Raw genomic sequence first — 62,823 nt, 5'->3', positions numbered from 1 at the left:
GGTTTCTATTATTTTATCCATACTACTGTACTCCTGTCCAAGGTTTATAAAGGATTTATAGGATGCAATTAGGCTTTATTAATAGATAATACATCATTTACTGACTTTTTTAAACCACCTATAACCCCTTTCAAATAACTACTGTTGGGTTGCCATGTTGAGGCTGTGTTTATTCTGAACCAACATGACACTTGATCATAGACTGTATAAAACAGCACTGATCTGTCGTTTACTTTAATTATTAGAAAAGCCCACTCTAATGGACGGTTTGACCCCTGACCTTCTGGACATGACCTGTGGGGCATTTGGTCCACTTATCAAACGTATTAACATCTACAGCTGCAGACTTGGACCATTACAGTAACAACCCCTTGTTAAGGATGTATTATCATTCATAAAATGACTTTTGTTGTTGCTTTATTAGAAAGGGAGAAACTCTTGACCCATTATTAATGACTTATTAATGACTTGGATATCAATTAGTCAGAGAGAAAAACTTCACATCCTAGTTGTTATTAATGACTTATAACTGATCTATTAAGCATTTGTTCACTATTCATTAACAGTTAAAAAAAAGTTGTTAGTTGCAACTTGTAAACCCTTTAAAATGTATGCCTTATTAGAAGGAAGAAGAAGAAGAAGAAGAAGAAGAAGAAGAAGAAGAAGAAGAAGAAGAAGAACAAGAACAAGAAGAAGAACAAGAAGAACAAGAAGAAGAACAAGAAGAAGAAGAACAAGAAGAAGAAGAAGAAGAAGAAGGATGTATTTCTAGTTCCTCCGATGCTAGTTGTTTTCAGCAGGTGAGATGCTGTAAAGCTGCAGGTTAAAACAGCTGCTCTGATGTTTTATTTTAGCCGTGTTTCAAGTGTTTCTCTGAAGTTTGGATTTTAAAAACATGCTCTGGTTTATTGGCATTTCTTTAAACCAATCGTCGCCGGACAGAGCAACGGTGCTGCTGCAAAATAGCCTCGGGAAGGAACTTGTCTTGGTGGAAAATGTGTACGTTCAAAAGTTGTTTTAGTCGTGCAACAGAAAACTCCGATTGGACAGATAGTCTAGCTAGCTGTCTGGATTCACCCTGCAGAGATCTGAGGAGCAGTTAACCATAGTCCTCAGAAATCCACCGGAGTTTAAAATTACAACACAAAGAAAGCGGAAGGTAATGGACGTGACATCAGGTGAAATTTCCGGCGGCAATGGACCAATCCCGGAAGTGGAACGTCGTGGATAAAAACTAGGATTTCATTAATTGTGCAGTTTAAGGTGACTGATAAAAAAATATCATCATTCCAATCTTTCGGCTTGTTTTTTTCTGGACATCGATCCATACATAGTGCTGTCAGGCTAAGTGTCAGTTATCAAACAGTGCCATGTTAAATCTGCACAGTATTGTCCATAATATGTAAACACTAATACAATAATGTAAGTTGAAGCCATAAGGTTACATGAGATCAGTAAAATCTTCCACAGGGATGACATGTTTACTGCTGCATTGGAGCAGAGGAGACAAGAATAGCAGTGACATTCAGAAGACTTGAAGGCATCTGTAGTTGTGCAACGTACTGACTGTGTCCCAGTTTTCAAAATGTTTTCCAAATCAATTATTAGTATGTTTTGATTCCCAAATGCCAGACTTAACTTTAGCAAATTAAGAATGTAAAGCTTACGCAGTTTTTAACTAGAAGTAGCAGCACGTTAGACTTATTACACTGTTCAGATGAAGAAACCACATTAACCACAACTCTGCAACTGCAACATTGTACGCTATCTTTGTGTAATAATATTGTCTTTCAGGAAGTTCCAATTTGGCCACAATTGAAAATAACTGGTCTACATTTTGGGAAAAGACACTTATTTGCTTTCTTGCTGATGCTGTTAGATGAGAAGATCTCTATCTATCATTTAACTCTCAGCAAGAACGCTCAAACTGACAAACTATTTCTAAGTGAGGAAACTGTCACTGTTATTTAATACATATTAACACCTAATATCAAGTAATAAGAAGTGTAATGTAAGTACAGTATTTAGCCTACAGTATCTATGTGTTTTTGTCAGGTCACTCAGTAGTGGAGGTGTAGAGCTGTAACAATTCAAAATTTTGCTGTACAATTAATTGTCTCAAAAAAATGACTTTCAGTCAAATTTAAAAATATCTATTTATTACTTTTTTAAACCAATTAAAGTTTTGAATGAATTCCAGGATACATCTTTTGGTTATATCACTGTTATGTAACCCAGATAATGTAATTACACAAGTATACAGCCTATGAAGTAAACAACACCAGTCCTCTTTATTATCATAAAGCATTTTTTCTAACTGTATCCCCCTTGTCATTTTTTTATGCTATGAACATGTATAGGCTCAAGTGCCAACAACTAACAATTTAAATAATAATAAAAATATATAATCTGACCACTTATATAACTACAATTTGGCATATCTACACAAAATCAACAATGACCAGTCATACGCCTTAAGAACTTAGCTAATGTTAGCTAATGTTAGCAATTAATTGCGGTTAAACAAAGAAACTGTGATTATGTACAAAAACAATTGACAATTAGACAATTATGTAACAAATGTTACAGGCCTAGTAGTTGCCTCATTATGCTGACAGATTAGAAATAGACAGAAAGAAGCCTGAGAAGAATCTATTGTCATTGCTAGAGTACTTCTGACACATATGCATGTACATATTTAAATATGCCCTTTTCAGAAATAGAAGAAGGCTGCAGACTGACAGAGATACGGCCACTGTAACAGTGAACATCAAGAGATCATGAAAATGTACGTGTCTGTATAAAGGAAAGAGACGGACACAATGAGTGCAGAGTGCAGCAGAGTATGATGATGAGACAAGATCAATCAATCTATATACCAGTAATTAAATACTTAATGTGACTAAAATGTGCTTAGTCTAAGTCTGTGCAGAAAATGTATAGGTTTAATGCATGTCTCAAACCAAATTTATTTCACAATAACAATAAAGTTACTGTAAAGTTAGGAAAATTGCTGCTGCACAAACAAACAAAACCAGTTCAGTTCCACTATTACAGTAACCAACCTATAGGAAGATTATGTAAGGTGCTATTCCCTGACCTCAGAGTCGAGTTTGGACACAGAGTTCTTACTTTAGAGAGTCTCCCCTGACTGGGTCACACAGTGTTTTTTAGTTGTTGCTAAATGATTCTGAGAACCAGCCACTGCCAACAAACATCCAACTGAGTTCACATCTAACTTCTACCACGTCTCTTTGTTAAACTTCTTTCGAGGAATGTGAGAGAATGGGTTTTGTGTGTGTGTGTGTGTGTGTGTGTGTGTGTGTGTGTGTGTTTGTGTGTGTGTGTGTGTGTGTGTGTGTGTGTGTGCGCACACAAAGTCCCAGTTACAACATGTTATACAGTTCATGATTTTCTGGTTACATTTCTACTGTCACTGGTCACACACACACACACACACACACACACACACACACACACACACACACACACACACACACACACACACACACACACACACACACACACACACAAAATAAGCACCAGGCAGCCGGAGAGGGAACAAAGAAACACGTGTTGAGTTTTCTAAGAACTGAGCCATTCATCAGGGAGCAACAAGAAGCCAACTAGAGGCGGAGAGGGAGGGGAGAGACAGACAGAGAGAATATGGAGTAGGCAAAACAGAGAATTTGCAGAATGTTAATGTTTGTGCGGATGCTTGATTGAGAGAAAAAAAGTTAGAGGTGTGACAATAGAGAATAACTGGTTTATTTACTCCATTGTGCAACGCAACCAATGGATTTATAAATGGATTATCAAAATCATTTTGTTTTAATTATCTATCTAACTATCTCTAATCTAATTAATCTATCTCTTTATTTTGTCTCCTGCTTCACTATTTTTTTTATTTCTATGCTTCCTAAAAATGTATTACCATTTAAAGAAATAGTTAGACATTTTGAGAAATACGGTAGTTACAGTAAATGAGGAGCTATATATTACTGTATTGTTTGTGTGGTAAATATGAAGCTACAGCCAGCAGCCGTTTAGCTAAGCTTAATTTCCTTAAACCGCACTTAAATGTTTAGTGCATCACATCGGCTGCATGTTTTGGAATTCAACAGGGGTATTGAATTGAAGAGAAGCACATTCGAAGGGCATGCAACTGTAATATGTGCTCTTCAGGAATTTCATTCACTGCAGCTCATGTGTGGAGAGAGAGGAGGGAAGAAGGTGGTTTGCTGGGACAGGGGTAGCCTAATCTCTCCCAGGAACTCTCTCTGGGGTCAAGAATACATTCTTTTCATCACCACAGAGACGGGGGTGTTTTCTAGGGTGTAGGGCTGCATGAGCCAATCAGAAAGGCTGCCTGAGCCATACATAGCAACTGAACTATTGAATCCACCCCCAATGTGGAGTCCTAACCATAGTCCTAACAGGCATGCTTCAGAGTTTGAGAAAAATCTGAAAAATTGGTTGACAGGGCCAGACATGGCTGATTAAAGCTTTCTTATGAATCCCACAAATGATGTTATGATCTAAATAAATAATGCTGGAACAAACATCTTCCTTATGATTTATTAGTCAAAGGGCTGTCTATCATTCAGTGCTATAAATTGACCCTCAAAAGGACATTCCTTCCCAACTCTTGAATGAAGAGAAAAGCACATGCTGTTCGTGTGGCTGGAATAACAATTCCAATCATTTCATATAATGTGGAGTAGTTGTTAGATTCCAAAGGTTATGAGCATCATAAATAAGTCATCATTTTGTCTATACAGTGCATATAGACATTGTTTTATCTTTAGCAATATATACAGGCGGTGGTGAAGTTTCTCGGAAGCTGGCCTAGCATTCAAGGTTGTGAACAATAAAGGTTTCCAAATTGTATGTGTACTGGACATGCGTCATTCAAATTCAAAACAGCATGACACGCATTCTGTGATGCACTACCTGACACAACAAAAGGGCTAAAAGACTAGTCTGACATGTAGTTTGAGGTTTGCAGCCAAATGGAAAAGGGGGAATCTAAAGTAAACGTGACACACAATACTGTCTTTCCACCCAAAAAAACTTTGAGGCTACAGATGACCATATGTCATATTTAAATGAACATAAATAATAATATGTCTCAACAGAGGCCAACGGTAATCAGAGGGACAAAATAATGTCAAGACTTAACTTCAGGTATCTATTATAGGAGGAGGAGGAAGTGTGGAGGTGCTGCCTGAGCCCACAGAGCCACTTACAGGTCTCTGCATGGTGGGACTGTTATGAAATAGTTTGGCTAGCTGTGGTGTAATATGCCTTTATAAGTACGTGGGCTTAAGGTCATGCGGGGAGATATGAGCTGATGACCTGGCACACAAACAAAAGCTCACATGTTTTAACTTTATGAACCTGCATACACTCTGAGAACAGGCTGTAAAGTACAGCAGATGGACACAAACAAAGAAACACTTTCTCTCACAAATACAGACACATAGACACAGACACACACACACACACACACACACACACACACACACACACACACACACACACACACACACACACACACACACACACACACACACACACACACACACACACACACACACACACACACACAGAATGAGCATGCTATTTCATCACAGTGTTTTCAGGACACAGCCTAGTTTTCTAGGAAAGCAACTGAAGACCCTCTGACTGGTCAGTTGGTCCCTCCTCACATCCATCTCTCCCTAATGCCTTTCTCCATCTTCACACAGGCCTCCCGCCTTGCAAAGTCTTAATATTACAAATAATTCTCAGTAATAAGTTGGTGTTGCCATGCACTTCTTGGAACTATTTTCCTCTCCATATAAAGGCAGTTACCATAATTTCCCTAATAAATGCTTCCACTTCATATAGCTGTAATTTAGTTCAGTTCAGCTCAGTATTTTCCACCATACACGTCTAACATGGGCAATCCAAGCCTACTTCCCTGCTGCTGGTTGTTTCCAGCGTAGGTATTTTAGTCGCCGATACAGTAATGGTGCTTGGGGACCTTTTACGAATATAAGTAATAGGATAGTAATGCCTTTAGCAAAATATAAAATGGTCAGATCAATAAAAATGAAAAAGAACCACTTAACTGCCTAGAAATTACCATTGATGCAGTCTTTCTAATAATGTATTCTGAAATTAACACATTTTAAAGGGGCTGTACTCAATATTCAGAACATTAATATAGTGAACAACAATTTGCTATGTAAAGATATAGTGGAGTAATCTGGCGTCCTGAGCAGAGAAAGTCACACTCTCTCACTGTGTGTTGTAATCTGAGTTTCTCTGTGCTTTGTATTGCTAGCTGGTCAACATTTTATTTAGGTTTTGGATTTAAACAATTAACCCGTACAGATTTAAATACACAACTATTATACATAGCCTGCGGTACATATTATTTTGGTTTTGTTACCCAGGACCAGCTGTCGTTGAGGCTGTCATCCTCACTGTGGCTGCTGGAGTCTTGCTCTTCCATGTGGGTCATGGCTCCATATCTTGACAGATGCAGGTGCTCTTTAAAAGAAAATCCTACCCTCCTAATTCTGATTAAATCTCTTCAAGATGGTGCTAAGGCTCTCCTGGGTGGTTCTGGATGAGTTCTTTGACTACTGAATCTGAGAAGTGGATGCTTGTGCGACTTGCAGTGAGTGCTCAAGACTAAATTTATCAACAAGTGTGTTCTGGGAACAGAGTACTTGGAGGAAATCTGAGAGGGTCCAGAGCTGCTGGACTCTACTGCTGCTTCAGTTGACTATCTGACGCCAGTCTCCACGCACACGCACGCACACACACACGCACGCACACACACACACACACACACACACACACACACACACACACACACACACAAAACAGAGGGAGCATCATCAAATACTGTACTGGCACAGGGTACTGACAATATCCATTTTGTGCACTTTAGACTTTTTTCAGCCAGCCAGTTCTGGCTAACTATACTTGGCTGTACGAGTTAGATAATGACGTGATATTCTAGTGAGATTGGTCATAAAAGTCATATAATATTATTTGGAATACTATTAGGAAGTGTGCAGACTAATTTATCAAATCCACCCTTTCCTTTAGGCTGCAAACCTTCAAGTCCAAAGTAGTTGTAAAAGGAGAAAGTAAATCTTTATCTGCATATTGTGAAGTTCAGATAAATTCAGTTAAGGTCTGTTCAATTCTGTTTGAAATATACTAGGGACATACAAACACACACAGGAAAGACATTTAAAATGTCTGTACATTTATACAATTAAAGGCATACAAAACTGTACATTGTTAATGCTTCCAACACACCGTGGATTTGTTTCTTCTACAGTAACAAATACAATCCTCATTCAGTCTATGAAGCATTAAGCATAACACATTTTCTACATCCAAACACAATACTATTTCTTGTACACACACTGAATAAGTACTTTTTTACATTATGCAAATCTGACAAAATATATGCAAAATAGTCCATATGCAAAAACAAACTTCTACAAAAATCGGCCAATTAAACGTTTGTTGCCAAAAATCGGCTACCATTGCACACACATATGCTTGTGTCTACCCTTTTTCAAAGCTTCTCATATTGTGTGGACCTGCAAGGACATGTGCAGAACACTGTGATATTGCAATACAAACTTGAACACAGATAAACACATATGAAGAAATACAAAAGCAGTAACTGCAATTACTGAGTCTAGTGAGTTTCTTGACTTTTTACAAGATGAATCTGTTAACCTTTTTGTCACCATGTTTTTTATTTAGTTAATGTGTATTTTTTATTATAGGGAAACAAATTCTAGTGGATGAAAAAGATTACTATTCTAAGATTACGTAAAGGTGATTTATTGAGTGGTGCATGAACCACACTAAATGTAAACAACACCATTTCATTACCAGAAAAATCTTCCTGAAAAATCCTTAATGTTTTCTGAACAGTCTGTTGCTAATTCACAGGATAACCATGACTCAATAAAGGCCACAAAAAAAAGATGTATTTTGAAAAATGATTTCCTTTTTTTCTTCGGCAATAACACGTTATTGTCCATTCAGAACCTATGTTATGTGCACACTGTCATGCTATGAAAAAGCACTCGGGTACATTTCCTCTCTTTGGCAATTCAAGTGATTTCAATCCCGACTGGGACTCCACTGTTTACATGTGTTTCAGTCATATATGTTTTCCAGTCAGGAAGAAGAGCGGTCGGTCCTCCTTGGCGTTGGCAGTCTGGAATTCATCACTGAGCCTGAACCTCCACTCCTCCTCCAGCTCCAGCCTGCCCACCGTCTGCCTCAAAGAGCTACGGTCTGCGCTGATGACACACAGCGTCGCACCTACAGCGAGGCACACAGAAGGGAGGGGGATAGAGACTTTAGCACATTTAGCCATTCAGAATGTGATCTGAGATTTCATATATAGCTTGCTCTGTACAGTACCGTTATTAAAAAAGACTAATTGCAAATGCGCCATCTGTAACACTTACAGCGGTATATTTTTGACATTGTCTGTATTTGGTCTGCCTTTGTACCTTTGAGGAAGGTGAACTTCTTGAGGAACACAGGAGTCACAAAGGAGTCAGCAAAACAGAGGAGAAGGCCACTGAACAGCAGCCCTGTGGTGCTGATGTTGACAGAGTGAGGTCTAGAACTCACAAAACACACCGTCACCTGCAGGATGCAAGAACAGTGACTTTTATAAGCTGTGTGTTGGAATTTATGGGTATATGAATCTATACTTCTGTTCAGAGGTTAATCATTTACCACAAATAAATAGACTGTGTGTGTGTTTGTGTGTGTATATGTGTATACCTCAGGTCCCAGGTTGAGATAACAGTCCACAGACAGTACAGGGTGTGTGTAGTTCTTGGTGCTGAGTGGAAACAGCTTCTGGCTGGTGTGTTGAAGGTATTTTTCCAGGAGGAGCTGAGCTGGTGTAGCCAGAAAAAGGTGCTTGCTGTCTGGGGCACAGATGTACTGCGAGGGCCCCACTGAGGTGGGAACATCCGTCGTCTGGAGAAAAGTCAAACTTTTGCTTAATAATCTTTGTTGCCATGACGTTTTGAAAAAGGAAAATATCTTTCATCAACTGTTACATGCCTACGAAGATTCATAGTTATATTGACTGCTTGAGTGCTAGTCCAAATTGTATCAGCTACCAAACATACTATAGCCTGTTTTTGAAGCCTGGAGCCTTCTACTACTCACTTGAACAATAATCAGTAATTTAATGTGTTGTTTGTTTTGATTAATGATGGTCAAATACAATGTTGTATTGAATTTGACCATTGAATTGTTTTTGTGCAAAAACATTATAATTTCTTCCTGTGTAGCTGCAAATGTGGCGTTATATGTGTATGTGTAACTATACTACTATACTATATACTACTATACAAGTGAAGTAATAGTTATTAAGTATTCTTCAAATCTGTTGACTCTGCTTCGCTGAGTGATACGTGGTTGTGTTGTCATGTGTCTTCAGCATCTACCTTGGTCTTGATAATAAGCGTTCTGTATCCTCCTATGGCGATTTGCTTCTTCATGACGCTGAAGCTGTTGAACCGGCAGATGAGCAGTCCAGCGCTGTGGAGCCTCAGGGTGAAGTCCACATCGTGACAAGTGAAGCGGTTCTGGTCGTACTGGACATTCTGGCTCCGGTCGACATTGAGGAGAAGGAAGTCATGAAGGTGGCCTCTGGAGAAGGGTTCCCTTTGTTTATTACCTGGATGAAACAAAAACAAATGCAGCTTCTAATTTATTTCAGTCATAAAGCACAAACGTTAGGTTTACTCATTGTGATTTACAGAGTAGCTAAAACCTTTATTCGGACATTGAGGCTCTGTGCGGCTGGTTATCTGAGGCTGCACACTGGCTAATGGGGGTTTGTTTAAAGATCGGAGATATACAGTAGCTTGGAGCCAGACATGCTTTAAAATAATATCTGTAAAATCTTTAGTAAACAAGTAAACACTGAAGAGATGAAGACATAACCTGTATCTACAGTTAAGATTTGAGGCATATACAGCAAGTAGAATCTGCCCTGAATGTTTCAAGGCAACTTAATGAACACACATAGTAGCAGTTTATTATTTCGAAGTATCCGGTGCAGTCCAATACAATACAACAGCCTTGCAATGGTTACTATGTTAGTGAAGCTTATAGCGTTACATTTTGTGCGTGTGATTACACTCTACGTAGTTTGTTCTATTATACTATGTAATTCATATAATTTATATTTTGTCCCTGGGAGGAATATGTATATTTTAAGTTCATTTGTATAGTAATTATAAGGACTGAAATGCTGTCAAAAATGGTTCTTGACTTTTCAAGGTTTCTGACATCGTGACCCCTGACCTGTGAGTCCACGGCTGCTCCACTTCCTGATCCCGCATAGTCCGTAGTGGGCCAGGTCTGGGCAGGCCTCCATGTGTTGTAAGATGTGCTTTAGTGACACAGCGTGCTCCACTGGACCGCTAACGACAGCAGGAAGCAAACAGTAGCTATGTTTAAACCGACTCATAACATGAATAAACATATAATTACTTCTAGTACAAGCAAAAGCTTTTTTGTCCAACACACTTATTCATACAAATAAAGTGCTTGTATGTACTTGCGTGTGTCGAGGTCCACTGCGTTCCACATAACACAGGAGTCATCAGCCAGGATGATGAAAGGCCAGACGTCACCTGTTGGCCCCCCTCCCTCCAAACGTCGACTGCGCTCCAGCTCCAAGTTGTGATACGAAAGCTCTTTAATCAGGAAGTGAGCAGCACCTGCAGAATAACCGGTACCGTTTATGAAGGTGGTGGACTATGACAAAACAGTTGATATTGACTTTTCAGTACTGTATGTGTCAGTGTAACTGCTACGAATACCTGTAATAGAAATCTATGAAATTAAGTAATCCCTACATGTCTACTTGTAGTAGCAGTAACATACCTATTCCGGCGCCGTTAAAGACAGTGGGCAGTACCAGCATAATGTGGTTGGGCCAGTACTTCTTATACACAGCCATCTCGTACTCTTTGACCACCAGGATATGCAGATGTGAGGCTCCATCCATAGCATGGTACAGGTTAAACAGACCATGCTCATGTCGACCGGTGGTTGGGGTGAAGATTGGACTCTTGATGCAGTCTGGGCTCTGGGGAACAGGAAGATAACATTTAAAATGACATTATATTGACGATGATGTAATGTGTTCAGATGTTTTCTGGCTGGTGTGCTGGTCAGAGGTTGTGATCAGAGTGCTTCACTAAATTTACAAAATACCGGCTCAAACAGAAATCTGCTGTGCACATATCTTCATGAAAATAAATAGGGACCACTGGGCTACAGTAATCCATTTTACCACAAGGACAATTTTAGCTATAGTCTAGCCTGTAACACCACCTAGTGGAGCCCAAGGATGTTGCACTGTTCTCAACACTGCAAATCACCATTTACAGTTTTTTCCAACTGCTTACACACGTTTTCAAAACTATGTCTCCTTTTTTCAAAACTCTACACACAATTCCCAAAACTGCACACACAAAATGCAAAATGCCTCACATCTCCTTCAAAATGAAACACTGCATTCAAAATACCATAAACATCTCAAAATGAAACATTTGCATCAAATGGTAAACACTTTTTTCATAATAGTAAATATTTGGATATACCATGTACACACTGTTGTTCTAAATCTAAAGCTCTTTTGTCTTTCATAGGCTTATATCTACATTCACAATGTTCTATAGAGAACGTAATCTGCTGAGAGTGGTTGAAAAGTGCACTGTAAACAACAATGTAATCTTACAGTAAAACAGAAAATATTTATTGGACAAAACATCACGTTTGTAAGAGTAGCACAGTGTTGTATACAGTAGCATGAAACAAGAAAACAAAACTACAAACATATGTAAACCAAAGGTATCATTTGTGTGTGTTGTGTGTGTTTGTGCGTACTTGTGTGTCATGGTGGGGGGGGGGGGGGAGGGATTATATGCACAAACAAAGTCTGATTGATTTGTAATGCTGAAATAGTCATTAGATAGTTGCATGCAGTTTGGACGCCATTGTAGAGCTACTCAAGATGGGCTTTTCTCATGGACAACCCGTGGTTGATCACATGATCTCATCAGAGATGGCTCTCCTTTATCTTCTTCCCTCCTCCTCCTCCACCTAGTTGTCATCCCCTGTCTGTCCCTCCTCCTCTTCTTGCTCTCTGTCTATTGTTGGCATCCGTTGTTCAAAACAGGTAATGTGACCTTTGACCTCTGTATAGGCCTATACTAAAGCAGTGATTGGTTAGTGTTCAGTTATGACATAATGTGTTTGCACATGTGAGGAGTGTGTGTGGGCCCTGGTAAATAAGTGTAGCATTTTGATTGGTTGTGTTTAGAAAAGGAAAGCAAGTCACTTCCTGTTAGATTTTTGTGTCTTAGGTAGAGAATTGTGTGTAGTGTTTTGAAAAAAAAAAATCGTGTGACATGAAAATATTCTGTGTGTAAGCAGTTGAAACAAACTGTAAATGCAATGGTAATGTGCTGTGGTACAAACTGTATGTACCTAGAAGGGATTACAGACTCTACACACAAGCCAATCAGACATAGCACTTAGAGATTAACAACTCACATCTATGATAAAATAAAACACGGCAATCAAAACTTAACACTCCTTTCTAAAAATGAAATTCTTGCAACAAAACCATACACACAAGCACCATTTGAATTCCCCTTTCATATCACCAGCAACACACGGATGGGCTTTATAGAAAACACTGCAGTCTTTGTGTTTCTATTGTTATTGTCATTTTCTCAGACTCAGTCTTCTGTAAAACTCAAAAGTAGAATTGCTGCAGTAATCAAACAAGAGTTTTTACAAAAAAAATTCTTACAGAAATAAAGAAAAATAGAATCACAAATCATCAAATTTAGCAACAAAAGTAAAAAAAAACTATTACTGGATACTGTAAATTGCTATTGGGAAAAAAAAACATATCCTTGTTTTGTGTGTGTGTGTGTGTGTGTGTGTGTGTGTGTGTGTGTGTGTGTGTGGTGGGGATCTGGCTACAAGACCTCGTCAACATCACAGGCGATGTCTCTTCCACGTCCGACTCCTCTCTCTCTCTCTTTGTCCTCCTCTTACTCGGACTCTCATTGCCTCCATGCTTTCAAAGTTCTCAGAATGGTTTACCTGAGGCCTACTTGTAGTGCTAAGGTTCAGACCGGTTGGTGTTCTGTTTTCTGTGCAAGTGTTTTCAGGTCTGTATGTAAGTGCCTACAATTGCCAGATGAGTTATGCATTTTGAACAGAGTGTTTTCCCAACGACAACAGGAGATTTTGTTTTTGAACAAAGTGTCTAATGTAAGAAAACGTGTGTAGTGTTTCGCAATAAGTGTGTTAAAGAACTGCAAACAAAGTGCAAATTTGACAATGTGTTAAAGCTATGGTTACACTGTGTTTAAGGAATGCTACAAGAAGTTTAGGTTTTGAGGCTTTGGTCTAAGCATTCGTTTTTAGTGTGTAAGCAATGGGCAAAAACTGTAACTGAAACACAGCCTCTGATATCGTTTCTACACAGAAAATGCATATTTCATATCAGTGTTCCTTTGCTAAGAAGGCTTAATAGGGATGCACATCACCTTTTATCTAGTTGTAGTTTTTGTATTATCATGTTCTCTATATTACAGTTTTTTCGAATTGCTAACACACTAAAATGACACGCATAGCACAATTATTTAAACTGACACACAGAGAGCAAAACCTCTTCTCAAGTCTCCAAAAGTCTAAACACATTTTCTCCTTTACACACATTTTGCAATTCGAAACGGCACTTTTTAAATGCACTGAACACGGTTCTCTGCATAAGACACAACAATCTGACAGCAAGTCACATGGTTTGCCATTTCAAAACACTGTCATTCAAAATGACACTACATGAGCTAATTGGCCAACATATGTGCCACCTGGCCAAACACCTCAATGGTTAACTGTTACCACTTCAATCAGGAAGTAAGCACTATGAAAAGACCACAGGTGAGAACCTTTTTTTTTCTATATATTTTTTCTGCAATTTTCTTTTTCAGTTTAATGTTTGTTGTGAGCATATTTCTGTTCAGTCCTATGTCAATATATCTGCTGTGCATATGTTGCACTGATTTGTTTGGTTAAAAATAAAAACATAAATGTTTCAACAGCATGTGTGTGTATCTGCAAATATTTAGATAGATAGATAGATAGATAGATAGATAGATAGATAGATAGATAGATAGAGAGATACACAGATAGATAGATAGATAGATAGAGAGATACACAGATAGATAGATAGATAGATAGATAGATAGATAGATAGATAGATAGATAGATAGATAGATAGATAAATAGATACTTTATTCATCCCAAAGGAAATTTTAGGATCCAGTAGCTTAGACAACCTTAACACAACAAACACATATACACACACATATATATACATAAGAATAAAAATAAAAATAAAAATCACGCACAGAAATGCAATGACCATGATAAGGTCTGTGCATGTGAACAATCTGACCGATTTTCTACAATTTGAACTATTTTAGTATTATGGCAAAGCATACTAAAGATGAGAGTGTTTTTCATTATGCCCAACAGTGTGTAGTTGGTTAGACAACAATCTGGTAATATGAATGAAGTGTGTGCCATTTGGGGCAAAAGTTTGATTCTGATAATATGTAGTTTTGGTTGCAGTGCTTCATTTTGCAGGATATATGAGGTATTTTGCAGTTTGGGTGTGTGGTTTTGTGAATTGTGTTGAGTATTTTGATGACACCACACTAGTTTGCAAAATTGTGTTTTAGCAATTGGAAAAAAACTGATATCCTCACTTATAGTTGGGATCTTTAGCCAAAGGTGCCAGATGACTCCATCAGAAGTGTTTGTTGGGGAGTCGATGAGCTTCCACGCCTTTTTGATGTTGTAATTGGGTGGGGGTGGTGGGCTCTTTCCAAAATATTCACACCCACGTCACGCAGTAATTGGCCAATTGTGTGGAGCTAAAGAAGTAAGATGAGTTTGAAGTTCTCTCTCTGGTTCTCCTTTTTCATTTGTTACGCAACACCATCATGACTGACTTCCAGGAGACACCATCTGAAAATGTGCTCCGTTACCTCGCCTCTCTCTATAACAACCAGCTTTTCAAGCCACCTTTGAGTGTGGCCGTTTGGAAAAGCTATTTAGCTATTTAAGCTAATTAGCTATCTTTTCTTTTTACTCTGTACATCAGCATCTGGCAAAAGGAAAGGCTAGTATTTGTTGTTAAGGTTTCACTAAGGAAGGACTCACCCAATCAGAGGTAAGAGGCAGCCGCATGCTCTCCAGCTGGCCTCCTGATTGGCTGAAGCTGAAGTAATGCTCTTTAGACTTTGGGATGATGAAGTAAAGCTGAATCTCTTCCCCAAGCAGTAGATGGGTGAATGTGAAGGCGTGCAGTGTTGACTCATACATCTGAATATAAGATTAAGAGGACATACATTATCAGATTATATCAGCTACATTTAATTTAATAAAGTATACATAATTATTATTATTACTTAACATTTCAAAAGCAGTGTGTGATTTTCAGTTATCAGACTGTGTGTTTGTTGGGTTGTGCTGACCTGGTATCTGGGGTTGAAGCCCAAGTACTGATGACACTGTTCACAGTGGTGGTATGTGTTGTACGCCGCATATTTGGACAGCTTGATCCGAGATGTCCGCCTACGTAAGTACACATCCTCCTGGCGCACATGGTTTCCTTGGAAAGACAACAGGAGCAAAGAAAGATTAGAACAACAGCACAATATACAGTTAACTTCTGAGGATTTGAACATTAAGAGAAGATGAATGCTCTGTGAATATAGTTTTGGTTGTGCAAAGAAGATATTGACTTGTGTGTGTTTTCGGACTGTGCCTACCCTCAGCACTGGGTTTGTATCCAGCGTTATAGACGGAGCTGATGTCATCATATTTGGGGTCATGGATGGTATAGTCAAAGGGCATCGTCCTCACAATGTCTGGGTTGGGCCAGGAAGCATTGGGTGGGTGGTAGAGAACGCCCTCTGCCTGTGCACCTAAATAAACACATTTACAAGCGTTACACAGGAGTTCACAGCATGGTGTATAATGAAGATTTGAATCAGTTCTTGACATATTCTGACAAAATCCTAGATTTTCATCATATAATCTTAGCAGCAATAACAGCAAAACATAAAAAAATGTTGGGGAAACAGTAGAAAATATAGAAATATTAAAATTGTTTAGAAAGCCTAGTCTCCATATTTAACGTAATGTAGTTACGAAATTGTGGCAACTGTTGCAAATAAACTGACTGTAGTTGATGTCTTCTTCATCGTAGATATCCACCTCCATCAGCCTGATCAGCATCCGAGACAGAATACCCAGGAAGTGCAGGTACGCTCCCGTCTTACCCACCTGACCATGGACAGAACAAAAGGAAATTAATATAAATATACAGCATGATCTTGAGTTTGAATAAAAGAAAGAAAGTATGGCAGAAAGTACCTGTGGGGGTCCACTGAGCAGCAGCCTGCGAGGGTGAAAGTTGTCACTTCGTCCTTCAGTGCGATTTCTGCTGTCCATGTGGTAGGAGCGGGGGACTGTCCACTGGCGGTAGTACAGTGACTGCTCTGTACACGTCATCATCTTACTCAGCAAGGGCCTACACACAAACAATATAGTTCTTAATTAAAATCCTCCAAGTAAGACTTTCAGTGTCTGATCTGTTCAGGACACTTTGAGTAAACAGTCTGGATGCACATAACTGTCTTTTGTTCACATTTGTGTCATATGTTTAAACTACACATGTCCATTCTGGTTATAATGGAATAAGACAGGATTAACTAATTCAGCTAAGTCACCTCAAGCCTACTGTTCAGACTTTGATTCATATTGATATGATACCTATTGAACCCTTACACCCTGTGTATGACATACTTTTAATTATCATTTTTTTCCTTCTTTTTTATTCCCTATGATTCGTTATCTTTGCACCTATATTGTATGGTATTGAATTTTGTGAAGCACCTTGTAATTGTTTTTGAAAGGCACTATAGAAATAAAGTTTAATATTATTATTATAGCTTTTCTTTTCTTTTCTAACATGAATACACACTGAGCCACTGAACCAATCCACTACGATTTTGGAACAGCTAAATTAACCCTTTGGTGGTCCGCCTGCACTAAAGCAAATTTGTAAGACTATTTTTAAAGATAAAAGTCTATTTAATTTGATATGTTCAAATAAATAATGGTAACTTTGTGTTGTACTAGCAGTCCATGAAAGTTGTAAATAGTGTTTGTGTCCCATGGGCTGAATAGTGGCTGATAAATGGTTAGTCAGCTTTTAGGCAAGGCAGCTTTATTTGTATAGCACATTTCAGCAACAGGGCAATTCAAAGTGCTTTACATAAAACATTAAAGAGCAGTTAGAAAACGATTAAAAAAACCAAAGCAAATTAAAACTTCACAGGTAAAAATGATTAAAAAAACCCCAAAAAAAACCCATTTCTCCGACCACAGGTCCTTTTGGTTCTGGTTACTTGGTGTTTTCGTTACCCATTACAAGATTGCAGTAGTTCTACTTTTCACTACGATGTAGCCGTCGCTACAAAGCTTAGTTTAATCTCGGTAAACCTTGCTAAATCTGGGACAGTTCACAGTCTGTCTCTTGATAAGTTCACAGAAATATCTGACAAGTTCACAGACGTTGTCTTTCTTATTGACCTAGTTCACAGACTAAATCTGACCAGTTCACAGACGAGGTCCTTGTATAGATAATCTATTGTCACACCCGTGTTTTTTGAGTTCTAATCTATGTCACACCCGCGTTGGAGAAATTCTCAGAAATATGTCCGTTATCTGTTCAAAAATACCACTAGATAAACGACAAGAATAAAATTGACAGTGCAGTATAAGAAATTAAAGAACTGAGAGATCAAATACGTGAATACAAGTTACAGTGCAGTATAAGAAATTAAACATTAAAGAGCAGTTATAGAATGTCATACAGTGTCATCAATGCAACTTCAGTAAAACAAATGAACACTTATTTAAAGAAAGGCAACATCAAAAAGATAGGTCTTTAGCTTTGATTTAAAAGAACTGAGAGTTGCTGCGGACCTGCAGTTTTCTGGGAGTTTGTTCCAGATATGTGGAGCGTAAAAACTGAATGATGCTTCCCCCTGTTTAGTTCTGACTCTGGGGACAACAAGTAGACCTGTCCCAGACGACCTGAGAGGTCTGGGTGGGTCATAGTGTAGCAGCAGATCAGAAATGCATTTTGGCCCTAAACCGTTTAGTGATTTATAAACCAGCAAAAGTATTTTGAAATCAATTCTTTGAGGCACTGGAAGCCAGTGTAGAGACTTCAGAACTGGAGTGATGTGATCCACTTTCTTGGTCTTAGTGAGGACTCGAGCAGCAGCGTTCTAAATCAGCTGCAGCTGTCTGATTGATTTTTTAGGGAGACCTGTAAAGACACCGTTACAGTAGTCAAGTCTACTGAAGATAAAAGCATGGACAAGTTTTTCCAAGTCCTGCTGAGACATACGTCCTTTAACCCTTGATATATTTTTAAGGTGGTAATAGGCTGACTTTGTAATTGTCTTAATGTGGCTGTTAAAATTCAGGTCTGAGTCCATGACTACACCTGGCTTTGATTTCTGGCTTTGTCTGTTGTTTTTAACATTGTCGTTTGAAGCTGAGTGCTGACTTTTAATTGTTCCACTTTTGCTCCAAAAACAACCACCTCAGTTTTTTCGTCATTTAATTTAAGAAAATTCTGGCACATCCAGTCGTTAATTTGTTCAATGCACTTAGTCAGTTGTTGTATTGGACTATAGTCCCCTGGCGATAAGGTTATATATATATATATATATATATTGATATTTTATATCAATCAATCCATTTTTATTTGTCACATGAAATCATACGAGGTACAATTCCAGTGAAATGTTATCCCATCAGCTCCTTCAACTAGTGCATAATTCATCATAAAGAAGAATGTGGCTGTCAGATCGGCACACAGAAAAAGAGTCACCTGGTTGAATGGCACCGGCACTCCAAAATCCAACCAAGTCGCGGGCGAAAGGACACCACAGCTCCCAACATCCCGCTGGAAACCGACGCAGGCACGATAGCTACCCAACTCACCACAGCATATCTCATATGATATGAGATATATATGATAAATACTAGGGGTGTACGATTCAGAAAATCGATTCAGATTTTTAGGCTCACGATTCGATATCGATTTTCGATTCAAAAGCGATTCTCGATTAAAAAAAAGATTCACAGTATGTAAATGTAGTTACCTTTACCATGTATATATATATTTCGTACTAGATTCATGTGGATTTTTTATTTAGTTTATTTAGTATCTTTTATTGTCCATATTATTCATGTGGATTTGTTATTTTAACATCCTGTTATGATGTATGTGTATGTTGTGTGTGATGTCTGTAAACTACTGGGACCTTGAATTTCCACTTGGGGATCAATAAAGTATCTATCTATCTATCTATCTATCTATCTATCTATCTATCTATCTATCTATCTATCTATCTAACATGTGATTGCAGTAGACATACAATAAAAAAAAAAAAAATATATATATATATATATATTTTTTTTTTTTTTAAATTAGGGGTGTGCTTCAAACTCTACTATATATATACTATATATATATATATATATATATTTTTTTTAAATATGAATTGATTTTTGGAATTCTATGAATGGATTTTGAATCGGTAGAGCTTGAATCGCGATTCAAATATGAATCGATTTTTTTGCACACCCCTAATAAATACCTCATATCTCATCAGTCATATCTTATACTATTTGTAGTGGTGTGAAAAGAAATGTGTCGGTTTTACCTGAAGCTGCTTGCCCATGCGACTGACTTGTGTGGCAAGAATGAAGTACATCGTGGAAGACCGCTGCTGTCACTGGCTGTGATAATATCGTAGAGGGCACGAGAGAGGAGCACAGAAGGCGGGCGACTCACTCCCCGCGCCCAGGAGCAGCTCAGATGAGGAGAGGAGGCTTGCGGCGACAATGAGCCAGAGGAGGTGGATTTAGAGTGTTGGCGACGAGACTGGGTGTTGGGAAGCGGTTGAGGTTTAGGGTGGGGTATTTGCATCTGGGAGAGGGACTGGTGCTGGTGAAGCGTTTGAGTGTAAGGTTGGGAATTTGGTTGAGATAATGGATGGTTTTGACTCTGAATTTGGAGTTGTGGCTGCGGCTGGGAGATTGATTGGGCTTGGGAATAACTCTGCACTTGAGGTTGGTGTGATGTAGGTTGAGGATACGGAAAAGACTGAGATGGGGGCTGGGGTTGAAGTTGAGTCTGTGATTGTGAGGGAGGTTGTACGGTGTCCATGGTCCCTTTCTGGACATTTGGAGAGGTGGTGCTTCGGGCAGGGAAGGGATCTAAAGCTCCTCTGTCTGGGCATGACTGGAGCTGCTGGCTGCATGTCTTAGGGGAGTACCCTGGAAATGTAAGAAAGAAAAAGAGAGTAAGTATAGTAGTTAAGATAGCCCTTAAAACAGCGAGTGAACATTTTACACATTTTAAAGAACTGTTCATATCTCACCGTTCTCCTGTCCCTCCTCCTCCTCATTGTCAGTACTGCTAAGTTTCTCTGCGTCACTCTCCAGCAGGTCACTTCCTGGTCCGGGGTTGTGTGGGGGTCGTGACTCTGCTCTCACTAGATAAGCAGCTAGTCCTAACTCTTGTTCGAGTGTGGTTCGCTGAAGGTAGGAGCAGCTTATCACTCTAAGATCACAATACTTCAATGACCTGTGAGCAGAATGAATTCACTGTTTAAACCCCAGATTATATTTACTACAACTTCTGTGGCTTTCCTGCAAGATACTATGGTATAACACTTTTTCATTAAGATTATTCTGACGTTGCTCCACATTAGATCTATTTTCACTCATATAACACTTGGCACTGGAACTGCAGTACATTGAGGGTTGGTAACAAAGGGTCAATGTTTTAGGTCAGAAGTCAGAGAGTTATGATCAGAACTCTGTGTGTACCTGGGCAGTGATTCTCCCAGTGGCTCAGCTCCTGACAGGATCAGGATGCAGGGAAGCGACTCCAGTTCCAGGTAGGTCTGAGGAACCCAGTCAGCATCCTGGATCTTCAGCCATGTCTGCAGAACACACACACAAACACAGTAAGTACAGAAAAAATACAATTTTCACAGTCAGTGTATTTTTACTTCTCTAGTTGTAAGATCATCTGTCCATAGAATTATTTTGCCTGTATTTCATAATATTGTGACCTACTACCTCACCTTGATCTGATCAGTGAAGCTCTGTCCAATATTAAGAGCTTGGTTTGGATTCCCCACTATGATTTCAAAACTCTCCTCCAGACCCAGCTGCCTCCTAACTCTGGACAGCCGTCGGTGGGCCCATGCTGCCAGAGCCAAAGATGGGATCCGCAGCAGGACCATGTGGCCATGGTGGGCGGGGCATTGCTGGGCAGCAGTGAGCAGTGACTGAACAATCTCTAGGGTCTCCACAGAGGTGTGTTTGTGGAGATTGTGGGAGCTGCTGATTCTGCTGGATGCAGCCATCAGAGCTACGCAGTAGTGTTGGATCAAAACCGTAGTCCGGATCACAGCACTGTGCAGTTTAGGGAATCTGGGAGAGAGAGAGAGAGAGAGAGAGAGAGAGAGATAGACAGAGAGAGACAGAGAGAGAGAGACTGTAAAGGCTTCTTGCTCTATTTTTTGTGTAGGTCTGCAAGTAATTCAACATGCTTATGAAGAGTAGGGTATTTGTGTGGATTAAGCATGTGTGTGTTTGTGCTACCTTTCTTCCAGGGCAGATGCCATACTTTCAAAGGAGGAATCATAACGCAGCAGAGGCAGGTTGCTCCCTGAACGGGTCGACTCTAAAAGCTCTGACACACCAAAGTAGCGCGTCTTCTCATGATACAGGTCCACATCCTACACACACAAACACACAATGTGAATTATTTTCACTACTAGCATTTGTTAAATACAGAATGTGTATCACACACAGCCTCCCATCTTACATTACTGAATGCAGAGGGCCAGTGGATCTCATTGTAGGGGCTGATGCGGGTATACTGTGTCTGCAGAGCGAAGGGGAAGGAGGTGACGTGGAGAATTAGGATGTTTGGAGCATCTCTGACCTCACGGGAGTTTAACAGCTGATCCACCAGAGCCGAATCACTGTTTGAGCTACTGTGGGATGGACTGAATGAGAGAAAGAGACAATGACAGAGACTCAGAGAAAGAGAAAACATACTAGATTGCTTTGTTGATGCACTTCTTGTACCTGGTTGTTGAGTTGATGGAACAATAACAACACAGTAATCATTCTGCACGACTTCTGATCTCTTTCTCATTTTCTCTCTCACACACACCAAACACACCTGTTAATGTCCCAGTGGGCGTGGTCATGGACCAGGATGTAGAGCGTGGAGGAGTTGCTTTGTGCTTCCTGGATGAGGCTATCAATTCGTGCCTGAGCATTCTGATCCATCTTGACCACATAACGCTCAGCCTCCCGTTGAGACAAACACTCCTGGTCTAAACCCCCAAGCTCCTGAAGGACACCTGAGACACGTAGCCAAAGAGAAAGAGGGTCAACATAAAAACATCTTGTCTCTCCTTTATGAAGACAAGAATGAATAAAAACAACTGCTGAGAATAAAAAAAAAAAAAAAAGAGTTGTAACTAACCAGAGCTCCAGAGATGGAGAACGGTCTGCTGAAATGTTACCTCGGACGGCGGGACCAGAATGAGGAAGCTGACCCTGTCAAAGGAGCCTAGATCCAGGTTCTGTGTGCTGGAGTCTGCTATGGCACAAACATGGGACAGTAGCTTCCTGGCCACTGCCAGCTGAATGGGACGAACCTTACGCCACTCTATGGAGTATTCTACACACATACAAAGACAAATCCATATCATCATACTCAATCAAGGATTTGTTTTAAATTGATTGTCCTGGTATTAGCTGTGCACATTTGATGGCAAATGGAGGAAGGGACACCAAATACATGCAGATGTAATCTCGGACTATGCTTCCCTGTTTTACAGTGAATCAAATGGATCCCAGGGAAAAGTTGCATCAGCAATTAGTCAAAAGGCAAATTGCAGAGAACAGTTTGTCATCCCATCACACTACGGTGAGGCAAGGAAATGCATTCCATATATAGTGTCCCCCCCTAAACCTGTCTGTGTCTCACCTGAACAGGTGTCTTTGGGACTTGAAGTTCTCTCTTTAGGGCTGGGCGAGTCTTTTGAACACTGTGTGTGTGCATCCTTTGGACTGTTTGTGTCTTTGGGACTGTGTGTGGTTTTAAGACTCCTCTCTTCAGCGGATTCCTGACTACTGGGTAAGGGAGATGGCTCGTTGCTGTCCACAGTGGCACTAACCAACAGGGAATCCAAATCCCCATCTGAGAAACAGAAAGGAACACCTTATGGTGGTGAATTATGACTAAAACACACATTAATATGCATGCACTGCACACAAAACGATGCATGTAAAAAAGGCAGACGCACCTTGTCCGAGGGAATTGCAGTAGTGGATGAGTTCCTGGGCAACACCAGTGGAGAGCTGGTGGTTGATTTCTTTCAGACCCTCATTGGGGGAGTACATACTCTCTGCCAAGGCTCGACACTGGTGTTTACCTGCAACACACACACACACACACACACACACACACACACACACACACACACACACACACACACACACACACACACACAAACACAATGAGTTAAAATCTGCTTTATTCTTTCCGTTTAATTCTCTGGACAACTTAACATTTACACATTCACATGCGTATGAAAACACAACTCCCACCTGTGACGACCACACAGGACTGTGTTTCCTGTCCCGGTGCAGTGAAAATAATGACCACGTAGTTGGTGTTTTCAAGCTGTCCTTCCATTAACCTGCTGAACGTTTGCTGGAGGCCTTCAGCCAAAGATCCAATCTTCTCCTCTAACACCACCACGCCCTCTCCACAGGACGACGCAGCCAGCTGAGCGAGCCAAGGAAGCTGGCTGGGGGTCAGGGGTTGTTGGCTCTGGGGAGGTAAGGAGAAATGCTGGGGGAGCCCAGGCAGGGTGGATGGGGTCTGGAGACAGAGAGTAGAAAAGGATGAGCAATTTGTTCATTTATTCAGTCTTACTTAGTCTTGTCATGACGATTTGTTTCTGTAATATACGGCATGAAGAGGACAGCATATTTAGCTTGACGTAAAGGGAGACCGAGTAACGCTTTGTGTGGTGTTAAAAGGCACGAATTGGGAATGTGTACAGTCTTACATAAATATGTGTTTCCTGTTTTGAATTTTGAATTTTCAGTTTTCTGACAATAGGACACTTCTCAGATGTCTCACCTCTATGCCATAGTGCCTCCCTTGGGTGGCTGGTGTTTGAGGCTGCTGGTACTGTCTGATCTCGCTGAGGTGAGACTCCCTCCATGACCTCATGAATATCTGCTCCAAGTCCTCTATTAGGGGCACCTGGTCAGGGCCTTGGATAAATAAAGGTGAGAGACAAAAAAAAAGTAAGTGTGGCAAAGAAGAATGAAAGAAAGTCTGACTGAACAGTGATAATAGCCTTTATTCTAGAAGAAGGTTTTAAACTGACCTAGCTGAACAAGGTAGTAGACTGTGAGCAGAATCTGCATCTCAGTTGACAATGGCTGAATTGGTGATGGTCCATAGTGCTGGTAGACTCTGGGGAGTGTCTGGGAGCTCAAGTAACAACTCTGAAGCAGAGAACTGACGAGCACTTCATTGACATTTCCAGTCAGCTGAGGGAGTGGGCCATGACCTGTATTAATGAGAGGTAAACAGATGAACACAGTGAGGAGGCTGAGAATAACTTGTACTTGGGGCTGTGGCTCAGGCGGTGGATTTGGCCATTAACCATAGGTTTGTTCATTCAGCCAATCCCCTTCTTCCCCTTTTCACAAGGGACAATTGTCCATGAGCAATATACAAAATTGCTCCCAATGTACATGGATAGGCCTATGTTAGATTTTATTTTGCTGTTTGTGTTTCTCTAAGTTACTATAAAAAAGTCTTACACTGCAACAAACCCAAATGGAGACCAGTCGTTGTACAGGAGTGGTGGGAAAATGCAGTTCTATCTACTCCCAAGGGAGAGAGGGATGATAGTAGAGATAGAAATATATGATTGGAGGCCCAAGAAGCAGCTAAAGTGGAGAAAAAGACGAGAGCTGACAAGATGGGTGGTTGGTGAGGTGCAGGGCAGATAGGTGATAAATACAAAGTGAAAACGGAAATAAAATAAAAGGATGAAAGTTCATACACCGGATATAGGAAGTGGTTGAGGGCATAGAAGATGGAAATGTGGAAGAGTTGACAGGTGATACAAAGGGTTGAAAAGGTTATAGGGGGAGGGCAAATAGGCCGGGAAACAGCCTCAGGAGTTGGCTGACCTCTAACCTGAGAGGAGTGGCGAGCTAAACTAGCCATCTGCTGGGTGGTTACGGAAAATCTCACCGTTTCACATGCTTGAGAAAGTCCAGCACTGACAACTGATTGGAACCCGCTAGTCAATAATGACTTTGACTGATTAACTAGTCAACTCTGTCACAGGTACACATAATCTTGTACAGATAAAGTGCATTTTATCATCATAAATCAATGACACAATTGGTTGACTGACCTTTAAAGATGACAGGTTGCAGTCTGCAGGTGTGTAGCAGCTCATCAGGGATTGTTACAGACAGCCCTGCCGGAGAAAGTGGGGTTAAGGACCCCTGAGATGAACTCAGCGGGGCTGCTGTCTCTGGAAAAAGGACGGAAACATATTTCAATTTACATATACAAACACTACAAGCCACCCAAAACATCATTTCCCCATATATTCTTTTTTTATCTTTTTGTCAATATGTCTCTTCTCTTTTTACCTGTTCTGACTCCATTTGTGATTACAGAGGACACCGATAATGTTGATAAGGCTGATGAAGATGGTGGTGTCTTCAAAGTGCTCTCTGTCAGACTGTTGGCAGATGACTCAGGCGACCAGCCCTTGTGCCTCTTTTTTGGAGGTCCAGCATTTGCATGGGACCCTGCAGGATAAAGAAAAAGATTACATAGCGTATTAGCGTTTTAAAAAAAACAATCTAAATTTAAAAGAATTTAAAGCTGCAGTGGGTAGAAAGCAAAAACATGCAAGTCAGCAGCTCTACCTGTCCCATCTCTGTCGCATTGGCATATGCATGTGCAGAACAGCCAATAGGAATGCTTTCTCTCTCTCTGAAATGACCTGAGATTGGCCAAAGCCTCCCACCAGGGCTAGATTATCTAAAGCCTGAAAAAAAGTCTAGTTTTGTCTCAGACCACTTGAATTACAATATGCTGAAAGATCATTATAGCATTTTTGCCCAACAACGGCAAAAATAAACTGCCACAGATTTAAATACATTTAAAAAATATTGTCATTGGTAAATATAGTTATTGTTTTCTTATTTTACAGTTGTTCTGCTTTGTACCAGCTATGGGATCTTGTTGTTGCTCATAAGTTGCTGCTCCTGCTTTAATATTTGTCACTGCAATTTCATTTGTTGAGTTGATATATTTCCACTATTTTCAGTGTTACATTTTTTTTACAATACAGTTTGCTTTAGGAATGATTTCCTGTATAGCAGAGAAGTCACTTTTCTAATTCTAATAACCCACAAATAAATAAAGCATACACTAAATCATGTTTTAGGATGGACTTCTGTTGAAACAGTAACGTAAAGTTGTATTTTAGTCAAACATTAATCTTTCTTTTCCTCTTTCTTGCAACCTCTGTTGAAATGCAGTAATAGAGACACATAAAAGGTCCACTTGTTAAAAGGGCCATGAAAAAAACATCAACAGGAAGGAAGCTTTTCATTCAGCGAGAAAGCAGGAAATAAGAGGAGACAGAGAAGGAATTTTATAACCCTAGTTAATAGAGGTGACAGACAGAGGGAGAGGGAGGGAGAGAGACAGAACGACAAAGGACAACCCATAACACACAATGCAGCTGCCTGGCTCCTGTATAGCAGGGGTGTTATAACACACACACACACACACACACACACACACACACACACACACACACACACACACACACACACACACACACACACACACACAGTTTGGGCTGCTGGTGGTAGGAGCGCTCCCTTTCAGAGGTGTGAAGACACCCAGGGGAGGGGTATAATAACAACAGACACAATCTGACCACGTTTACATGCACACAAGAAGCCAGATAATGGTTAGAAATCAGACAATTATGCTATACATACTGTAAGATGAGCTACAATATTCAGATCTTTAAAAGGTATATTATACAGTATACCTTACTAAAAAACAATGTATAGACTAATACAAAAGTAATCCCTCTCAATCATCACTTATGAGCCAATAGAAGTGTGTGGGGTGTGTGTGTATCTGCAGAGACCTTACCCTCTGCCTGTTTGTCTGTGTTTGGGACGTTTAAGGGCGTTTTGGGCCCCATGTTGCTGTGTAACCCCCAGTCAATAACAGTGTGCAGGTTATGCAGCCCGTTCTCATTCGCAGGTACCGTAAGGCCCCTCAGCGTCTCATAGCGACACACAAGTTTAACCAAAACACACACAGGATGAAGCTTTGCATTCACACAAAACACGGCAATGTGTCTTCTTCCTGCGGATGTGTGGGTGTGTTTTATCGTGCTTTAAAATGTATCCGCCATGACACAATAAACAATCAAATTTTAACCCTCTGATTTACTGCTTTGTTTGGTGCTCCCTCTGTTCATTTTCTCTCTGGCTCGTTGAGCCGGGGAGGAGGGGCCAACTTTGAACGCTGTGTTTACAAACAGTAAGTCATACCTACTTCTACCTTTATACCCCAATGTACATGCAGTTAGTTGATGCGATCAGATTTCTTCAACAACCATATTAGTTCAGGCATATAGTATTATAAGTTAATATTGAGGAATTTCTTTTGTGTTTAAATCTTCTTATTCACAGCATTTATGTTTATCAAATAGATCTTATGTCCTTGATATATACACATCCTTCTGGATATTAACTGGATTATAGAGCTGAAGTTATCAGTGTGCACATCTGTACCTGTAGCTGAGGGTCTCCCAGGCCTTGACTGATGTAAAGGTGGATGGGCGATGGAGGGAACAGCATGGTTGCCATTTGTCAGCGAGTTGGGGGCATCAATTATTTGTGGCAGACCACTCGGGTCCATATTTGATTCTGCTATTTACAGATAGACGAAAATGAATCAATAGTATTAATGACCGTAACTTTGAATGAAAAACATTTCTGTGATTATTACATATTGCCTTCTCTCCACTAGTTTAAGTGTGATACGGGTATCTGTCAACAACTGTTTGCACTGCCATTAATGTTTAGTGATCTCATGGTAAAATTAGAGTATGTAGTCTGAAACAGTAAAATACTTCTTTGGGCCTGAGAACACAAACAAATAACCAAGACAACAGAACAATTTTCAACGAGAACATTGATATCAACGTTGCATTTTTGGATTTGGTATTCACATTTCTGTGTGTTTGTGTGTGTTACCTGTGTAGCTGCCAGGTGTGTGTGATGAGTGTTTCAGTGCCATGTTTGGTGGTTGTTCAGCTGATATTGCATGGCCTTCTGAGAGGCTGGACCCCATCTGTCTCATCCTGCCATCTGAAACACACACAGACACAAGAGCTATGTTATTTCTTATCCAGGGAGACAGAAACATTTCAGTAGCTAGGTAATTGCAATAACGTATTTGTTGTGCGTGCGTGTGTGGGCACACTTTGGAGTAATAACAGAGGCCGTTTCAAAAAGTAAGTTTACCAAACTCTTAAGCTTCACTCTTTTCCTCCAAGAGTAAAGAATTAAGAACCAAGCAGAAACAACAGGATAAGGTTAGAAACATTGAGAGAACTTGATATCCACAGGGTTAGTGTCCTTGCTCATAGGCGTTTTCACCAGATGGTGTCCATTCAAACCATTTTAATTTGATGGGTTACCCCCAGACTGTGGCCTCTGTGTATACTCTGTGTATACTCTGCAGTCTCACCTTTCCTCTGACCTTAAGGTCCTACCTGTCCATCTGGTCAGATCCATACACTCATTGTTTGTTTTGTCAGATTTTTAGACATTTTTATGACTATACAAGACCTAAACTAAAGATAAAGGCCTCTAACCAAAAGCATGACTTGCTTATAACTCTACTGCTGAGCCATCAGTGCGTCCCAGAAGGGACAGTACTACTTTAAAGTTATTGTCCGTAAGATTTTCATATAGTTATAGTTAAGTTTCTATCTATCAAAGAGTGAGTTAAAACAATGGTGATTGAGCATATGACCCGCTGATGAACGTGCTTGTATTTGCTGCTTTGTCAAGTAATAGGATCTGAGTGTCAGTGGTGACTTTCCCACCCTAAATTCAAGTATGCGCACAGTTAGTGACGCTTTTTACATCAGTCAGCAGGGGTTGGTCTATCCCCGTCTGCCCCATGGATGTATTAAGAGGTGGAGCTTGTAAGTGCCGGTTATGCTGCGTTCCATTGTACTTAGTAATTGAGAACTATGGACATTTATTTACTGCTGACAGAGAAAGATGACAGTTCAACTTCGAGTCCAAAGTAAAATGAACAAAATTCTAAACTCCGGTCTGTCGTCTATGTAATGAATCACCCTCTCTCCACGAAGTCGCTTTTCGGGACGAACATTCAGGAAATGACTGCCAGGGTGCAAACCACCCAAAGCCTCAGAGAAGCTGGGCTCTCATGTCCGCCTGTAGCAGCAGCAGTCAGGGCGCTGCCAGTGGGTTTGGCAGCTCCACTAGCCTGCGGAGAGCTTTGGGGATCACGTCACCTGCCATCCCAGACCTGCTCACCCATTCTCACCTTGGGCTTTGGGGCAGCTTCTGCCGTGCCTTCGGGAGAAGGCAGCACCACCACCAACAACCCCCTTTTTATATAAGTAAAGGGCGTACATTTTGTATGGGCTTCCCTGCACTTTTGGATGCTCAGGTTGGTTTAGATGTTAACATTGTTAACCATGTTGTGTCAGCTAATACTGTTAGCAGTGCACTTGGGTCGGAGGCCCTTTCCCCTCTGGGTGAGGCGAATAAGGGGAAAGCGGTGCATGCTACCCGCTCTTCCTTGGCCTCTAGTTCATCAGCTAAGGTTTATATCACATTCTGCCTCAGTGGCAATTAGGGTGTTTGTGTCACATAGGTTAGATGCCCGCATCTAGTGCACTAACTTTGCGGTAAACAGTGCTGGAAAACATCACGCCGCCCCAATAGCCTCTGTGAGTAATTCCAATAGCTGCATTAGCACTGTTGACTGTGTTAGCATGGTTAGCCATGTAAGGTTGCTGGGGAAGCTCTATCATCTCCATGGCTGTGCGTGTCCCTACACAGCTCTTATCTTCATGGATGTATTAGCTCTTAGCTCATCTTAGCCTAAACTGCAATCTGTATGGACTGGAGCATGTGAAGGCATCGCGCAGGTGAGAGCTGCAATCTACTGACGTCATTCATTCGAGACTGTTCGTTTTTGAAAGGAACTCTGGGAGCTACAGTCCCAGAGGCGCGCCTGCAATTACATCTTACCGCCAAAGCTGCCGCTAGAAACAACCTAACTCAAATAGTACGGACTACAACTTTAAATGTAAACATTCAAAGAAAAAAATCCAAAACCCCAAAAAATTTGTGTTTGGTTCCACCTTTCGAATCCAAAAATTACTCCAGTTGCTCCAATGAAACACATGTATCCATCTCTTACCGTGTCCCCGCCAGCAGATGGGAGCTCCTTTGACCAGCACGCCCTGGTTGTTTCGGTGCAGATGGTACTTCAAGTGCGTCTGTTTCTTGGGCTGGGTGCTGAGCTTCAGATTAATGTGGTTGGAGAACTCTGTGAAATAGCGAAAGCCTTTCTCTCCACAGCCTATACAGTTCCCTGAGAAGCCTGGATAGAGCACACATACAGAAAATGTACGATTACAATAGGCTGCATTTTATGTTCCTACAGTCACACATGTCATCAACTTAAAGGAATATTTATTAGTTACGAGTATAAGGAGGGATAGTATCTAACTATAAAGTAGGGAATCTATAGCCATTTTCACATATGAACTCTGGACAATATCTGAGGAATTACATCCCGACATAGTCCAGAGTTTCCCTTTTACACATGTAGCCCACAACATGAGATTGTTCGTGTTAGATGAGTTCTCACTGGAAATAATCTGTTTGATTTAGACAAAGGGTGGTGCTGGCTAGAGCGTGCAGCAGACTGAATTACACTGCGTCATGGAGACGTTCATAATTTCGTTATAAACAACTAAGTCTCTTGCCGTTCCTTGAATTTGATGATGTTGACGTGGGCCCTTACAGACAGAGGTTCATGTATCTCGTCATCTCTCCAGTTAGACATTTTTGTTGACCCTATTTCTTTACCCTTGTAAGTTTGTTTTCTTCCGGTTTTGAGCGAGTAGAATTAACCTCATCAACATGCCCACCCGCTAGCTGCACATTTTCACACAGACACGTTCAATATTAAAAACTTTGATTAACTGCACGGGCGGAGCTTCAGGGCTCTGCGGGCAGACTGACTGGGGCACCTCTTCAGCTGGCTGTCTTCTTGGATGAGCGAGTCTCGAGTAAGCCGAAAGCAGCAATTCAACAGGCCAAGCAATTGACCGGTTCCAAACATGCCCATTTTCAATGGGCACTGCACTAGTTTTTTAAATTTGGAGAGAGCCTGGGTTGCTGCTTTCCTTTGTCTCCAGTCTTGATGCTAAGCTAGGCTTAACACGTTCCATCTCCTCTGTACTTAAAGCACAGACACAAGATGGATCTCACTCTTGGAAAAAAAGCAAATAAAGGTATTTCTGTAACTATTCCTATAAAAGAAAATAGACATTTTGAGGGTTTTTTCACTTTTTAGCAAACAGTGATGATATTTTCCTGTTTCTCTGTGAGTCTCCTTCCTCACCCAGCAGTGCGTTGTGACCCCGTTCGTCTGGCAGAAAGCGGCGGTCCACGGCACACACCAGCAGGGACTCAGGGAGGGTGGGGGACTTCACCCCAACCAACATGAACCCAGGGGGCACATCCAAGGGATCTGATGCCAGCGAGGACAGATGCAGGTCCCTGCCTGCCTGACAGAAGCCTGTGGGGAGGAAAAGACAGGATAGGACAGTTTCACAAAATGATCTGGTAGCTTTTCTTTGACTTTTAGATTACTGTGTCTCATTGTAGCATAAATAAGAAGAGCAATGATATACACTATGTAAACAGCTGGTCTGGATATATTTCTGCTGCTTATTCACCTTTTAATTGTTGTCATTGAGATTTCTAGTAGAGGCAAATTAACTTTTATCTTCCCAACTACACCACGGCCAACCACACTCACAAAACTGACACTTGCAAATAGTGTGACTGTATATCCAGCAGAATGCACCCATTCCTCATTTGCATGATCCTGATCCTTCTGTAAACCTACAGCACATGCATAAATGAGGTGAACACTGACTAAATGCAAGATGTATCCCTGTACAGGGAAAGTGCAGTTTCAGGTTAGTGTGCTTGTTTTGAAAATCTCCTCGTGAAAATTGTGACTGTAATGCAGTAAAAATTATTTGTAAATGTGGCCCTGTGCGTGATTTGAGTTTTTTTTAGAAGTTGTATATGTGTACAAACCATCCGTGGTGCAGCATCCCTCAGGTGGGGGCTTCATCTGATAGGGTATTGGGGGGCTGTTAGACTCTGAGCCATCTTCATCGTCTTCATCATCATTCTCTGTACGACCTGGTGGGGATATACACAAAAAAACATGTTTAATGGTGAACAAGAGTGACAAGCAGATGCAGATGCAAAAGAGATGTCATAATTCAAATTGAGGAAATAAACTCTTTTGCTGAACTTGTTATCACATCTTCTCCATTGCATCCATGCAACCCACCATCATGTGCCAATGGCTGCTCTGACTCGAGGTATAGCTGTGAGAAGACAGGTCGAGGCACTACGGTGTTCGACCTCAGCGACGCCTCAATGGAGTTATGGAGGACCTCCTCAAAGCGCGTGGTCCGCAGCTGGCCTGCATAGGAGTTCCCCATTGGTGTCCTGCAAAACCACAGTCACCTTGACACTCAAAAGGTATTTGTAAGCTCACAGTAAATTGATTTTGTTTGCAATAACTATTTGCTTGTCCAGTTCAACCTTTACTGCACTGTAAGTCAAGCGTTGCTACTTGTCAGGTACTCTAAATACAGACTTACCAGCCATTCCATTATATTGTATGATTTTGTATTAAATGTAAAGTAGTGTCCGTTTCAGCTTTAGAAACAAACAGGAAAAACTGATTTTGTCATAGTGATCTGGCCAACAAGGTCCTTTAGAGAAAGAAAAAGATCATAAAAGAAACAACTATGACAATAAAAGGACTCTGTATGTGATAAAACACAGAATACAGTGAAAGTTAAAGCCTTCTGACAATGAGAATACATGCACTGCTTAATATTGTCAAGTCTAAGACACACACGCACGCACACACACACACACACACACACACACACACACACACACACACACACACACACACACACACACTCATAGACATATCCACATTATGCACTGACGAGCACTAACACTGAAATCCACTGAAAGCACATCTACTCACATGGAAACACACAAAGGTGGACAGTGGATGGCATCTGTCCAGACAGCATGCCATAAAATCAGCTGAACTGACAGAGTCAGGACACCCTGACCTAGATGCTACACTCTTTTTCTACTTTCTCTCTCTCTGCCTCCCTCTCTCTCTCTCTCTCTCTCTCTCTGGTTTTCTCTCTGACTCACCTCTCTCATCTGCTCAACAACAGATGAGAAACACTCCAATAAAGAAATTCTATGCATGTACTTTTTCATGTGTACGGAACACTGTTGTTGTAATTGTTTAGGTTTAACATATCACCATAAATACATTTGCTTTAGATTATTTGATCCTATTTATTTATCTCATTTTCACATTAAAAGGCACGTAAAAATGATTACAACTGTGTATGTATTTTTCAAAGTGAATGTGTTCAAGTTATTGTATTAGTTTTAGTAAAGTTTAGTCATTTTACATTCTTATTGTTCTTAAAAAGTTTGTTAAAGAACAATAGAAACTGAAGCATTTTTTAAAAGATTTTAACAATGAACTTAGTAAAAGAAGTGCTGTATTATTTGTTTGCAAGACACATCATACACTACTGACGGAATTTAGATAATGTGTGTGGAGTCATGCATGTCACTGTTGCCATCCTCATCTTGAAAATTACAATAATAGATTTTAAGTACATAAGATCCTGAATTAACGTGTAATTTATACTGACTAACCAATGTGTTGGTAAAAAAAAACTGGGTCTGTGAGGAGGGGAATAACTAGGCCGGATTGTAAACACCAACTTAATCCCCTTTATCTAAACCTGTGACTGCACATATGCTGGCTGCCACACACACACACACACACACACACACACACACACACACACACACACACACACACACACACACACACACACACACACAAAAGAAGCTACATATGACTGACTGACAAACCTGGTAGCATGAGACTCACTGACGAGTCACCAACCTGCAGGTCATCTTACTGTAATGAAAAAACAAGCCTGTCAGATTACAGACTTAAAAGTGATGCATTGCTTTACAAAACAATGCATTGCATCTCTTGACAGCAAAAACATGTAATATTTGCCATTTAATTTAAACTTTATTTGTAGCCTGGGTCACCATGCTTTAGCAGGAAACATTTAAGAAGAAGCCAGTGGTCCTTAAATCTGCTCTTTCAACAACAAAAATGAATCTTCATGTTTCAGCACATCCCACTGTGGGACAAACCCAGAATGAAAAAGTAAAACAATCGCAGCACCACTGTTTAGTTTGGAAATCAACCTGAAAATATGAAAGTATAATTATAATTATTATTATTATTTATAACTTGTGAAAAAAAATACATATACTGCATTTTTGATAGTAATAACAGACCCTTAGGGAATTTACTTTTGGACTGATCTCTGCCAAAAAGTCTCAGTGCAGCATCAGCTACATATGCTACTAGCTACAGTACGCTGGTGGTAAAGTAAAGTAAATAAAGTTCCACATGTTGATGTAAACAAGTCCTGAGAATGTGCTCTCATCTTTACATTCTCCTCTTGAGATTCATGTTGGAGATGGACACGCACCCAAACACACTCTCTCTCTCACTCACATACACACACACACACACACACACACACACACACACACACACACACACACACACACACACACACCTCACCAGCCACCTTCTGCTTCCACACTTTCATATGTAAAGACACAGTGCAGGCTTTTAATGCCTTGCACCACTTTGTAGAAAGACAGAGGACGGAAGACAAAAAAGCCCTGTCATAACACAGCCGGCACTGAGAGGAAGTAATCACACCTTCAACCAAAGATCAGACTGATCTTTTTACAACCAGAGGAAGAGGAGACAGGGAGGAGATAAAAGCAGAGAGGTGTATTCCACCTTTTATTGAATCTTGACTAAAATCCTAAACTACTGACCAACTGTTAACCAAATAACCAAGTACTGTAAGTCTAAATCTAAAGCCATTTAATATTTTTTTATTGCATGGTTACTATTGCTCTACCTTAAAGAGGTAAGCCTTAAATAACAAATAATAATAATTTGGCTCTTTTTCTTGTCTTGGGTAGACTTTTCTGCCAAATATTAATTTGGATCAATATCATGTAACATCAAAGAGAGAATTTTCTGCAGGTATTGAAAAAGGTGTGTCCACTATAATTGTAAACAATTTGCTTTAAAATCTAAGGGCTGCAAGGAAGCACACAAAGAGACCTAGTGCTGTGCATTTGTATTGTTCAGTCAAAATGTCCATTTTAATCTGTGGCTGCACATGTACTCTTCCAGTGTAATACAGATCCGGAATCCTTTATTAAGGACTATCTGTTCATAATAAACCCAAAAGACCCATAGCACATACAAGTTGACATGTAGCCTAGCAGAGATGACAGAAATAAGTTGAATGTAAACTTTAAATGAAGCTTTGTTAATCTGTTCTCCTCCCATCTGTCTCCCCCTCCTTCCTCTGTCCCTGACGTGGAAGTGGGAGATCCTTTCATCTCCCCCCTACTTTTCTTCTCTGCCTGTCTTTCTTTCACCCTGGGGAGAGAGACACTATTGTGGTGTTTTATGACCCCGTGGACCCCCTTCCCACCACCACTACACTCAAACACACAACCTCACACATATAAACCAGTAGTTAGGATCCCTTTAAATTATCAGCTCCATGCAATCCACAGACAATACTACCACACCAAAGTTTTTTTTTTTCAAGTATTCAGCACTTTTAAAGAGTTCTTACGAAAATATTTTTTTAGGATATTACTGATTCCCTGTCAAATGAATGTAGCGGATCTAAAAAAAAAAAAAGAACTTACTAAGAAAGACATCTATCATTCTTAACCTGCTATGAATGACGGTAATTTTGGACACAAAGTAAAAATGTATCTTATTGTATGCTACCAAGGATGTTTTATATTAAGAACATGTTAGAAAGATATTTGATGTACTGGTTAATGCGCCTGCAAATTTGCCAGGACTATACATTATGTCCTAGTTAGCTCCTTGCTAATACATGCAAACCCAAATATATACGCTCCCTGCTTTGAGGGTACGGATGTATTAGTTTGAGGGATATCTCAAGGCCAAAGGTGAATCCAAATAACAATGTTTAAGTAAGACTTTGATGTGGCCTATACTTGTAATACACACGTATGAGAATGCACACACACACACACACACACACACACACACACACACACACACATATTCACCCACACACACGCTCTCCCATGGACTCAGGCTCAGTGGACACAAAAGGCTTGTATTGAGGGGTGAAAGGTCATCCTGGGAGAGGTCAGATAAGAACCCCAGGCTCTTTCTCTGTTGGCCAGGCCCACATACCAGTCGTACACACACACAAACAAATGAAGCATCCCTGCTATTCTTTCTTTCTGTTAAGCCTGACAAGCAGGGTTTGGTCTCCAACCTCCACCACTGCACCTTTAAATAGCTGATCATATTACACAGTCACACACACAACCAAAGACATTCACAGTTAAGGGAATGCATTCCTTCAAATATGCATAACAATATGTGTACACACTATCAACAGAAACTGTACTTGAGTGGTAATGTTTGTGTGCGTGTGTGACAGAGATAAAGCAGAGGAATGTTGAGCAGTGTCAGCTGGTCAGTGCAGCATCTCTTTCAGCCTTGAGCAGTAGAATTAAAAGAGAAAGAAAAAAAACGTCCAGCTTTGCAGATGTTCTGTGATCACTGACCCACAGCCAAAAACATATGCAAAGCGATTGCAGTTGTACACACACACATACACAAACACACAGACACACACACACACACACACACACACACACACACACACGTACACACACACACACACACACACACACACACACACACACACACACACACACACACACACACACACACACACACAAGCGAACCCTCAGATGGGCCCATCACTGACCGGTGACCCACATCAAATGCACTCATTCACAGTTTGCTCAACAGACACTGAATTGACGGCCAGCTAGCCAACTGGCCAACTGTTCAGCCAGCCATTCAACTATACATCTACATACTCATCCATATACTGAACTGGTCAGCCACTCAGCTAACCTGTCAACCGAATTTCCAATCACTACCCTCCAGGCACCCTCATACTAATCATTTACAAACAGTGTTTTATTTCTAAACATGCATTTACAATGTCAATTTATCCAGCATGCTATACTGGAAAACACTGTCAGATTTGAGCTACGGTGAGACTATACAGGCAACATACTGTACAGATATGCTGTATTTCTGTCTTCTGCAGCACACTGAGATGGTGTGCCTACATATTTACAGTATACTATCTGCTAGAGTTAGTGTAAAGAAATAGCTGTAAGGCACCACAAAGCTCTAACTTACTGAATATGCAATGCCTGCTCTGCCTGTTGCTTCTCTATGTTGCTCCACGTCCTTGAGCAGTTTTTTTTCTTCTGCTCTCTCTATCTTAGCATAACTCCCGGGGAACTTGTGTTGTCTACAGGCATGGAAATCTGGCTGAAAAAAGTAGTTTGTGATAGCTGCAAGAGCTATCACAAACTTAAACTTAAATAAAAAGTAATGACCCACGCAAACACTGTCACTTTGCACACATACATTGTATTATTTTTATCCAGTGTTAATTATTTTTATAATATATATGTCTACTGTGCGAGTTTTGTTTTTGCACTGTATGTTGAGGCTACGTCTAAGACGATTTTCTGTCATGACAGACGATAAAGTTTTCTGAATCTGAACTGGATAGACAAGTGAATTTTCACACATCCAACTCAGCATCAAATGTTATGAGCAGCATCAGGAGTCAGTACAATCTTAATGCACTAACAAACTGCAGCAACTCTACTTTCTCTATGTTTTTCTTCAAGTTTTAATAACAAAACTGATTTATTTAACACCACGGGCACCAGGACCAATATGACAAAATAAAACAATAGTTAATGATTTATTAGAGAAATGTTCTAAAAAATCCTATTATGACACATTTAGAGCACACCAGTATATCTGTTGAAACAACAAAACATGTTTTGTTGTTGAAGAGAGGTATAAAGGTATCTATAAGCACTCACCTGTTTTAGTACATTGTAGTGTTACATAAGGGCAATTTCCCCGAAATAACTGTAACATTTTCTATTAAACGATTTTGTGGCAGCCAAAATGGCTTGACCAAAATACATTTTTGGAAAACATGAAATTAATTCATGAGATGCATTTGGAATATGAGTTAGGCATTATGTAAAATGGCTATATTACAACATAACAGATAGACAGAGAAAAAAAGATCAGGTACACTATGCATGACATGGAGGAACCATCTATTGTTACTGGAAAAGTCATTAGTGTAGCCTAGCATGTTACCCGTTTATGATAAGTTAAAAATGGTTTGCGAAAGTACAGTAGTTTTCAGGATATAACTTTAGCCACGGAAAGAAAAATGGGGGACATTTTGGGGATGAAACGGGTTTACAGTTAAATCCCAAAACTCCATATTACACAGAGAACTGTCCTTTTAAGCTTGGTGACGATAAAGATAAACATGAACAAAGTGTGAAAACGGACCACAGCTTTTCCAGCAAAACAGACACATTTTACAACTGAAAGACACAGCTCCCCAGTTTAAACATCTTCTGAAACATTGTTAATATTGTTACCATTGATTATTTCCCTTTTCCTAACAGCATCAGCAACAACTGAGCATGGTGGTCTTGCTTCATCAAGAAGACAAGGTAACGTGCTCTACCTGCAGAAAACACTACGGTAAAACCACAAAATGCGAAAACAACTGCTGATAGAACTTACCTTTACAATCCAGCGGGAGAAGCACAAAAACTATTCTTCATGAAGACTGAAAGTTGATCCAACGTGCTGTCACCATGACTCCGACCGGCGCTAGACTGGACTGGGTGTAGCGCGTGTCATCACCTCTGATCTCAGCGAGAGAGGGTCCCTCCCCCTCTTCCTGCACAAAAATGGTATGGTCCAAGAGTCGGGTAACTCTGCTTTACCACTGCGTTTTTAGCATATCTTTTAATGATGGAGATGTTTCTACTCATTTTGGACACTACTCATTTTGGACACTATGTTGTTTATATAAATAGTCCATGATAATGTTTTTTTTAGCCAGTTTTACCTGTTCGATAGCATCTCCCTGCAATGAAAGGCACAGTCCAAGAGTCGGGTAACTCTGCTTTACCACTGCGTTTTTACTTTACTAATTTCTCTTTTCAAAGGTAATGTCATATCGTAGCCTGTCATAATCGTTGTATTATTTTAATGATCAGGCAACAATACAAAGGTGGAAAGAAATGTGACAGGATAGGCTACATCAGGTAACGTTAGGCTATGCTAAACCAGATAGGCCTCTGAAAAAAAAGATATCCAACATAACGAATGATCAGATTTAGTGGTCTGAGGTGTTTATGGTGAGCATGCTTTTTTCTCTCTTTCTCCCTGGTCTGGACAGTCATGAATCATGATCTGATTAGTAGTTAATTAATGGGATCAAATGGACCAAACAAACTTAAAGGGGCTGTGATCAATATTCATAACATTAATATAGTAGTAAACAACTATTTGGTATGTTAAGATATAGTAATAGAGTAATAGCATCCTGAGCAGAGAATGAAGTCCCGCTCTCTCTGTAGCCCCTTTCACACAACCTGTTCAAGGCGGGACTGTTGAGCCTTTGAGCTGCATCACCGTCTGTGTTGGTGTGAAAGTTTCAAAGATGGAATGGGGGGACAGAGTTGTTGCGCCTTGTGTTAAAAGAACAGCCGGCATGGCGGACTCATATGGCGTTCTTCCATTACATGGTACTTGCTCGACTCTCCTCGACTCTACTCGCCTCGACTTGACTCGTCCGTTTTCCATTGCAGATTTTAGTACCGCCTCAGCGTGGCTGGTCGTCATAGCGGCGCCATAACCTAACGCGACACACACACACACAGAACGTTGAAGGTGTGTTGTTGTTGCCACAGCCAGAAGACACATTTAGTTTCAAATGAAGCTGGAGGCAGCAAAAAAACCCACAGCTGGCTAAACTATTTAAAAATGGCGGGTTTGTTCAGGACATCCCCCTCTGTCGCTTTCACGTCACCTTTTGGTATCGGCTCAGCTCGCTTGGAACCTCGACTGAGGTGGTACTAAAAAAAGTACCTGTTAACAGGTACCAGGTACTTTTTTTCGTAATGGAAAACCAAAAAAGGCGAGTAGAGTCGAGGCGAGTCGAGCAGGTACCATGTAATGGAAAAGCGCCAATAGACTGTATAAAACTAGGGCGGACTACATTCACACAGCCTGTATGATGCACGAGTCAGGCCACAGGTCAAAAGGTGACAAAGCAGTGTTCCAAACAGCCGAAGTTATTAATAACTTACAGAAATATTACATGCCATTAAATCACTGGGGGTGGCATTATGCCGCCTTTACTTGGTTGTGTGTGTATAAAGAAAGCCGGCTGCAGAATCTCTGCGTAAAAGGGGCTTGTGTTTGTTGTAATATGAGGTTCTTTGTTTTGATAGCCGGTCTAGCTGTGTGTGTGTTAGTGCATGTGGGTGCCTTGTGTGTTGGTATCTGATACAGAGGACTGTGACAATGCGTCAGTATTTGACAAGTTATTGTTTTATTGTTTATTAAGGATCCCCATTAGTCATCACCGTAGTGAAGACTATTTTTTCTGGGGTCCAACACAAGGCAAACACAAATAATATTATAAAGCAAAAATACATATTGTTAGAACAATGAAAACCTCCTGGATTTTATAAAACAAAAGGCACAGTAGCATGTTATAAAAACAACAAAACAGTAACATGAAATAAAATATATAGTAAAGAAAGAAAAGAATAACAGAATCAAACAGGTTTTAACCAAAACTCCTTGATGATAACAGCTTCTCTTAGTTTCTTTTTTAAGCTTGAAGTATTTCCCATTAGGATTAAATGTGGGGGAGGCTGTTCCAATATGTTACAGCTCTATACATTACCATTTTTTTAAGGGCATTGGTTCTGGGCATTGGCAGGATAAAGCCATAACCTACAGCCAGTCTGGTATCATAAACATGTCTATCATTGGTAGGTAATAGCTACGAGAACAGGTTGGTGGGTTTACGTAATGTACAAATATTCTTTAAAAATACCATCAGGCTGCATGCTAGTCTTTCATCTACTGTCATCTATGACAGTCTGGTATGCATTTCTTCCACATTACTCCTTGTGGGCAGCGAAGAACAAGGCAAGCTGCTCTGTTTTTTATGAGCTGTAATTTGACAAGCTCCTGTTTTGACGCACTAGACCAGATCACAGAGCAATAGTCTAGATGGGACAAGACTAGAGACTGTGTTACTCACTTAATTATTGACTTTGTCGACAGTCAAGCATATCTTTTAATGATGGAGATGTTTCTACTCATTTTGGACACTATGTTGTTTATATTAATAGTCCATGATAATGTTTTTTTTAGCCAGTTTTACCTGTTCGATAGCATCTCCCTGCAATGAAAGGCACAGTTTGTGGTCCGACGTTGATGCATGCTTTGAGCCCAAGATTATACTTTTTGTTTTTGAAACATTCAATTTTAATTTGTTTTTTGAGACCCATTTAGCAACAAGCATTAACTCTTGTTGCAGCAGCCTAGTTCCCTGCAGAGGTGTCCATTGTAGTGTCATCTGCGTACATTACCATACCTGCATGTTTTAATACATATGGCATATCATTTATAAAGATAGAATAAAGGAGAGGGCCAAATATCACCCATTGTTGTCTATTAAACAAGTAATTTTTCATCCAATTAATAGCAGAGTCTTTGGATTTATAAGCACATAGCTTCATGAGTAGTAGCTCATGATCTTAAATATCAAAGGCTCTACTAAAATCTAATAGTACAGCTCCTACAATTGACTTCCTGTCAATTTGTTTTAGCCAATCATCAGTTAGGGCAGCTGGTGCTGTACTTGTAGAGTATCCTACTTTATATGCATGCTGAACATCCTCGTTAATGCTGTTTACCATAAAATAATGCTGAATCTGCTTAAATGCAATTCCCTCCAGTAATTTGCTTAAGACAGGTATACTGATCGGCCTGCTGTTTGACTCTGTAAATGGTTCTTTACTGTTTTTGGGAAGGGGAATAACCATTGCAATCTTCCACAATCTTCCACTTCCACGCTTGCCAATCTGCTGAGTTACTAGATGTGATATAGCAGCTTTTTTCAATATGTCTCTTTCCTGCATACATGTTGTCAATTCATCATCAAGCCAAGGGGCTCTGATTGCTCTGACAGAGAGCTTCTTCACCGTGGCATGACTATCACAAACAGCAGAAAATAATTTCAGAAACTTGACAATACATCCTCTGCATCCATAATCTCCAGTACATTATCCCAAAGGATATTTTTTATATGTTCAAGAAACTCCTTTTTCAGAGATTATTTTATAAATTACTCTAGGCCCAGATTTAGGGACCTTAATTTTCATAGCTAAGGCAATAATGTTGTGGTCACTAAAACCTACAGGTACAGATTGCACTTTTGAACATTTGTCTGCAGCATTTGTAAAAAAGTGATCTATGTAAGTTGCTGAGGTAAGTCCTTCATGATTGATAGTAATTCTAGTTAGATAGATTACATACAGAAGCTGCATCTTTCAACTTTCTTTTTAAAGCACAATTCCTAGCGAACCAGTTTATATTCAAATCACCTATAAGAATATGTCCATGTCCATTTCAGTTACATTCTGCAGCATTGTGCATATCCTATCTAAATATTCAATGTTGGAGTTAGGTGGCCTATAGCAACAGCAAGTCAATATTGGTTTGCGTTTGTGGAATGTGAACTTGAAGCCATAATGCTTCCACACCATTCACACCTCGATCTTTCCTGATTTTAGCTGGAATGCTATTTTGAATTTAAAAATCAGTTCCTCCTCCTTGTCTGTCCCTGTCTAGTCTGAAGATGTTGTGTCCTTGTATTGCCACAGCTGTGTCCTCTATGGTTTCATCCAAGTGTGTCTCAGAGATGGCCATTATATGAATATCGTTTTCATGCAAAGTGGGACTTAGCTCATAGACCTTGTTTTTTAAACTACAAATATTTAAATGAGCACATCTGAAACCTATTTATGCAGTTTAAATGAAAAGAGAAAAAAAAATGAAATAATAAAAGTTCTAATATTCATGAGCCTCTATAACTACCTTCTGTTCGGGGTGGATATTTAGAGTGAAGGATCTCCCTTTTTCCTAGGTGGGTGGGCAACAAGCCGGTCATACAATGCAAGGAGGCAATGTCCCCTCTGTCCCTAGCCTCCTTGAGTTTAGGCAGAAGGTTTTTTCTTTTTTGTTTAACTGAATCAGAAAAGTCCTCATTAATGCATACACCCGGGCAGTTTTCTTCAGCTCCTTTGCTTTCTTCAGACTAAGGCCTCTGTCCTTGAAGTTTAAGAATTTCACCACAATAGGTCGCTGCCTGTCACTTCCTGGATTTGGCTTTCCTGTGCGGGGCCCTGTCAATAGTGATGTTGCAGCGTCTAGTGTTAACTTTTCAGATATTAGACTTTGGATTTTACCCTCCGTGTCAGCCCAGCGCTCACGTACAGTTTCTACAACCCCTTCAAAAACCAGATTGTTCCTCCTTGACTGGTTTTCAAGGTAGTCAGTCTTATTTTCTGTCTAAGACTGTCACAGATGGTACGCAAACCATTTTCCAGGGTATTTTGGTCAGCAGAGATCTTGGAGATTTTGCTTCTCATTTCATCCACATCATACTGGGTGTATTGGATGCTGTCTTTGAGTTCCTGAATATTCCTGTTCATAGTATCAAGGCGCTCATTTGTAGAATCCATGATCACTCAAACAAATCTGTTGAAGGTGTCAGTCTGTCTGTCCAACAGTTCTACATAGTGTGCTTTCTGCTGGGCCAGCATCAGGTCCAACAGTCCCCTGACTGAGTTCATGGTAACTAGCTCAGGCTCAGTTTCAGCTGCGGGGGGGGAATCCCGCTGCCTTACGGCTAATCCCATTATCACCCTTTTCTTTATCTTTATTGTTTTTTCCTCTACCTGCCTATTTGCATGCCAAGCAAGCCAGGGTCTTCGATCCACAGCAATCAGTCAACTGTCAGGCTTTCTTACCGGCTTGGAAATGTTGAAGATGTAGTTGTCCAGTCAGGCCTATGCATCATCAGCCTATCAACTTTGACTACAGCCACAAACTCCTCAAATTGCTGTGATGTAATCTGCAATATTGAAAGAAAGTGCAAATCAGCAACAACTTGAGCCGCGGAAGAGCTATATTTAAGAGTTCCAGAAAGGATTCTGTAGATTTTTATTTGATTTTAGAGAGCTAGATTCTCAGAGCAGAGACATAGCACCCCTGAGTTGGGAAATGGTCTGTAGTGTGAGTCAATCCCAGATCACTTTTTTTCTGAATATACCATGTACGCTATAGAACCTTTATATGAACATGTAATAAAGTCCTCCTCCTGTGTTTCTTACTTGTTGATTTAGTCATAGGCCTATGAGTGGAGATTTTTTTTATCCCTCTTAACCCTCCACACTTGGCATTATCAGTTTTGCGCTGTTCAGTAAAAATGTATTTGATTTAGGCCTACTTGTGTTGCAAGAATCCGACCTGACAGGACTGAAGTATACAGGATATTTCGCCATAAAAAATAAGCCCCTTGGAACATTTACCATCCACCTGTAATTTTTTTTTACAGATTTACAGATAGTTTAACATAGTGTTAGTGTAGTTAGTGTTACAGTTAGACTTATTTAGAACAGATTGGAAAAGTATTGGGTATTACCCCCACCTCTTTTTGAGGTGAGAACATTACAAGTCAACCTGCTTGAAGTTATTTTTCCATGTAACCCCTGAAATAAGAAGTATGTTGGGGCATTATTTAGCTGTTTTTATTTATTTATTCAATTTTGTTATTATATGAAAGACATTGTCATTTTTATCATACTGTATGGGCATGGTACAGTAAATCAAGTCAATTTTATTCATGAATAAAAAATAGGACACCCTTGGTTCAGATCAGGAAAAATATAAAACTTTTAGTATTTTACAGTAGTTGTAGTAGCAAACCATTTTCTCACAGGAAACATATTGTTAGTATTCACAATTCAATTGAAAACCAGTTAACTGTGTGAGTTCCAAGTAAATTAGAATAATTTATGGTCATTTATAGACTTCTGTCATCCTCTACTGGGCAAGAAGTGGACTTACAGTGTACATCCAGGAGATGAGAGGGATAATTGTTTGTACTTTTTCACAGTAGCTTTGTTTAATAACTATTCACTGTCTCCACATTCATAGTCCAATTCCTATATGTAGATGGCATGTCAACTCAGCTGATAATAAACTCATTGACTTTTGTGATGAGTTTTAACTTTTTATTATTTGACAATTTTAATTTCTAAACTGGCAAACACAAATACAGCTGCTGGACTGAAACCTGATTATATTGTGAGTAAAAGAGAATATGTCCACCATACGACCCCTCTCTTTGTTTCAAACAACATGGGCAGAATTATGAATGTGACAAGAATACGTCACAGTCTCAGTGGAGAGATCCCACCTACGCAGCAGTACAAATGTTCATTTCTTATTCAGCACCTCCCCTTTCTCCCAGGCAATCTGTCATGCTGATGGGATGAGTGAAAGAACACCCAAATGTCCCTGTGGCCACATCAGACAGACAGGTGAGTATGTAAGGGGTATTTCAAGATTCCAGATTCAATACTATTCATTTAATATGTATTCTATTGCTATGCAATTAAGTTGCTAGGGATTCATAGCATTCAAAGCATTAATAGCAGGACAGTCAATACCCGTTAAAAACACATGTAGACACACATAGACACAGAACCTTGTCCCTGCTTTTACCCAATAGCAATTTTAAAGTCCATCACTCTACTTTTTGCCAAAACTGCAAAACTTCTTAAACCTATCCACTCTCACATTCGTGTTTCAATTGACACCAAATTTGGGGAACTTTATCTCCAGACTGTCCTCCACAAATTTACGATTCAGATTTTTGATATATCAAAAATTGAGCCCACAGTATTTGTATTTTTTAAGGATCCCCATTAGCTGACGCCTAGACGACCAGCTAGTCTTCCTGGGGTCCAACACTACATTTAGTAAAACAGTATTAAAACATTTCATAACATATACAGAAAAGAAATAAAATAAAATAAAATACATGCAACAATATCTGCTAACAAAACTAAGTAACAAAAAGCAAAAAAAATACAAATAAAATTAAATGAAAACAATAACAAACCAAGCAAATAGAGAAATATCTTGAAAACGAAGTTATATATTACAATGTATTACATGGCTAACATTAAGGTGGCTTACATTGACAAAGACACACAATCGGAAACCTCATAATAAATTTAAATGAAGGTAAGATTTGACTTTCTTTTTAAAATGGTCCTTTCCTGTGATTTTATTCCACAAAGAACTTGCTCTGTAAATAAAAGTTTTTTTGTTATTGGATTTTGGTAAAGGTAACATCATCTGCCCCCTACTGGCTCCTCTTGTTAAATAAGTGTGGATATCTGAACTGTATGTATGTTATCAAAAATAAATGATGGTGTCTGAATAACAGAGTGCAACAAAGTAAGCACATTGGCTAATAATCTTTTTTCATCACTCAACCATTTAAGACATTCATGCATGTTAACTACATTGGAACTAAAATTGCAAAGTCTTACAGCTTTATTTTGTGCTACTTGAAGTTTTCTAAGTAGGGTTTTTGAAGCAGATGACCAGATTACTGAGCAATAATCTAAGTGGCAGAGAACTAAAGAGCAAACAATTTGCCTTAGTAAAGAAGATGGTAGAAATGGTGAGCATTTCCTTGTAGTGGCAACTGCTCTTCCCATCATAGTAACCATATAGTCAATGTGATCGGACCACGACAATGCACTATCAAGCCGTAGTCCTAAAAGCTTAACTTTATTTACTTGTTTTATAGAATGGCCTGCAACTTCAAGATTCAATTTAGGCCCATGTGCTAATTTATGTTTAGAGCCAAATACCATGCAGACTGTTTTTGATGCATTTAGCACAAGTTTGTTTGATTTTATCCAATTAAGTACGATGTTGAGCTCCCTAAATAGAACCTGATTAAGCTCAGAACATGTAGATGCGGCATAATGGAGGGTAGAATCATCTGCATACATTGTTAAACTTGCTTGCCCAATTGCAAGCGGTAGATCATTGGTGAAAACTGCAAAAAGAAGAGGCCCTAGGCAACTTCCCTGTGGAACACCACAGTCTAAAGCCTTGCTGTTTGAAAAAGTGCCATTGTTATATACTCTCTGTAATATACCGGACAGGTAACTTCTTAACCACAAAATAGCTGAGTGTTTAAAACCATAACAAATAAGTTTACCAATTAAGAGATCATGATCAATCACATCAAAAGCAGCACTAGCATAACTGTGCCCACAAGCATCGACCGGTCAATTGATGTCAGCCAGCTATCAGACATTTGCAACATAGCGGTGTGACCAGCTCTGTATGCATGTTGGAACATAGATGTTAAACCATTTAAAGAAAGATAATCTTGAATTTGCACAGACACAATTGAATTTGCACAGACAAAATGCTAATAGGCCTGCTGTTTGGACCATTAAAAGTTGACTTTTTGTCTTTTGGAATAGGAAAAATCTTTCCTTCTTTCCATAATGTTGGACAGACACTGCTGATTAAGCTTCTATTAAAATATGACAGATAGATTTGGAAATGTATGAAGCAGATATACAGTCTAGATGATCTATACCTGCAGGCTTATCAGCTTCCAGAGAGTTCAACAATCTCTCTACTTCATCAACACTAATCTCATGAAATTCGAAAGCACAGTTTTTTCCCCCTCATGAAACCATTTCTTATAAGCTCTTCTGAATTGTATTTAACAGTAGTGTCTATGTTTTCTCTGAGCTTGGAGGTCTTAAAATAATTAAAAATAATCATTAAAATAATTTGCAATATGAAGAGGTTTAGTTAAATACGCACCATCTAGTTCCACAAAGGAAGAAGTCTGAGCTGTTTTTTTACCCATGATTTCATTCAGAACTTTCCATATTTTTTTACTATCTTGACCACTTTCAGAAATTCTCTGTTGATAATAAGTTCTCTTTTTTTTCTCTATTCATTTTGCAGACCTGATTTCTTAATTTGCGATAATCTTTTATATCATCATTTGCACTTGATAAGACTGCAGCATTCTTGGCATCATTTCTCAAAATCATTAGTTTCTTTAATGAATCGTCTATCCACGGAGCACTTTTGTACGGTGGCCGACAGTGGGTTTATGTATTTGGTTGTGTTGTGTGTATTTGCAGTGCGTTTATGTATTTGGTTGTGTTGTGTGCATTTGCAGTGCGTTTGCTGAATGCTGCGCATGTGTTGTCAAATTAATGAAGTTGTTTTTCTTTTTGCATCGTTTTTTATTTGCAGTGCGTTTATGTATTTGGTTGTGTTGTGTGCATTTGCAGCGCGTTTGCTGAATGATGCACATGTGTTGTCAAATTAATGAAGTGGTTTTCTTAATTTGCTTGTGTTTTGTCTACTTGAATGTGTTTTCTTAAGTTGCAGGGCGTTTGCCCCTGTCGGCCACTGTACTTTTGGCTTTAACAGTAAATTTCTTGAAAGGGGCATGTCTATTAGCAATAATCATAAAATAGTCCATGAAAATTTTTAAAGCAAGTTCAGCATCCTCAACATCACATACATTAGCCCAAGGAATGCTATTAAGTTCCCCAAGAAAAGCCTCTTGATCAAATTTCTTATAGGATCTAGAAAAAAATATTTAGCTTTAGGCAACTTCGTTCTCCTAGAGACAGCAACAACATTATGGTCACTGAAACCCACTGGAATAGACACAGGTTTGGAGCACATATCTGGAGTGTTAGTATAAATATGATCAATGCATGTTGAAGATTTGACCTCAGTGTGATTAACAGCGATTCTTGTTGGTTGAAATATTAATTGAGATAGTCCGCAGGTATTAGCCATAGACAAGAGCCGATTCTTCAGCGGGCAATTCTCAGATAGCCAATCAATATTCAGGTCACCTAGTAGGGACAATTCTCTAGTTTCCTCTGTAGCCCTATCCAACATGGCACATAAACAGTCCAAGTGCTGTATTGTCTAGCTTGGAGCCCTATAACAGCAGCCAATCAAGATAGGCTTCAAGTGCGGCAGTTGCATATAGCATATGGCATATAGCCTCACTGCCATGTAGGTTAAGGTCATGATGTATTTTTACTGGAAAGTGGTCACGTATAAAGATTGCCACCCCTCCACCAACCCTATTTCTATCCTTCCTATACACAGAAAAGCCATTCAAAGCCACCTCTGAATCATCAAATGAACAGTCCAAATGAGTCTCTGAAACAGCCAAAACATCAACCTTATTAGACTGCAAAAAGAGGGAGAGTTCATACGTTTTATTTCTTAAGGAGCTTGCACACTGCTCCAACAAACGCCAACAAACTCCAACAAACACCAACAGTTGGGTCAGTGTGGGCCGGCCGTCTGTGTTGGTTGGCATTTGTTGGATGGAGTTGTTAGAGTTTGACATGTCCAGTCTGGTCTGGGGGAGTTGTAGAAAGTCGGACCAATGTAGCCCATTTTCCTACAAACAGCAACATTCTAACAGCTTGAATGCTGTCTCTAAAATGGGTGTTTTTTTCTGGCAATTAGTGGAGTAACCATACTGAGTAATTCTTCAAAAGCTTGAGGAGCAAAATGGGCTGGAGTATCTTCTGAGCGAAGTTCTTGACACAAGTTAGGATAGACACCCTTTTTTGCATGTTGCAATATCCAAGGTTTACACCACAGTCTCCTCCTGGCTCGTCTTGATTGCCGTCTCTCCTGTACACGGCTGGCAGCTTTACAGGCCAGGTAGACCATAACTACTTTGGCCACATTCAACAAGGTCTCCACTTCATCCATGTTATATTACACCAAAACTCAAATAAGAAAAGGTAGGACTAGGTGACAAAAGTCAGTCTTGTCTGTTACTGTCTGGGCAGTGTGGACTGGCAGTTGGTTTTATGAACATTCTAAAGACTACCAACTGACTAAAGACTTATCAACAGCTGCCAACTTTAGAATGTTGGAGTTTGTTGGTATTTGTTGGAGCAGTGTGCAAGCTCCTTAAGGCTACAGATGTTAATGTGTGCAAATACTAAGCCATGTTCAGATGATTTTGTGGAACAGGCAACTATAATCAGTAGGTACATATAGTCTACCTTTATAAACTGCTTGGGCTGCAGTGGGCTTGTCTTTGTCTTTTCTTTGGAAGGCTGGGCGGACAATTAGTTTATCATATCGCAGAAACACATCATCTCCGCGCTCCCGTGTGGCTTTCAGCTCCGGTAAAAGCTCCTTGCATTTTTGGCGAACTGCTTCCGGATAGCCTTCGTTGATGAAAACATTTAGGTTCTTTGCTCTATCCATGACAGCAATTTTGTCCTTGAATTTAAGGAACTTGGCGACAATCGGTCTGGATCTAGTAGTGTCCTTCTGTGCATTAAAACATTTTACTGCATAGAGTAGTGTGAACCAATTCTGCAATTTCTTGCAAACTAAATCTTTGATGTCCATGGAAAATTCACAACATTTGAAGATCACTTTAGTGTGCAGAAATTTCTGAATTTATCTCAAAAAGTGATTTTTTTTTTATTGTGTCCTCATCTACACCATTGCAGCCAATGCAAAAAAGAGCATCTTTAAACATCAGTTTCTCTATGTTGTCTTAACCAAGTACACACATTTAAAAAAAATTCTAGTTAGAAATGAATTTTTGACAGTATTTTAAAATTCTGCATTTTCATGCAGTTCTGCCCCTTGTCTACTACATTTTGTAAGGCCACTTGGGTCATCACCCAGATAATAACTACCTGAGATCAGCACCTCCCTAAGGTGTCAAAGGTTCTGAGTTCAAGCCCCTGGTGTTGCATCACGATCATACTATATCTAATCAGGCGTTGTGCTGTGGACAACTGCCCTGCATGTTTTAAATGTGTCTTTGCATTAACACACCTGAGTCAATGAACAAGCAGTCCAGTTAACTTAGTAAAGTCATGTTATTAAGTCAACCCAGATTGACTCAATAAAATAAATTACAGGCATCTACATATTGTCTAGACAAAGTACACACATTCTAAGAATTTACTTGTGATTAATTATTTTTGACAGTCAGACTGCTGACAGAACGCACAGGTATTTGCCATTTTTCTCCTCTTCCTCTTCTCCATTCACCCCTTTTTCCTTTTCCTCCTTAAAATGCTCGGCCCTGAACATCGCTGCAGAGCAGCTATATTTATGGTTGAGTTTTACTGCAGATTCATGTAATCCTTAAAAACAATGTCCTTTGGAGGCTGCAGTATTTGGGGGTTTTAAAACTAAAACTACAGTACAACATCAGATTAGCATGCAAGACTATTTTTGCACAGGGGTCTCATTTTCTTAGTTGTGTTTATGTGTGTCTTGTGTCTAACTTCTCTCTTTAATTGTATAATCTACACCACTTATATTGATGAAAAGAAGCTCAAATGTACATCATCGTCAACTGCATTCAAAACATTTGTTCATAGTTGTAAGTAGTGACAGTTTAAATTGAACTATGAAATATTAAAGTTGAAGATAAATTATTAATTATTTACTAATGTTAATGCAACATTTCGTAACTTTCATATTTTTTGCGATTTGGCACCTGTCAAACCGGTTCTAAGCAGGTGACAAAGATGGGAAACCAGATAGATTAAAGCGCCCCTACAGTTTCAGAGTGTAATTCACGTATACACTGTTGTCGTAAATATGGACAGCTGTACACATGCATTTGTTATAATTACATTAATTATGATCAAAAGCTAGCTGACGAAAGCTATACAATTAGCATTTAGCATTACTTCAGCAAAAAATCAAGCTTTCTGTCCATCAAGAAACTCCGTAAATCGAGTCGAGGCAGAGCAGCCAGAGGACATCAGAGGGTAAACAAGAAAGTGCTAACTGATAAAATCATAATTTCTTTCAATTCATGATGAATTTGTTAATTCATTAGTTGTTAGGACCTCTTATGACTTTTTTTTCCAAAGTGATACCTTCAATCATAAGGTGCAGAGGATATTTATTTCACTGCGGACCTCCCTCCTAATTACAGCTTACATTTTGTCACCGGGAATCTCATACTTCATCCTTTCCGCTGCCCCAACTGGGCAGTGCCAATCTGTACAGTGGCATAGCCATGCCACGCCAACACAACATCCCCTGATGGGAGAACAGGTGTTGGACAGGGTCCAGTGGAGCAGAGCAGAGCGGGCTGCCATGATATATCAGATGAACTGGCCAGCACCGTCTCCTCTGGCCTGAGGGAGGGGGACCCAGCCATTTATTAAGTGTGTGTGTGTGTGTGTGTGTGTGTGTGTGTGTGTGTGTGTGTGTGTGTGTGTGTGTGTGTGTGTGTGTGTGTGTGTGTGTGTGTGTGTGTGTGTGTGTGTGTGTGTGTGTGTGTGTGTGTGTGTGCGTGCGTGTGTGTGTGTGCAGAGTTCAGCGAGGGCAGCAGCAGTACAACAATGAGCCCTCAACAAAAGTGATTGGGAACCAAAGACCCAACAGGGAGGCAGACCATCTAGGAAATCCCTTAACAAAAACTGTATATTTTAGCTTGAAGCAATTAAACATTTTACAACCCACAAAGGGCATACTGTTTTGTCATGTACCCGGATATGAGATATAAAATAATATGTCAAATTAAAAGACTGCAAAGTTTAAGCTTAGGCAATTTTATATTTGGGATTTATTAAATTACCAAAGAAGCAGAAGTTTTTTTTCTTCTCCTGTATTATATCGAAACATATTTTTCCTAAGTTTTGGGTGGCCTTAAAACCGTTCTAATCAGATCTTAAGAAACTGGTTTATTGGGTTTTTGAGATCAGTTTCTTAAGTCCCTTTACTGCTAATTTTACAGCTTATATGACACTGGGTATGATGATTTGCGCAGTCGCTGTGGAGCCATATTGGCCTAGGCAAGGCTTGTAGTTCCTGTTAATGGGTTGAATATAATATTTTATGTCCCGTTGCTATAGCCACGGTGCTTAACTTGTGATGTTAAAATAGTCAGGCCCATTCATTTTAGTATAAATACTTCACTTCGCTTCAAGACACAGACTGAGCTGTATGTAAAACATGTCTATTTGAATGTGCCCCGGCAGAGGGAAAAGGTATTGCTACTTTATACATAATGACGGCCCAGGTCGTTTGGCTGAGAATAATGGCGGTTTCACTGCAAAGCATATCACTCTCATTAGGTTTTTACACACTGGTCGTGCCTAACTGGAGATGCACTTGCCTGGACACACACACACACACACACACACACACACACACACACACACACACACACACACACACACACACACACACACACACACGCGCATGCATGCATGCATTCAAACACAGAGTGCACCTACACAGGCACACAAACACACACACATATCCATCTCCAAAGTCATTAAATCCCTTTGAAAAGAGGCCTCATTTGAGAGAAGCACTAAAATTTTTAATCATTTTATTACCAAAAGAGTATTTAACAAGTGGGTAATGAAACGCCAAAGGCAGGTTAGCTGAGTTTAACCTTCATAGAGGAAGCCATGTATCACATGCTGCCCCGAGGCATGGTGGGACAGAAATGTCATCCTCCATTATCCACCATACCTGAAGTGTGGCGTTGCGCGGCTGGCAGGCAGGCGTCTCGCTCTGTAAGGCGAGGCTGATGGGAAATTAGGGGGAATTCAATTAATGGACGTTTTTTACGCACCAGGGAGAGGGCACAGCTGCACACACACCTTAATGTGTGATGCACAGACATCGCAACAATTGTAACACACTGTACCTCAAAGCATATCACACATCTCACACTGTCAGGGGCTACTGCTGGGACAGGAGGGCAAGAAGAACTCATGTTTTTTCACCGGTTTACAATTGACGGTCCGTCTCTTTCTTTAGCTCTCTTTTGAAACCTCCACTACTTAACTTTCATTCTTCCACACTCTGCTAGAGAGTTGGTTCTGTTGAATCCCCTTCTCTCTGTCTCTCTCCTTGAGGTGATGGTATAGTGGGGCCACTCCACTGCTTTCCCTCAGCAGGTCAATTAAGGAGAAAATGAGGCAGAGGGGGACACTCTCAGTATGTCACCATAAAAGAACCATACTGTACCTACCTACCTGCCTGCCAATTGCTCATATACTATACCATTAAACTGCCCTGCAGTGTAAGTGCAAGTCTGACTGTGTGTGCATGTCAGAGGAGACAGAGGGAGCAAGAGTCAGGTAGAAAAAGCAAAAAGGGAGGGGTTGAATCATATACCTGTTAGGGAGTGAAAAAAGCAATCGCCATGTCCTTAAGGGAGGGAAATACGCCAGCCACCTCTGATAGCACCAAATACAGGCCCATACATTACATCCTGCAATTTCTTTGACACACAGGAATATTTTATGGCTGATAACAAAAATACTCTATTTTCAATAACAAGCTTCTGCGGTACTTAGAGCGACTGGCCCCCAAAGTTAATTGAAAAGTGTCCTGGCTCTCATTTGCATAAGAAACACATTTAAAGGTGAAAAATTATAAATAAATATGCGGCCACCTGTGAAATATGGCTTTTGGCCTGCTGGTCATTTATAACTTAGCCTTTAATTACGTGACAGGCTGGGGTTCTGCAGCTGTAATGAGAGGCTGGAGTGATGGAGAGGAGTGTGTGAGAGACAGAGGGCTATAGGTCATTATGAACAGACAAACATGCATGCAGACACACACAGATGGACAGATGCACATGGTCATACACACAAAGATGGACCAGCCACAAACTATACACTGAATCTTTTTACCTGGATGTCCATGGGTTTATACAGACTGTTACGGTTCTGGTTGTGACCTCTGTTATGTGAGTGAGTGGTTAGTTGGATAACTTGGCCTTCATATCATCTCAATCTAAGTTAGTGGACAATCAAGTGATACCATAGTCTGGCTCAATGACTGTATATTGCTGACGTGCCGGATGTGCCTCTCCTCTCGCTATCTCTGCTATCGAGGCTTAGTGCTGCCCGGGACGGTTGTGATTGGTTTAAAGAAATACAAGCAAGCCACAGCGATTTTTACCCTATCACAGAATAGACAGTCAATGTGGCCAAACCATACTCCAGCACTGACATCACATTTTTTTTCTTTTTGTTTTTTGCTCAAAATTACAAATAAACACAGTAAAGCAAAGAAAAAAGTTTAAAAAACAAATGGGGAAATTCTCCTCCCCAATCCCAGGAAAGATGTGATCCCTATCGAATATTTATTATTTTATTATATATTACAGTATATGTATCATAATTTCTTCCCAATTTTAAAATGTACTGTAAATGTAGGCTTACCTGACTGATATTCGATCTCATAATGATTCAGTAATTTACTGCATTTTGCTTATTAAATATTAAACTGCTCTGGATATGTTGTGTTGCAAATTTCAGACAGACAACCAGGCATGTTACAGTAAATGACAGACATATTGGCAGTTAAAGTGTCATACAGGCAGGTTAAGACAAATGTCAGGTAGAAAGACAGACAGGTAAGCATTACACATCAGACAAATAGTTAGACAGGTAGACAAAAGACTGTGTGGTGGATATGCAGTGTGTGGTACTTCTATGGTACTGTCTCAGTGTCTCCTACCTCCCTCCTCCCTCCCTTCCTCCCTCCTTCTCTTTTATGCATAAAGAAAACAGCTTGCATTGCCCTGCAGGTACTACCAGAGCACTATGCCACCACACACCGCTTTCACTTTCACCTTCACACCTTCTCTGCGGTCACTTCCCGGTAGAGCTTGCGTCGCAGCAGCGGCACTTCCTGGGGTGTTCTTTCTCTCCCTCCTCAACTAATTTTTTTAACCCTCTTTCTTCATCTCTGAATAGGGAAGGAGGGAGGGAGGCAGAAGCATGCCCCGGCCCGGCTCACTAAGTCCTATTATAAGTAGAAGAAGGCGATATTTCACCATTTCACCCCCCAGAAATATTACAAGATAGACAAGCAAGCGGGTGCTAATCCCTGGGATGAAATTAGCAGCGGAGGGGTTAGCGGCAGGATGGAGGGATGATAAAAAGGGGGGTTGGGTGGGTAGCTGAGCCCAGCTAGAGGCAATTCGTCCACAGGGATAATTACAAGATGCTCCCGGGATCTGTCTGTCTGTCTGTCTCTATGCTGGGCTGGCCTTCATTTTTGATGGCTCTATTTTCAACAAGAGGGGCCTAGTTCTCTCCCTTGCTCTGTGTGTGTGTGTGTGTGTGTGTGTGTGTGTGTGTGTGTGTGTTGCCCTTTCTTTCTGTGTCTCCAGTGCTTCAGATACATAGTAAAAGCTATTAAAATTGAAATTGTTCTAGGGGCTGTGAGCGAATGGGGGAGAGAAACGACACACTCAACCCCCATGACAGACTGTTTAATAATGGGTGGACTGTGTGTGTGTGTGTGTGTGTGTGTGTGTGTGTGTGTGTGTGTGTGTGTGTGTGTGTGTGGGAAAAGAGCATATGACCCAACTAGCAGGCCTGGTGTGAACGTAAACTTCAGAATCAGTTTGCGGAAGGGGCCACACTGTTAATGCAAGAGTACCTGTACTTTTTTACTCCACCCTAAATTTTACAATTATATACAAGTCAAACATAATTAAGAGTAACAGTAAAAACAGTGAAATATCAGCTTATTTTAATTTACCTACATTAGAGGTATAAGTGAGTGAGTCCCTCGCTCTCCCCCCTCTCTCTGGTCAGTGGTGGGAGGTGAGCTTGGCAGCAGAAAGCTTTGACCAGCACACTGCCCTCTAGGGAAACAATGACTTTGAGAGGGTTGGAACTCACACATACACACACACACACACACACACACACACACACACACACACACACACACACACACACACACACACACACACACACACACACGCACAAAATGAAGAATGGAATGGGCAAACTCATTCATCACTTACTTAACAAATATAACAGGCTATTGTAGGAGTTCGCAAAATAGGAGACAAAAGCTAAAGCAGTTGCACTTAGGCCAAAGGCTGCATTCACTCAGCCACATATGTGTGTGCAATACAGACAGACGCAGCAACACACACGCACAAAATGAAAGGATATTTCTCTTTTAAACTTCTCTTAAAAAACTTTTATCTAAAAAATGATAAAAGGTAAATGCATCATTTTCAAATAGACCTGACTTGCCCTCATTGCAATTATACCTGCCAACAGTAGCCTAGAATATAAAAATAACCCATTTAAGGCATGTAACCCAGGGAGAGTTTCCCAGCTGATGTATTCCTGTAAAGACACTCGAATGTAAGAGCAACATATCAAAGTCAGTGACTTCATATCATAATTTTCTTGTTAAACATATTTCAGTTTTATTCTTCCAGAGAGTCAAACTTTCTTACCACTCATTGCATAACAGTTTTATACTGAGTACACTTTTTTAGAGACGATTGCCTTTCCTTTTTTGTGTTAAACTCTATTTATTTAGATTGAGTGCATTTGTGTTGAAACTAATCAAACATCACAGTCATTACTCTATGTACCTCCCCTTAAGCACATTGCTGAGTCTAAAAATGTTTGTCTTTCAAAACCAGAAAATGGTAGTTAGATTTGGGTTGCAGCTGAGGTGGTCCTCATAGGACCTATAGATGGCGCTCTATACCAGGAAATGACACTGGATTTTGATGGAATGTGGGCCGTAGCGCAGAATTAAAGTGTGTGTCTGTGTGTGTGAGAGCGAGAGGAAGAAATAGAAAAATAGAGCAAGAAGGAAAGTGTGTGTGTTAGAGAGAGACAGAAAGAGAGAAAGGGGGGGGGGAGAGAGGGGTGTACAGTACCTGATGTTACAGAATAGTCTAATGACCGTCCTTCTTTGTCTTTGAGCTGGCAGACAGAGTCATCCAGCACATTCAGCACCAGAATAGCTACAGAACAACCGCGCATAAAGTGAAGTTATAAACAAAAAAGAGCACACTAGATCATCGCGACAGGCAGAGCCAGGATGACATTTTCCTTCTGATAACTGCAACCTCTCACATAACTCACAAATTCATCCAAATTCTTGGAAGCTCTTGTGGGTTTAATTAGTTTCAAAAGGTATTGTTTTACTCCTAGACTTCTATTAAGTATGTGCAAGTAAACAGAACAAGCTCTAAATGGTTTACATCTTAAATTACGCAAAACAGGCCTACACATAGAGAGGTAAAAATAAAAAATTGCACATGCAGAATTTAATGTTAAAATTAAAGTTCAGTGTTAAACAGCGGCATGGTCCGATAGTGTTTAATATTTTCCTACAATCAGAATGACTTATTTTTATAGAAGCCATATCAGCATGTCATTCCCATTATGTTGATCACTATTTTCTCCTCACAGTAATTATGGAGTAATTAAACAGTAATTAAATATAAAATGGTGGATTGTGAATTGTTCTACAGGAACTACTAATATGGAGAAAACACAGGGCAGGTGGTGTATTTGTCTTATGGTGTCACCACGTCTAACAGTGTGATTAGTAAATTCAGTCAAGGTCAGGTGAGTAATTGGCCTGGTGGTTGCAAGCAGCTGTGTCACATTTTGTTACATGTAGTTACATTGTAATTACACTGTAAATATAGAAGAAGAAAGAAAGCAGCACAATAATTGCTGTGTTACTCACTGAAAGTGAATGTGATGACTATAGTGATTTCATTCTTTGTCATGTTGAGTCACATAAAAATGCATTGGATTTCATGACAATCATTATTACATTTGTCAAGAGCAATTACACATCAAAATGGCATATCACAAGCTATTTTCTCTATATTAATGCAAACGCTGTGGATAGACATTTAAAAAAAAAAAAAAAAAAAATCATGACTGCAACTGTCTATTTACGTGATCCATTGAGCCACACAAATTTCATCTTGTTTTTATCCAGCTTTTGAATTAAGATGTTTCAGGGTAAAATCTGTATTGTGTTAGTGGCAATGACATTCATCTGACTGGGATTCCAGTCTAAAAATAGAGTTACAGAAGTGACCAATCAACATGAACAGGGCTGCGATCTTGACAACATCCTGCATTTTGCAGAAGCATGCATGCATAGCCAAAATGCAGCAAAAAAAAAGATACAAATTAAAAATCAAATAGAGATAGAGAAAAGAAGTGTTTACTTACAGATTTTCTGCCACAGACACATTTTTATTACTAATGTGACTATGCATAGCAAATAAAAATAAAGAAAGTGAATCACTGGAAATAGTATTCAAGTGCAGTGTAGACAAGTATATATTTCTGTATATTTTTTATTTTTTAGCTGACATTGTCTTTAGTGAATGACAATGACAATGATGAATGAATAGTGTCTGACCTATAATCCATGCACAGATCGTGAGAAAAGACATTCAAATACTAGAAATCTCAATCAAACTGGCTTTTTTTAAGTTCTTTAGTTTTTGGTTTGAATACAATATACATATGCAGAAATTAAAGATGTTACATACTTTGCCTTTTAAGAATTTAGTCACTGATTAAAAATTGCAGAACACTTTTGGACCATATGCTGTCTTATTGCCGACAGTACAGGGAGAGTTTATTAGTATAGCTGCAGATGCAAGATCGCGTATGTCCTACCCTGTACTGAATATAAAAAAAGGTGCCCTTGACAATGACTCAGCCTTTCTGTATTGAGGCTTTCATTACTTATTTTATTGAATCTTTCTGAGATGTATTCTTTGTTTTGTACCAGTTTGGTAGAAGAAGCAGGGGAGGTTTAAGACATAGAGTACAGGATGGTAAAAGACAAACACGTTTTCTCCTCCATCTTCTCATAAATTGTGTGATTAAAAGTATTTTAAATATTGTGCCAACAAGGGCAATATCCCCATTCTTCTTCAAATAATTATAGAAAACCATTTCAGACTTTGTTAATTTTTCTTTCATTATACTTTATATGCTATTGATAATATTACACACTGCTGCTATTATTCCTGTGATGTTGTGTGTGTCCACTAAACCAACAACATCCAAATTTAGCATTTTAATCTTTCATTCTTGTGGAGTAACTTATTTCATTTGCTGCCTCCAGGGAGGTCAGAGGGAAAGGTTAACTGTAATGGCCAACATGGGAACCTGTGAGGGTCCAGTCTCTTGCTCAAGGACACTACAGCAGGGAAATTGCTTGCTAAAAACATCAACCGCTGTGTATGTGAACAGAATCCCAACTGCCGTGAGATACAGTATTTGTGAAAAACCTAGAACATACATAACAAAATCTTTTAAAAGCAATGTTGCATGCACAGCATTTTCTAATAATTATTTTGTGGTAAATTTAATAATAGACATACTGTATATGTGCTGAAATTGGCCCTTCTGTTCCGAACATGAGACTTTTTTTGCTGCGTATTAAAAGGGTCAAAACGGTTTTTATGTCATTCATTTTAAAAGTGTTAGATTTCATATTTATTTCCTATTAAATAACGTGTGCACTACATGTGTGTGCATACCAACGAAAATATGTTATAATTTTAATTTCCTTCATCTTGTTTATAGTTCAAACAAGCGTTGACTTGACCGTCATCACCTTCATACCCCCTCAAGGTGTCTCTCACTTATAAGGACGCGTACACACACACACACACACACACACACACACACACACACACACACACACACACACACACACACACACACACACACACACACACACACACACACACACACACACACACACACACACACACACACACACACAGTACTGACTCTTTAGCACTCACCATTTTACTGTTCAGCATGTCCCACTCAGCAGTGTATGGAAATAAAGACAGCGCCCTTGACAAAGACACTCCAATGTTGCAAGTCCGCTTTCTTTTTTCTTTTAAGTTTTCTGATTAGATTTTTTTGCTCAACGCCGCTTTAGCAAAACTATGAGGCAGTCATAGACAGCTATATGTGTGTACTTCACTCTTTGTCCTTTAGTATAAATTGAAATAAATTAAATATATTTTCAAAATTACAATAAATGTTGACTATTAACTCAATCAATATACCGTCAAATTCCATTATCATTATTATCACTATTACTTTTTTTATTATTAATATTATTACTATTATTATTATTAGTAGTAGTATTACAATTAGTATTATTTGGGGTGTATCACATGTTAGTTTGTTTGATGGTTCACTAACAATTGATTGCAGTGTATTACAAGTATGTAGTGCAATACATAGGAGTTCAAGATTCAGACTGAAATTAAGCAATAGAAAATAAGACATAATAGTATGGAAAATATTACACAATTTCACTGCTAATTCATTAAATAGTATATTTATGATGATTTGAAAGAGAACTCATAATACATTCATATGTATCAACTGTGCTGTTTTGAGTAGCTTTTCATTTTCTTTAAGTTGTATTTAGAACTGACTTTGTCAGTATTATTATGATTTAAAAAATTATTATGATTTAAAAAAATAAAAATCTGATCAACAGTCTTGATATTTATGACATGTCTCAAGAACACATGAATACAGGCGTGCAGCCACACACACTCTTTCTCTCTTCCTCTCTCTCTCAACGCTGTGACTTTGTTGTGTGCGTAATAGTTCCTAACGGTTACAACTAATGAATTAACCAGCCTCAGGGAGGTATATATATAAACCTATTAGCTTTAATAAAGTCTGAAGGTATAAAATTACTCTCTGAGGTATTTCACTATACACTTAGTACTCTCGCCAACCCAATAATACCAGCTTCTTTTCCAAGTACATTGTCACACACTTTGATTGCATTCTGGGGTCTGTCTGCACAATTATTTTCAATTTAACCACTTAGAGGACAGAGGAGAGAGAGCGAGAGGGAAAGAGAGAGAGAGAGAGAGAGAGAGAGAGAGAGAGAGAGAGAGAGAGAGAGAGAGAGAGAGAGAGAGTGGGTGAGATTTGGTGTCTCCCCGCTTTGAGATGCACGTAACCTAAAAGTCAACTTGGAAATGGAGGCAGAATGTGAGGGAA

At 39.8% G+C, this 62,823-nt stretch overlaps 1 protein-coding gene across 1 annotated transcript; it reads right to left on the bottom strand.

Moving 5' to 3' along the window:
• Nucleotides 1–7,253: 7,253 nt before the first annotated feature.
• greb1 (growth regulating estrogen receptor binding 1) lies at nt 7,254–39,640 on the bottom strand. The gene is made up of 35 exons (XM_078251637.1): nt 39,551–39,640; nt 34,660–34,708; nt 33,020–33,180; nt 32,758–32,865; nt 32,051–32,227; nt 30,839–31,021; nt 28,627–28,740; nt 28,162–28,299; nt 25,981–26,142; nt 25,737–25,859; nt 24,690–24,875; nt 24,437–24,573; nt 23,896–24,172; nt 23,592–23,720; nt 23,273–23,485; nt 22,766–22,963; nt 22,457–22,640; nt 22,094–22,277; nt 21,868–22,004; nt 21,345–21,696; nt 21,085–21,200; nt 20,634–20,839; nt 19,914–20,529; nt 16,540–16,696; nt 16,347–16,449; nt 15,933–16,088; nt 15,636–15,772; nt 15,322–15,483; nt 10,954–11,158; nt 10,625–10,787; nt 10,369–10,487; nt 9,504–9,736; nt 8,827–9,027; nt 8,547–8,685; nt 7,254–8,352 (listed from the first exon to the last, which is right to left on the bottom strand). Exons 3-35 carry the CDS (start codon nt 33,171–33,173, stop codon nt 8,189–8,191), a joined length of 6,033 nt encoding a protein of 2,010 aa, XP_078107763.1. The 5' UTR covers nt 33,174–33,180; nt 34,660–34,708; nt 39,551–39,640; the 3' UTR covers nt 7,254–8,188.
• Nucleotides 39,641–62,823: the final 23,183 nt, after the last annotated feature.

Source organism: Sander vitreus, chromosome 1 (genome assembly GCF_031162955.1).
Source record: "Sander vitreus isolate 19-12246 chromosome 1, sanVit1, whole genome shotgun sequence".
In the NCBI taxonomy this organism is placed as follows: Eukaryota; Metazoa; Chordata; class Actinopteri; order Perciformes; family Percidae; genus Sander; species Sander vitreus.
Note: the sequence above shows the minus strand (reverse complement) of the source record. Positions and strands in the feature narration are given on the sequence as shown.

What these genes read in the sequence shown, in the direction of transcription:
- greb1 (XM_078251637.1), bottom strand. Translation starts at nt 33,173, where the DNA reads ATGGGGAACTCCTATGCAGGCCAGCTGCGGACCACGCGCTTTGAGGAG. An exon ending in CACAAATGGAGTCAGAACAG is followed by an intron (nt 25,860 to 25,980) that starts GTAAAAAGAGAA and finishes TCCTTTTTCCAG; the next exon opens with AGACAGCAGCCCCGCTGAGT. An exon ending in GGAGGAGGGACAGGAGAACG is followed by an intron (nt 20,530 to 20,633) that starts GTGAGATATGAA and finishes TTACATTTCCAG; the next exon opens with GGTACTCCCCTAAGACATGC.